The sequence below is a fragment of the Nicotiana sylvestris genome, chromosome 10 (genome assembly GCF_000393655.2).
Source record: "Nicotiana sylvestris chromosome 10, ASM39365v2, whole genome shotgun sequence".
Classification (NCBI taxonomy): Eukaryota; Viridiplantae; Streptophyta; class Magnoliopsida; order Solanales; family Solanaceae; genus Nicotiana; species Nicotiana sylvestris.
The window spans coordinates 38,290,181-38,362,269 of NC_091066.1; the positions used below are offsets into that span (position 1 = coordinate 38,290,181).

The following is a 72,089-nucleotide window of genomic DNA, read 5'->3' on the forward strand; positions in this document are numbered from 1 at the left end:
TTCCCCCACGAACCCAAATATATAATTTATTTTGAAATCGGACCTCAAATCGAGGTCCAAATCCCCAATTTTTGAAAAACCTAGGTCCTACCCAAAACACCCAATTTCCCCCATGAAAATCATTAATTTTGAGTTGAAATCATGTGAAAAAATGTTAATGATTGAAGAAAACGAGTTAGAAGTCACTTACCAATGTTTTGGAGAAGAAAGGTTGTTTGAAAAATTGCCTCTTATGTTTTTGGGGTTTTGAAAAATATAAAGTAACTGAAAATCCCGTTTTAATATACCCCTCTCAGACCCCCTGTGCGGACCGCACAAAATCGAGTGTGGCCGTACAGCTCCCGTGTGGACTGCAGTGACATGCTTTAGTATTTTGGACATAACTTTCTCTACAAATGTCCAAATTTTGATTTCTGTACCTTTCGGAAAACTAGACACGAAGGGATACAACTTTTGTTTTTGAATCATCTCAAAATTCCTTGTAAATCAAAAGATATAAGCTTCCGAATTTGGATCAGTGAAATGTTTCTTCACGGCGGACCGCACAAAAACTAGTGCGGCCGCACAGGCCCTTCCGCGGTAGCACTCTATTTTGTGTGGACCGCACTGGTTTATTCAGAGGCCTTCCACTTTTTTGAACCTACAACAACTATGTTTTTAAGCCTAAGACATCCCAGAACCTACCCGAAACTCACCCGAGCCATCGGAACTCCAAATCAAGTGTGCATACTAACTGACAGACATCATATGGACCTACTCGTGCGATCACATTATCAAAATAACATGTAAAATCATGAATTAAACCTCAAAACTCAACGTTTTCATCAAGAACTCTCAAAGTTCATAAATCTTCAACCGGAAGTCCAACTCACGTCAAATAAACTCCGTTTTCACCAAATTTCACAGTTATCTTTCTAATACTATAACATGTTTGTACCGGACTCTGGAACCAAAATACGAGCCCGATAACAATGGTTTCAAACATTAATTCTTTTCTTCATTTTTTAGATAATTCAGTAAAACAATTTCTTTCAAAAATTGAATTCTAATGCTTGGGACCTCAGAATTCATCTCCGGGCATACGCCCAAGTCCCATATTTTACTGCAGACCTTTCAGGATCGTCGGAACACGGATACGGGTCCGTTTTCTCAAAATATTGACCAAAGTCAATCATAATCAAATTTTTGACTCTAAAAATTTCTATTTCTCATATTTTCACATAGAAAGCTTTCCGGATATAGGTCCAGACCTCACATGTAAATCAAGGTGGGGTAAAAAGGAGGTTTTTAGGCCTCGAAACACTGAATTCGCTTGCAACAAGTGATGACATTTTAGGTCATTGTCACACCTCCTTTTTACCCACGCCCGCCGGGGCGCAGAGGGATTAGGGGAGTTTTTCCAATTAAAGGACAATCAAAATGGGAGTTATTATTTAATTCAGAGTCGCCACTTGGGAGATTTATGGTGTCCCAAGTCACCGGTTTAATCCCGAATCGAGGAAAAGAATGACTCTGTTTAATAGTCCGCGCACCAGAAATCTGAGTAAGGAATTCTGTTAACTCGGGAGAAGGTGTTAGGCATTCCCGAGTTCTGTGGTTCTAGCACGGTCGCTCAACTGTCATGTTTAGCTTATTTATCTGATTTTTAAACCTTTGAACCCATGTGCCAATTTTGACTTTTAACCGCTTTTATTTATTTTTAAAGAATGTGAACATCGTTTAAAACATGTCTTTAGATTGCGTCACATGAAATGCACCCGCAATCCTGAACACATTTTATTCAATATTTTGGGATTTGGATTTGGGTCGCATGAAATGCACACCCGAGTTAAGAAGGTAAGATTATTAAAATGCGCGCCTAAAGCGATTAGCGTATTATTATTTTGGGTAAGGCCGTGAAATTTTGCTAAACGGCCCATCCCGAAGTCTAAGTATTTAAAATAACCATTTATTGAGGGCCCCGCCGTTTGTACGTTATATTTGGTGAGACTCGTCTCATATTTTATTTAAAGGATATCCTAAAGCGACTAAGATTTTTCTATTTTTTTTCTCTAAAGATAAAGAAAAGGTGCTAATTAGTTAATATTATAAAAGCGGGCTTCGAGTTCAAGTTGGAGTCCAAACAAAAGGACGAACCTTTTAATTTAAACCCGCTACCTAACTCAAAGCCCCAAACTTATGTTGTGTTAACTATATACTGAAACCTTTAAATCAGGCCCAAATTAAATGGGCCAACTAATTCTACTTGTGAACGAACAACAACAGGTGGGCCTTGAGGCAAGCCCAAAACTGAATGGGGCGTGCCAAGCTGCGTAGCAGAGATCGAGGGATCGAGCCCCTGAAGTCAAACATTTGCTTATTCATTTGCATGTCATTAGGTAAGCATCCTGATTTTATAGTGAAAGCAGTACGTCGTTCTACTTGGAACAACTTAAACAAAATAACCACAATACTTTTTATGGGCCAGTTTTAACATGCCATGATGTAGCAAATAAACAGTCCTATTTTAGTACAAAACACATGACGACCATTACTAAAGGTTTATTGCAATGTGAATCGCTTTCAAATGACTTCACGAAACAAATTACCAAAACTGAAATTAATCTAATTATCCTATTAACCTAACATAAAACTAAATACAACCACTGCTCGAGATCACAGGCTTATATACATTCAAGACATATCAAGTGATAATCTAGCTAATAAAGAAATAGTTTCAGTTTATTTATACAGTCATGTCAAATAGAACTAACAGTTGCATTTTCATTTCATCTCAACTTCAACTTCAAATTCGAGCTTACATCAACACAGGTTTTTAGAATGTGTACCTGGAAATGGAATACAATGGATAACAAGAAGGAGTGATCAGCACAACGGCAACTGTAAAAGATATCCAGCAGCAACTCAGGAAAACCAGTTAAAAATTCCCCAGCTATACCAAACAGCAACACAAACAAACCAACACAACAATAACAACACCCAAAATAAACCTAACTTCAAACCAACTTCAAACCAAAAGAGTTGCAGAAAGAAGTCCAAGAGTCAACTTTAACTAGACAACATACTAGTTTCAACTTCAGGAAGGAAACCAAACAGCTACAACAGACCCAACTTACTCAAAATCAAATCAGCAACAACTCTGGACCCCAATGGCACAATAACAAATTCCATGAATGCTTAACTTTTTTTCCTTTTAAACTGATTCTCCCAAGCTAAAGAAGAAACAAGAACTGACTTAACATCTATCCTAGACTGATTTTAGGACCCTTTTCCATTGATTTTCAAATGTGTGACTTCTTGAAAGAGTGGTGTTTTTAAAAGTCAACCCTTTTTAAACTCTCAAACAGTGATCTTTTTTCAGATTCAAAAGCCCCCTTCAGATTTTCAGAATCTCCCCCAATCTGTCTAAAATGACTCTATTTATAACCCAAAAACATGCCTGCCCTCTCTGCCTTGAAACTATCTGATTTTCTGCCCATGATATTCCTCGACCACTACTACATGTTTTGTTCTCTTTTTAATTCACTTGTTCCCCACTACCCTTGCCTTTTCTTTATTTAAATTCAAATAGGTATGGGCACCTATTTCTTAATCCATTTCCTCTAAACCTTCCCCTACCATTATGTTTTGTTCCCCATTAGCACTTAAACAATTCATTAATTTAATGGTATTTTAGTACCCTAATGTCAGACCATTTAACTTAGACTACTTTCAAACCTTTTCAATCCCAAAATACCCTCCTAAAGCCCCTGAAATTACTGTCCTACCCAATCCCTTTTACCTCATCAGCTATAACCAATCTCCTTAATCAGATAACTAAATTGATTCCTAATTAATCAGCAAATTACAGCAGCTACAACCAATTTAATTCAATTCCCCTAGCAGTTTGAACTTAGAACTCAGATTAGATCAAATAGCAGACTGATGCAAAGCTGCTAAGATGCATATGTACATGGGATTAACTGACTGCATTCACAATTCTAAATCAAACTTAGGCAGAAGGAATGATCACTGTAAACGTACTGAAATCGACAAACGAACTGAACTCATATGAAAAAACATGGTGAATAACAATGCGAAAAGGAAATTGGAACAATTTGAAACAAATGATACCAACAGGCTTATTTCAACACAAAATTAGAACAGAAAAGAAACAGGAGGGTAAACTTACTGGAATGAACCACAAATTAAACTATTATCATGCTAATCTAACGTTTAAGCATACCAGACTAATCGGCGACACTTATTCAATCGATTACATAAATTATAACATATAACAATCGACAACAAACAGAAGCAATGATAAAATTGGACCAAATAAAAGGTCTGATTGGAGAAAGAAAAGAGTAATTGATAAAAGACGAATTTGAACTCATCTTAAACAAACAAACAACAAAACATGAAAAACAAACAGAGAAACAGAAGAAATACCTCCAAACTCAGACCTATCTCTCACTCGCTCTGCTCGTAACTCCGACTTGAGCCTTTTGGGGTAAAAACGGACTTTAATCGAGTGTTCTCGACTGAGAAAACTCGACTAAAGTCGGTTAGGACCTCAAACCCTTAACCCTTCAATTTCTGGGCCACCCAAGTTAGGGCGTAACACGTCTTCTGAAGTTGAGTGTACTTAACCTCAAAGACCGTAAACTTCTTACTGAGATAATAGATGGCTTGCTCCTTCCTTCCTGTAATGTCGTGTTGCCCCAGTATGCAGCCAAATGAATTCTCCAGGACCGTTAGATAAAGAATTAATGGTCTTCTCGGCTCAGGTGGAACCAACACAGGTGGATTTGATAAATATCCTTTGATTTAGTCAAATGCTTCATGTCATTCTGCAGTCCATTGTACCGCAGCATCTTTCTTCAATAGCCAAAAAATGGGTTCACAAGTTGCTGTGAGTTGAGCAATAAACCTGCTGATATAATTCAACCTTCCCAACAAACTCATTACTTCTGTCTTGTTCTTCGGCGGTGGCAAATCTTGGATGGATTTGATCTTTGACGGGTCCAACTCAATGCCTCGCCGACTGACGATGAATCCCAACAGCTTTCCAGATGGAACACCAAATGCACATTTGGCCGGGTTGAGCTTAATATCGTACCTTCGAAGTCTTTGGAAAAACTTCCTTAGGTTTGCTACGTGGTCTTCCTGATGCTTGGATTTTATGATCACATCATCCACGTATACCTCAATCTCTTTGTGTATCATGTCATGAAACACAGTAGTCATTTCTCTCATGTACGTTGCCCCAACATTCTTCAAACCAAATGGCATTATCCGGTAGCAATAAGTCCCCCACGGCGTAATGAAAGTCGTCTTTTCCGCATCTTCTTTATCCATCAGAATCTGATGATACCCAGCATAGCAATCCACAAAAGACCCGATCTCACGTCCGGCACAATTATCGATCAAGATATGGATATTGGGTAATGAAAAGTTATCCTTTGGGCTTGCCCTGTTCAGATTGCGATAATCGACACACACCCTGATCTTCCCATCTTTCTTCGGCACTGGCACCACATTAGCCAACCAATCAGGATATCGAGTGACCCGAATAACCTTTGCTTGCAGCTGCTTGGTTACTTCCTCTTTAATCTTCACACTCATGTCTGTTTTGAACTTCCTCAATTTTTGCTTGATGGGAGGGCATGCCGGGTTAATAGGAAATTTGTGAACCACTAAATCCGTGCTTAACCCCGGCATGTCATCATACGACCATGCAAAAACGTCTTTGAACTCAATAAGTACTTTGATTAGTTCTTCCCTGATATTCGGTGCAATGTGGATGCTTATTTTAGTTTCCCTGATATCATCTCCATCCCCTAAATTGATGACTTCTGTGTCATTTAGGTTGGGCTTGGATTTCTCTTCAAACTGGCTTAACTCTCTGTTTATTTCTTCGAAGGCTTCATCCTCATCGTATTCCGATTCATCATCATAATCGACCTCTTGCACAATTAGTTCGGAATCGGATTGATTTTTAGACTAGGTTGAAGATCCGTTGTGCATGCCATGTCATTAGAACCAATATAAAGAGAACTGTTCAGAAAGAGAAAAGAAGAAAACAAAGTTCAAACAAAATAAGAAGAGAAAAGCTTTCACTTTTTTTAAAATACGGGATAACAGAGTTTCACACTTTGCCGAATACAAAACAAAACTGGATTACAACCCTGGAATAATCCAAAAAAACAAGAAAGAAAAATCAGAGCCCACTACCAAGACTCCCTCCGGGTAGGAAGCCCACTACTGGACCCTTCTCCAGCTTCTATCATGTTGACATCGGCGAACAGCCTTTCAAGGCCCTCATTCAAATCTCCATCTGGCCCAATCAGTGGTCCGAGAACTTTCAGGACCGACAACTTTCTGATACATGCTTTGACAAATGATCTGGATAGGCGCGGGATTGGCTTGGGAAGGACCCAGACTCTTTTCTTCAACTTGCGGGCCCGTCTCACATCCGCCGCTGTAGGCTTGAACCCCAACCCAAAGGTATCCAGATTTTTGGGCAAAGAAACCGGCTGAACAATACCCTGAAGATCAGCCCCTAAACCTTTGCCTGGCACAAACCCGTTCTTCAACATCTCCGAGGCTACCATGACAGTTGCAACTGCTATTTTGGGAAGTGTGACGCTTTCACCTTCGGGAACTTTGTCCACTAAAACCGTATTGAAAACCTGGTAAACCCATGGTCCCTTATCATCATTAGTCTCTATGAAGGGTACGATGGCATCACTTACGGCACTTGCATTGTCTTCCCCATGTACTACGATCTCTTGCCTATCCTACTCAAATTTGACTATCTGATGTAATGTAGAAGGCACTGCTTTGGCGGCGTGGATCCAGGGTCGCCCCAACAGAAGATTATATGACACTACCACGTCTAACACTTGAAACTCCATGATGAACTCAACTGGATCAATTGTTAATTCAAGTATGATGTCACCCACTGTGTCTGTACCACCACCATCAAACCCTCGAACATAGATGTTGTTCTTGTGAATCCTATGGCCATCGACCTTCAGTTTGTTCAATGTGGTCAAAGGACAGATATTGGCACTGGACCAATTATCAATCAGTACTCGAGTGACTACCGAGTCTTCGCACTTCACGGTCAAATAAAGGGCTCTATTATGTTCTATACCCTCCACGGGCAACTCGTCGTCTGAAAAAGTGACCCTGTTGACCTCGAAAATCTTGTTTACTTTTTTCTCCAGATGGTTCACAGACATCTTATCCAGAACATGTGCTTCGTTTAGAATTTTCATCAATATCCGGCGGTGCTCGTCTGAATGGATCAACAACGATAACAATGAGATCTGTGCCGGGGTCTTCCTCAACTGCTCCACAATGGAGTAATCTTGCGCCTTCATTTTCTTTAAAAATTCTTCCGCCTCTTCCTCGGTAACTGGATTCTTTGTCGCTACTGGATTGGCCCTTCTTAACTATGCGGGAGCAAAACACCTTCCCGAACGAGTTAACCCCTGTGCCTCACATATTTCCTCCACAACTTCCTTCCCCTTATGTATTACCATTACTTGACTGTAGCTCCATGGCACAGCTTTCTCGCTGATTATCGGCGACTGCATTACTGGCCTGATAACAACTGGTCCTATGCATGCCCCCTTCATGGCTACTGGCTTGCTTGATATCCCTTGCACCGTTACTTTGACCGGCTCTGGATTCTTGGCAACATCAGACGAACTCTTCCCCATCACCACCACTGGCTTGCCTTCTACCCTTTTCGATTGCACTACCGCTTTTCCACTAATCGCCTTTTCTTTCGGACTGGCACGGATCATCATTACCATTTGTGAGGGCTTCTTGAGCTTCCCTCCTTCGTGCATTAGTTCAATCATGTGGGCTTCATGGTGTGCCGGCAACGGGTTCTAATTGATGTTAGGTGCCTCTGGCTCTTGGACCTCGATCCTAGTTGTGTCAATAAGATCTTGTACGGCAGTCTTCAACTTCCAACACTTCTCAGTATCATGCCCGGGAGCCCCCGAACAATATTCACAGCTTACCGAGTGGTCCAGATTTTTGGGAAGGGGATTTGGAAATTTGGGCTCCACAGGACTCAATAGGCCTAAATGCCTCAATTTGTGGAACAGAGTAGTATAGGTTTCTCCCAGCGGAGTGAATGTTCTCTGCCTCTGCACCCTTTCATTCCTGAAAGTCTGATTCCTACAGAAACCTGGTCCCGAAGGATTCCTGTAGGCCCTTGGTGGTGGATATGTGTTTTGTGGAGGTGGATATGTGTTTTGTGGAGGTGGATATATATTTTGTGGAGGTGGATATGTATTCTGGGGAGCCAGCGCACGCCATTGCGGGCGAGCCGGAGGCTGGGTGTAAGTTTGGGTGTGATGGACAGAGAAATGTGGCTCTTGTGGTGGGTAGTAGGGATGTGGAAGGCCGTATGGAATGTGTGGGTAATTTGAGTGATGGGGTCTAGGTTGGTAGTGAGGGGGGGACCTCTGGATCTGGACCAAGTCCCTGCCTCGACTGTTGCAACATCTTCCCTTTTCTTCTTTCCGAGCGCCCCTCCCGTGCCGCTCTGGATGGCCTGAGTGATTGCTTTAATCGCTGAATAGCTCAGGATTTTGTTGGACTTAAGTCCCTCTTCAATCATACCGCCCATTTTTACTACTTCGTTGAAAGATTTGCCAACTGACATCACCAGGTGACCGAAGTAAGTTGGCTCCAGAGTCTGCAGAAAGTAATCCACCATTTCCCCCTCTCTCATTGGAGGATCAACTCTTGCTGCCTGCTCTCTCCAGCGGAACCCAAATTCTCGGAAGCTTTCCCCGGGCTTCTTGTCAAGTTTCAGCAATGTGAGATGGTCGGGGACGATCTCAAGGTTGTATTCGAAGTGTCCTGCAAAGGCTTGTGCCAGATCGTCCCAGGTGTACCACCTGCTAGGATCCTGTCTTGTGTACCATTCCAGTGCAGACCCGCTTAGACTTTGACCAAAATGAGCTATCAACAGCTCGTATTTTCCCCCGACTTCTCTCATCTTACTGCAAAAACCTCGCAGATGTGCCATTGGATCACCGTGCCCCTCGTATAGATCGAACTTTGGCATCTTGAACCCTGCCGGCAATTGAATGTCGGGGAATGGGCACAGATCTTTGTAGGCCACACTGACTTGGTTGCCTAACCCATGGATATTCCTGAAGGACTGCTCCAGGCTTTTAAACTTTCGAAGCACTTCGTCTTGCTCTGGGCTCTTAGCCGGCTTTTCAGTCTCTACCGGGATCTCGAAGTGAGTATTATAAGTATGAGGCTCGGGTGCTTTGAAGGTTGGTTTAGGGGGGTAATATTGGTTATCGTGAGCTTGAAACAACGGCTCACTGGATGTTCTTTGCAGTGTGGCTGGTGGGGATGCCACGAAAACAGGAACATTTGGTGGAGGAGGGTTCTGATTGGGTTGTAAAGCTTGGGGATCATAGGCATTTCTTCCCTGATAGCATTGGTGACTGGGGAAGCTTGTCGAAGGGCCGAGGGGAGGGTATTCCGGCATGTGTCCTGGTGGGAGAGTGAGAGTAACGGGAGGGTTAGGCACTTTTTGTACCCTAGCTAAGGCCAGCTGCATTTCATTCATCTCCTGTCTCATCTTATCCATTTCCTCCTTCAGCATTTGATTCTCCGTCCTTTCATCCTCGACACTTTGGTCTGAACTAGTCATGCTTTTTAGTATGGGCCCTTTGGATCTTGTTTGGTAATGGTAATCTGCCAGAACGTTCTAACAAACTAACTGGTTCGAAATCTCTGGAAGGACAACAAACTTGTTAGCGTTAGAGTTTAACACATATTGCAATTTCACGTTGGGGGATGCAATGTTCCTAGGCAGTTTAACCATTTCTAACATGTCTTTGCTTCGACCGCATGCGTCATTCCGGCTTACTTTGTTTGTGCCTCGTTTAAGTGTTTCTGAAACTTTCTTTATCTCTCTTTTTATTTCTTTCTTTTCCTTTCTTTTATTAACTTTGCCTTTCTCTTTTTCTTTTTAGTGGTGGTCGAATCTTATGTGGATTTCCTACGTATCATGTCCCCGCATGAATCAGACCGCGCGTAGCTCTGCCACAAGTGCGGAAAATAAAGACACCATTTTTGGATTTTTCAACCTTTACTAGCAAAACATTTTATTACAAGGCAAAACATTTTTGAAAGAAAATTGATAGACTTGATACAGATTATAGACTTTATGCCAAAAAGGGAAATATAAACTCTGACGGACAACAGACTCTGAAGACAAGGAAAATACAGACTCAAACTATGAATGTTTCAGAGTTTTGAATTTTGGCGCCCGCGGGGCGTCGTTCGGCCTCGCCGCGGGCTTTGGTGCAAGTCCCCTTTGCAGATCTTTCAAATCTTCCATGATCTGGTGGACATAAATCACTATTGAAGCAAAGAAGGTGGTACGGGACATATCCTCACAATCTAGGCACTTTATGGTGATGTAGTGCCCGATATCAATGATTCTTCCCTCGAAAAACTTCAGCATTTCCGATGTACTCGGCTATTTCCTCCAAAGTCGGGGTGAGTTCAAAATCGGAGAAGTGGAAGACATTGTGTGCCGGGTCCCAGCAGGTGACCAAAGCTCTTATGATATCCCCCCGAGGCTGGATTTCCAATAAACCCGTAAGACCTTTTAGATATTTCTTGACCTCATCTTGCCCTTCACCACCTAAATCATCCCACCATAGCCGCAACTTGAAAGGGATTTTAGTTATTATTGAAAAAGGTTCATTTTGCATCGTGCTCATCCTGCACATTTATTAAGGTGATTAAGCAAAAATAAAATTTATTTGACTCAACCCGTTGGCTATTTTTTTAATTTTTCACAGATTAAAAGAAAGATTTGGTTCCGAACACGTCCTTTCAGTACTTCGGGAACGAAGATTTTGAGGCTGGATGAGTCAACCGGTCAAAAATCCAAAAAATGACTACAAGTGGCCGTTTATGCAAAGTCAGCCTTCCGGCGTCCCTTTGGAAACATTCGGCTATTTTGACAAAAACGGCGTCACCCGACTTATTTATGACGAAAATTAAAATTTTGACATTTTTGTAAAGGGGAGGTTGGACCCGATGAGGGTTGCCTACGTATCCCGCACTCTGTGAGAATTAAACCGGCATAGTTCGGGTATATAAAACAAACTTCTTTTGAAAACAAGCCTCTTTTTAATGGCAAATAAAACTATTTTTTTTTCATTTTCTCAAAAATTCGGCAGAGTTTCGGCATTATTTGGACATTGATTTTTTTTTTCAAACAGGTGATTAACTCTCTTTAACCCTCGTACCTCTATCTCTCTTTCCTCAAAATTTTGAAAACCCGATCATCATGCAAGTCCAAAGCAAACAAATGCACAAGTAGCCAGTAAGATGCATCAGGATGGTCTTTTGTCATTTTGGTACACATGTCCTAGACAGACCCAACCCCTGTGTTGAGCCTCCAAAGTCAAATGCACGTGATGCAAACAAACGTTCCTACTAGGGATCTGGCATGAAGCTGAGTTATGCTAGGTTTATAACCTGGGTGTTTGTTCTAGACTGTGTACCCGAGCGGACAACTCGAGTCGAGGAGGGAGCTACGTATCGGGAACCAAAAGGCCATCCGGCTTAGTAACTTGTCCGACCTCTTTCTTATTTTAGGGTATGACACTAACATAACAGGGAGTCTCAACCGGTAAGCACATCCTTGGAGGTAAGAAGAGAAGGGTTTCAGCACATGTTTTATACAGTTCAGATAATATAAAAGCGGTAAAAGCATCATTTAGCACATTAGGCCCAAACATGTAACAAAATCAGATAAAACCAAATATAACAATTTATCTAAGCTTGAATTCTGAACCCTGAACCAGAGATTCTGGGTTCGTTCCCCAGCAGAGTCTCCAGAGCTGTCACACCTCCTTTTTACCCGCGCCCGCCGGGGCGCAGAGGGATTAGGGGAGTTTTTCCAATTAAAGGACAATCGAAACGAGATTTATTATTTAATTCAGAGTCGCCACTTGGGAGATTTATGGTGTCCCAAGTCACCGGTTTAATCCCGAATCGAGGAAAAGAATGACTCTGTTTAATAGTCCGCGCACCAGAAATCTGAGTAAGGAATTCTGTTAACTCGGGAGAAGGTGTTAGGCATTCCCGAGTTCCGTGGTTCTAGCACGGTCGCTCAACTGTCATGTTTAGCTTATTTATCTGATTTTTAAACCTTTGAACCCATGTGCCAATTTTGACTTTTAACCGCTTTTATTTATTTTTAAAGAATGTGAACATCGTTTAAAACATGTCTTTGGATTGCGTCACATGAAATGCACCCGCAATCCGGAACACATTTTATTCAATGTTTTGGGATTTGGATTTGGGTCGCATGAAATACACACCCGAGTTTAAGAAGGTAAGATTATTAAAATGCGCGCCTAAAGTGATTAGCGTATTATTATTTTGGGGAAGGCCGTGAAATTTTGCTAAACGGCCCATCCCGAAGTCTAAGTATTTAAAATAACCATTTATTGAGGGCCCCGCCGTTTGTACGTTTTATTTGGCGAGGCTCGTCTCATATTTTATTTAAAGGATATCCTAAAGCGACTAAGATTTTTTTTCTCTAAAGATAAAGAAAAGGTCCTAATTAGTTAATATTATAAAAGCGGGCTTCGAGTTCAAGTTCGAGTCCAAACAAAAGGACGGACCTTTTAATTTGAACCCGCTACCTAACTCAAAGCCCCAAACTTATATTGTGTTAACTATATACTGAAACCTTTAAATCAGGCCCAAATTAAATGGGCCAACTAATTCTACTTGTGAACGAACAACAACAGGTGGGCCTTGAGGCAAGCCCAAAACCGAATGGGGCGTGCCAAGCTGCGTAGGAGAGATCGAGGGATCGATCCCCTGAAGTCAAGCATTTGCTTATTCATCTGCATGTCATTAGGTAAGCATCCTGATTTTATAGTGAAAGCAGTACGTCGTTCTACTTGGAACAACTTTTTTTTTTAAACCCCTCCCAAATTAGGAGGATCTATAGTGTTTCCACACTTTCCCTCCATGGTGACTCGAACCCAGGACCTAACGGTCGTAGGTGGAGGTGCTTTTACCAACTGAGCAAGCCTCACTTGTCTTGGAACAACTTGAACAAAATAACCACAACAATTTTTATGGGCCAATTTTAACATGCCATGATGTAGCAAATAAACAGTCCTATTTTAGTACAAAACACATGACGACCATTACTAAAGGTTTATTGCAATGTGAATCGCTTTCAAATGACTTCACGAAACAAATTACCAAAACTGAAATTAATCTAATTATCCTATTAGCCTAACATAAAACTAAATACAACCACTGCTCGAGATCACATGCTTATATACATTCAAGACATATCGAGTGATAATCTAGCTAATAAAGAAACAGTTTCAGTTTATTTATACAGTCATGTCAAATAGAACTAACAGCTGCATTTCCATTTCATCTCAACTTCAACTTTAAATTCGAGCTTACATCAACACAGGTTTTTTAGAATGTGTACCTAGAAATGGAATACAATGGAGAAGAAGGAGTGATCAGCACAACAACAACAGTAACAGATATCCAGCAGCAACTCAGGAAAACTAGTTAAAAATTTCCCATCTATACCAAACAGCAACACAAACAAACCAACACAGCAATAACAACACCCAAAATAAACCTAACTTGAAACCAACTTCAAACCAAAAGAGTAGCAGAAAGCAGTCCAAGAGTCAACTTTAACTAGACAGCATACTAGTTTCAACTTCAGGAAGGAAACCAAATAGCTACAACAGACCCAACTTACTCAAAATCAAATCAGCAACAACTCTGGACCCCGATGACACAGTAACAAACTCCATGAATGCCTAACCTTTTTTCCTTTTAAACTGATTCTCCCAAGCTAAAGAAGAAACAAGAACTGACTTAACATCTATCCTAGATTGATTTTAGGACCCTTTTCCATTGATTTTCAAACGTGTGACTTCTTGAAAGAGTGGTGTTTTCAAAAGCCAGCCCTTTTTAAACTCTCAAATAGTGATGTTTTTTCAGATTCAAAAGCCCCCTTCAGATTTTCAGAATCTCCCCCAATCTGTCTAAAATGACTCTATTTATAACCCAAAAACAGGCCTGCCCGCCTTGAAACTATAAGATTTTCTGCCCATGATATTCCTCGGCCACTACTACGTGTTTTGTTCTCTTTTTAATTCACTTGTTCCCCACTACCCTTGCCTTTTCTTTATTTAAATTCAAATAGGTATGAGCACCTATTTCTTAATCCATTTCCTCTAAACCTTCCCCTACCATTATGTTTTGTTCCCCATTATCACTTAAACAATTCATTAATTTAATGGTATTTTAGTACCCTAATGTCAGACCATTCAACTTAGACTACTTTCAAACCTTTTCAATCCCAAAATACCCTCCTAAAGCCCCTGAAATTACTGTCCTACCCAATCCATTTTACCTCATCAGCTATAACCAATCTCCTTAATCAGATAACTAAACTGATTCCTAATTAATCAGCAAATTACAGCAGCTATAACCAATTTAATTCAATTCCCCTAGCAGTTTGAACTTAGAACTCAGATTAGATGAAATAGCAGACTGATGCAAAGCTACTACGATGCATATGTACATGAGATTAACTGACTGCATTCACAATTCTAAATCAAACTTAGGCAGAAGGAATAATCACTGTAAACGTACTGAAATCGACAAACGAACTGAACTCATATGAAAAAACATGGTGAATAACAATGAGAAAAGGAAATTGGAACAATTTGAAACAAATGATACCAACAGGTTTATTTCAACACAAAATTAGAACAGAAAAGAAACAGGAGGGTAAACCTATTGGAATGAACCACAAATTAAACTATTATCATGCTAATCTAACATTCAAGCATACCAGACTAATCGACGACACTTATTCAATAGATTACACAAATTATAACATATAACAATCGACAACAAACAGAAGCAATGATAAAATTGGACCAAATAAAAGGTCTGATTGGAGAAAGAAAAGAGTAATTGATAAAAAACGAATTTGAACTCATCTTAAACAAACAAACAAAAAAACATGAAAAACAAACAGAGAAACAGAAGAAATACCTCCGAACTCAGACCTATCTCTCACTCGCTCTGCTCGTAACTCCGACTTGAGCCTTTTGGGGTAAAAACGGACTTTAATCGAGTGTTCTCGACAGAGAACACTCGACTAAAGTCGGTTAGGACCTCAAACCCTTAAATTCGTACATAGCCTGAAGCTGGTTCCTCTAGGGTTTGCCTTCGTTTGAGATTCGACCTACTCCGCTCTGATTCGAGCAAAACTAGTAGGGGACTTGGGACGAGGGTGGGCTAGTAGTCAGAAGGTGTGAGTTTGGGAGGGTTTAGGTTAGGCGCCACCACCAGGGGATCTTGTGGCGGTGCTAGGGTTCTTGGCTCAAAATCAATATTCGAGCGCCTGGGACTAGATTCGAAGGAAGGGGAGGGTGGATTTGGAGAGAAGAGGTCAGGGCAGAGCTGTGGTGTAAAATTGGGGGTCATTGGACGAACTAGGGCCGGCCTTATTTTCGATCTAATATTCGAAGCAAACGGCTGGGATTCGAGGGATAAGGGTTAGGGGTTCTGATTGGGGAGGTCGAGGGGAATCAGTGGTGTAAAGATGGGGTCGTTTGGACCACCGGAACCGCCGTGAGGCGATTCCGGTGGGCGGAGCACGGTGGTAAGAGGCGGAGGATCTGTTTGGTCTCTGAGAGAGACGAGATAGGAACGGGGGGTATGGCTTAGGGGTGTGTGTGTGGGGTGAGAGGTTGGACTTATATACGGGGGAAGGAATTAGATCCTGGCCGTTTGATCAATTGAGATCAACGGCTAGGATTAATTCATTAATGAGAAACAGTACTGTTTGGTTTAAGTGGGGGGTTGGCTAGATCCGGGTAACGGGTCGAGTTTGGGAACGGGTAAGGGAGATTGAATCTCAGCCATTAGATCGATTTAATCCAACGGCCTTGATTAAAAAGTGACCAAACGACGTCGTTTTAAGACGTCTCTGGCCAGGCCAACTGGACCTGGTAAATGGGTGATTTGGGCCTGATTTTTGGTCCAAAAATAATGGCCCAATCCGATTTTCACTCTTTTCTTCTTTTTCTTTCATTTTTCTTTTAATTCCTAAATACCAAAATTCCTAAAATAAATTGTAAAAAAACAAAATTAACTTAGAAAATACTAATTGACCTTTAACAATAAATATCGCACAAAAATAAAATATTAATTACAAACAAAATCGGGCACTTGGACATTAAATGCCAAAAATACAAAAAATATGTATGTTTTGTGATTTTCTTTATTTTAAAACCAAACTATGGTTAATTTATTCCTAATTGTAAAAAAATAAAAATCCTAAGTGCACATGCAATGTGTTTTTTTATTTTAATTAATTAAAACAGGATAAGTGTTCACAGACAAAAACACAAATAATTATCCAAAAATGCCACGCAAATTCTAAAAATTGTACAACACGGAAATTTATTTTATTTTTGATTTCTTTTGGAGTAGTTCTCATAGGGCAAAAATTACGTGCTTACAGTCATCACATATTATCTGATGATATTTACTGATATTTGTAGGGGTTGATTGACTCAATCCAAACTTTTTACCTGAGTCACATTTCAGATTTTATGTAAGATATATAGAAGCAAATTGGTGTAAGAGAGGGGTTCTGGCGAGTTCAAAAAATTCCTTTGGTCGGCTGCATGGAGTACTTATGAAGAGGACTTCAAAGTTTAGATAAAGAGTATGAGTCAAGTAGATGATGATGGAAATGAAGTTGTTGAGGATTTGTTAAAGTATCCACCAAAATATTGGAGTAGGGCATTCTTTGATACTATTTGCAAGAACCAATCTGTGGACAACAACTTGACTGATTCATTCAATGCATGGAGCTTGCAAGCAAGGCACAAGCCAAACATTAAGATGCTTGAGGATATTAGAATCAAGGTGATGAACATGATTAATGAACATGAAGCTGAGGTGATGACATGGGGAAATGAGTACAGTCCTAAAACCATGGAGTTGTACAACCAATTCATGAGGATGCATTGAAATGTCATGTTAATGGTAGTGAAGATAATGGATATGAGGAGACTGAAAGTAGTGACAGACACATTGTGAATCTGAGGTTAAAGAAATGCACCTGCAGGGCATGGGATCTTTGTGGCATTCCATGTCCTCATGCAATTTGTGCATTATTACACAAAAAAGTGGACCCTCTAAGTCAGATTCATTGGTACCTTACCAAAGAGGCTTATCTCCTAACTTATTCACATAAGTTACAACCACTAAGAGGAGAAAAATTCTGGAAAATTGACCTTTCACAATACATGGCTCCATCTCCTTTGGTAAAGATGGCTGGGAGACCAAAGGTTAAGAGAACAAGAGAAAAAAGAGGAAATTAATAGGCAAGGACAATGGTCTCAGTCAAGGAAATGGAGGGTAATGACATGTAACAACTGTGGTGAACCTGGGCACAATGCTATAGGGTGTGCAAAGGTAATTAATACTATAACTTTTTCTATCATTCTTTTTGTTTCAATATCTAATAAAAGCTTTCTTTCTTACTAACAACATTCTAAAGGAAAGCAGCTCACTGGAGGCAAGAAGAAGGGAAAGTAGACAAAAAGGAAGAGAACTTTACTTGATGAAGTTACTGATGATGAACAACCCATATCTCCCTCTCCTGCACCAGTGCCACAAGAAGCCACTGATGAGGAAATTCCTTTGTCAGCCCCTCAGCTAAGTCAGCCTGCTCAAACAAGTTAATCCAGCAACTTGTTGTTCTTGCCAACCCCTTCAGTGTAGAGGAAAGAACCAAGCTGCAGTGCCTTCCCAGACTTCGACTACCCAGATTTTGATACAGATCCTAAAATAGCTATAAGGCCAAGAAGTATCTTTGAGGCAGAGACTAGGCTACAATTGAGGCAACTACAAAGTACAACAATTGGAACAAGGGGTATTGGATTGGTTGGTGATGCCAGTGGTGTGATTGAGCCATCAAACCTTCCATTCTCACCAAAGAAGCTGCAATGGAAGGGAAAAAAATGCTATTACGAGTAACCAGCTTAACAAACAAAGATTGGCCAAGTTGAAAGCAAAGAAGGGTAATGGGAAGAAACAGACTTAATGCAATCTGGTGTTCTGGATGTGGAACTACTAAACTCTATTATGGTTGTATATTTTTGGTTGTGATGTAATTACTGTTAGCCAAGTAAACTTGTTATTTTTGGTTGTGTGACTGTTTAGTTAGTGACCTATTCCCTTGGATGTCATGTTATCACTTAGTTGTGTAAGTTTTTGGGGTGATAATGTGGCATCCCTTTGTTTGGAGTTTAATGTAGTTTGACTGTTTAGTTGGGAAAACTTGGATGTCATGTTGTCACTTGGTTGTGTAAGTTTTTGGGGGTGCTAATGTGACATCCCCTTGTGATGAAGCAACTATTAGTTTATGAATTTAAGTGTTCGTTTTATTGTTATTCATTGTCCAACTATTAGGTTTATGGATGGTTTAAGTGTTCGTTTATGAATGGTTTAAGTGTTTGTTTATGAGTTATAGATGCTGTCCAACCCTTCATTGTCCAAGATTTAGGAATCTGCAGGTTAATCACCATTAAAAACTGCCCAAATTTTGACAGAGACAATGCCTTCAACACATATAATTTGTGTGCTTTTGTAACTGCTACGTTCATCAGCCCATAACATCAACTATAATATAGCAGGTTCATCACAATTGGTGCCCTCGAATACATACACAAAATACATAAATATTAGAATTACATTAACTAAGATTACAAGCTCTAATGTAAACGGTTCAAAACAACATACATAACGCCTTCTCTTCCAATTTCAAACGAGAATAAAACTGAAAACAAGACATATTCACTGAAAAAATACCACAACAATAGACATCAACAAGATTCACCAACATTCACTTCATCATCGACGCCGCAACAAATCCAACAAAAAGTGCCCATGAAATCATAAGCATCATCCTCGTCTTCAAAACCTTCTCTTCCAATTTCATTACTTTTGCAGCTTCAGCTTGGTGTAGAGCCTCCATGACAATTAATTCTTCTTTCAATTTATCCTTATCATTTTTAATCGCTTCCCAAGACGATGTTAGATTTTTAGTTGTAACCAAATCACTGTTCAACGAGATTTCATCTTCCCATTCAAAATAACCACAAGAACGATTCTGTCGAAGACAAAAAAAACAGAGAAGAAACTAAGATCGTTAGTATTAGACTATAATTTAGAGCAAACCGTACTAATTTAGAGCTTTTGTTAGAGAATCACTAACCTTAAGCTTCAGACATTTAAAAAATCGTCTTCCAGGGTTTAATGGAGTCGTTGAAGTGAAGTGGTTTGCAAATATGCCACAACGACACCTAATTTGGGAAGAACAACTTCCTTGCGACATTGAAGACTGAGGAAAATAGGATTGAGTTCGTGTGAGCCCTAATTCTTTGAAGACAGGAATGTAATGAGTCTGTGGGGTTTTAATTTGGTGGGGTCATATCGACATGGCAGCTGACATGGATAAAATTGATGGAGTTAGCTGCCATAGTGTCAAAACGTTAAGGTTAGGGGTAATTTTTAAAATTTCATTAACGGTAAAGACGAGAATGGACGAAAAGTATAACGGGTGGCAGAAGTAAACAATTAACAATAGTAAAAGGATACTTTTGACCCTTTTCCCTACAATAAAATAGGTGGCAACCATCCAAACAGGCAGTTAAATTCTCAAAAAGTTTACATTTGTTCCACTAAATTTGGGAAACTCTAAACCTATATCTCATTAATTTGTAACTTTGACATTAATAATTAATAATTACTAATAATGGAAAAGGGTCAATGCTGAGTAATATTTAAAATGGAAAAGGGTCAGGGTGATAAGTAATAGCCATAGATTCTCATGGTAGAAAAAGTATAACTGAAATTTCCCCTCAGCTCCAACATACTACAGATGTTAAGAAAACAAATGCAAATGTATTTCAATCACCATTGCATCTTTTTTAGCCCTTACCCTTTTAAACTGTCTATTTCTTTTCAGATCAAAAGTCTTCATCTATTTTCTTCCAGTTTTTCAGGTAAGCATTTGCTGGTTTTTTTTCTTTCTTTTTTCTTCTCTGCGTTTTCGTGCCGAAAGATTTAAAAAAGAAAAAAGCACATTTTCTATGTTATAAGGGTGAAAGGAAAATAAGATTAGACAATCCTAATGACTAAAGTGAGTTAGTGATATAATATAATTTATTATGTTCATCATGGAATTCACATGCTAATTAAATTAGATCCATCCTTGTACGTCCAGGAATTCACATAAATTCATTTCCGTTTGCACTTTTTTCTGTTAATTTAATTATCCAGTCCTCACTTTCAAATATTTTCTTTCTAATGTAAGTGCATCAAATCCGAATGTGCAGGGGTCTTTGGTTGAATCGAGTAAATATGGCTGCATCCGCCTCTGATGTTTTAATAGTTTTTTCATAATAAAGATGTTGTATTAGGCAAATGATGTAAGAATTAAGCATGCATGAACATTATATTGTTTTATTTGATGCTAATAATGTTTGGATACACAGACAAGTTTTGTTTATTTCTGAATTTAAGACGATTAAATATGCATTTCCTCATGGCTATTGCAGATGCTGGTGTGCCTTGTTTCAGAATGAGCGGTCATTGTGATGCCAGCAGTCAATCGTAGCAGGGTAGGGTTAAGATCTGCGTAATCTCACTTGTTGGAATTCACTAGGTTTGTTGTTGCTGTTGTTATAGTGCATCTTAAGCAGTACATCCCTTTGGAATTATGGAAGCAGAATTGGCGAAACAACGTTTGAAGGGTTGCATGAAGGCATTTCAGAGTCATATTGATCCTGAAAAGGAAGAACAATTGAGATGCATAAAATTAGGTAATTAGTCTATTGCAGAATAGTCTCAGTCCTTTGAATATTATAGGAGACTGGATTTTAGAGATATAAGGGATGGCCGTCGGTACACAGTAAGTAGTTCATCATGTCATAGGTTCGAGCTGTGGAAACAGCCTCTTGCAGAAATGTAGGGTAAGGTTGCATACAATAGACCCTTGTGGTCTATTGTGGTCCGGCCCTTCCCCGGACCCCACGCATAGCGGAAGCTTAGTGCACCGAGCTGCAAATAGCACTTCTACTTTTTTCCTGCCTTCTTAAGTCCTAACTTGAGGAGTTTGTTCTTTATTGCAGAGATTGAAAGCAAAGTAAAAAGGATTGTAAAGCTGAGCAAGAGTATACACAAAGGAAGTAGAGAAGGGAACTTAAGGAGAAGATCAGAACTTATCCAACTTGTCGATGATTTTCACAAACAATACAAGTCCCTCTATGCTATGTATGAAAATGTCAGAGGGGAAATAAAGAAAAAACTTTGCGCCACAAACGACGATGATGCTGCATCTTCATCTTCTTCAGTTTCAGATTCAGAAGCATATCATTCCCCTTGGCAATTCGCTGGCGAAAGCAGCTCATACTTTTCCAATGCTGCAAATTTGGAAACTGCAAGTTTGGATTTGGATTCATTACCTGATTCACCAATATCTTCTGGTCAAGAACCGGAGTCTGGAGATTTTTTCAAGGACCTGAGCAATCAAGGCAAAGAGATAGAGAATAGCATGACACAGAAGTTGATAAATGAATCGGCTTGGTTAAAGGAGATTGTAACAGAAAAAGAAGAAGAAATCCTGTCTCTTACCAAGAAATATGAGGTTCACGAGAGCGAGAGGCTTGCTCAGATGAAGAAGTTAGAGGATCAAATCGCTACGATGAAGCTTGAGCTTGAAACCTCATGTGTACGCAAGAAAGAACTTGAGGATCAGATTATGTGCAAGTCGAACGATATTAAACAACTAGAAGAAAGTAATACAGGGTTGCAAGCTCAAGTCCAAGAATTTGAAGCAGCATTTAGAGATAAAGAAGATCAGTTTTCTGATATTCTTACAAAGTTTGAGGAAAATCAGATCAACTCAAAGTCTAGAATTGATGATTTGATGGCACAGGCAAATAGTCTGCAGCAAGAGTTAGACTCTTTACATACTGAAAGGAATGAACTAAAACATAAACTGTTTATACAAGAAGAGCTCAAGTCCTTAAGCGATAAAAAAACTGAGTTGGAGTTATCACTGGAAAAGAAGTGTCATGAGGCAACTGTCGAAGTTAAGGATTTAACCGAAAAGGTTGAGTTTCTGCAGCAGGAGTTGGAAACCTCGAGCCATCATAAATCAGCACTAGAGTTGACACTCAAAGAAAAGACTGAAGAACTATCAGACTGTCATCTCCAGATTGATAATTTGAGAGAGAAACTAACAAGCGCCATTTTGGTTGAGAAGGAAACACTAAAAGAGAACGAAGGCTTAAAAGTACAGGTAAAAGACTTGAAATTGGAGGTAGACTCACTATGCAGCCAAAAGAGTGACTTGGAAAAGGAAATAAGGGATATAAACCGAGAAGCTTATCGTTCAAAGTTAGAAAAAGAGGAGCTAAGTGATAAGATGACAGAGTTAGAAACCAAACTACTAGAGAAGAAAGAAGAGCTCTCAACTCTTCAAAAGAAACATGAGGCCTACGCGAATGATATGTCCCGTCAGAATGCATCTTTGGCAGCACGAATTAGCACGATTCAACAGCAGCTGCGAAATGGGGAAACTGAAAAAATTCATTTACAGTCACAGCTTGAGAAAGAGAAACACGAGTCCTTTCATAGCCTTAATGAAATGGAAAAGAGAAACGCTGAATTGACAACGAAGATCACAGATCAGGAGAAGTCACTAAGAGAAAATGAAGATACTATTAACAAATTGAATGAGGAACATAAGCAAATGAAGACCAGGTTAGAAGAATCCAAATCCAATTTGCAAAATGCTGAAAGGAAAATAGAAGAAATGACAGAAGAACTGCGCAAGAAGTTTGAAGACGGTTTGAGAATCTTGAGTAGAAGGATCCGCGTGGCAGAACAAATGCACCTTGAGAACAAGGAGTGGTACCAGAAAACAAGAGACTCGTACGAGAAAGAAAATAATGATCTAAAAGAAAAGAATGCAAGTTTGCAATTTGGGATAAGGGGTATTAAGGATATATCATTGACAGCAAACGACACGCTAGCTTCACTAGACACAGTGGCTCTAAAATTTGAAGAGTGTACAGCTCATTTCTTTAATCGAATATCCAAGGTATCTTGTGAGCTGAAATTTGTAAAAGATTGGGTTATGAGAAAAAATAAAGCGATAGTACATGTCCAAGATGATCTAGATTGCTTACTTGCACAGTTGGATGACAAGGAAGCAGAGATATTAGTGTACAGAGAGAAAGTTTGGAAGTCAGACAATAAGGTAAGAGAATTGGAGAAAATGATAAAGGAGAAAGACGACGGGATGTTAGCTCTCAAGGAGGAAAAGAGGGAAGCCATTCGACAACTATGTATATGGATTGATTACCATCGAAGTCGCTCTGATTATTACCAAAAATCACTTTCTGTCTTTGGCAGTAGAAGGAATCTTTAGGATTGTTCTTCAGTTATATCATCAATATCTCTAGGCATATATAGTTGTATGATGAAAAGACATGCACAGTAGTAGGCAGCACTTGTCAATCATCATATTTAGATAATTCTGCAGGCTTGACAACTTCATTCTTCTTGTTGGCCTGCTTAGAATTTGTAGCTTTTCTCATATGTGGACGTGGGTGTAACCAAATTTGTTGCTCAATTTTGGCATTCGTATTACTGACATCCTGTGTTTTTATATATATATATTTGCTTTAGGCATTCGTTATTTGAAATCTATTGCGCATCGTTTTCTTTTTACAGAGTTATCAAACAAGTAGCTGAAACTTGTATAGTGCTTGAAAGTAAAAGAGCAAACAAGCTCGATAATATAGAATCGTAGAGCAAAGATATAGTAGTACTAGTACACATTTAGTGACAAGGATCAGGCCATTATCAATGCAAGACTTTGGAGATGAACCCAATATTAATTTGTTCAAACAGGCAAAAACAACAACCCAGTATAATCCCACAAGTGGGGGACGACGAGAACAAGTAAAAGAAATATAATCAAAGCCACATTCGACCTGCTATCGAGAATGTGAAGGAGCTAGCAGAACACGTCTTCTGGCGAAAAAGAATATCCCATTCGCACAATGTACAAATCCAACCATCAGAACACTCAGAGTCACAAGCACATGGTCTCCAGCAAGTCAGATCATTTGGATGAGAAACTAGTTTCCTTTCTAAGCCTCTAATGCCATGATTCGAGCTGTCTCTCGTAGCAATTGCTTTTGTTACTGAGGACGAAGCAAGATACTCTGTAAGATCATGACTAAAATCAATTTAAAAGGGAATACATTAGAACTAGATATATATGATACGCACCTAATACAAATTTAGAGAGCAAGAGATACAACAACAACAACATACCCAGTATACTCCCATAAGTGGGATCTGGGAAGGATAGTATATATACAGTCCTTACTCCTACCTTGTGAAGGTAAAGAGACTGTTTCCGAAACATCCTCGGCTCAATACAACAAAATCACAGCAGTTACGACAGAGAACTGCGGCAAACGAAATAGTAACAACAACCAGAAAATAAAACGAAGCAAAGAGAACACTAGTACTAGAACTAGGGAGGAAGTACAGGTGTGGAAAGGAAATAAACTCGACTACTAACTAACCTATACCCTAATCGTCGACCTCCACCCCACTATCAAGGGTCATGTCTTTGCTAAGCTGAAGATGTGCCCCAGCCCCGACCGAGGACATGACCTTAATCTACCATTATTCACCAAAGCCACTACAACAGGTAATTAACGAATTAGAGAGCAAGAGATAGAGAGAGTCAATGACCAGCAGTCATCATGAGGAAAACCGTGAAGAAATGAGCAAATCATATGAAACAATATATTATTTACAGAAATTGAAAGATAATAGTAAGTGTTCTCATGAAATATCACATAAATATATAGAACTTCCCTTCTTCACTATCTCTAATCCTTCCCTCTCTCATTAACTACTCTAGCAGCTCCCACTTGAGGTTTTTAATAGGTTTAATGCTCAGAAAGAAATTTAATAAAAGTTGACGCATTAATAAACAAAGTTGATGCAATATATATCAGAATATTTTTTTATTAAGAAAAGAAAACCAAACATATTCAAGGCTTAATAAATCATAAATCGGAACTCGGAATCCACACATGTCACGCATTAAATGCTGTGTTAATATAATGGATTGCAATGTTACGTTAATTAAATCTTAATGTTAGTAGTTGACTGCAACTAATCACGTGAAATATAAACAAATGTAACTTATACTTTACGTTAAACATGAGTTCACGCATTGTATTATTTTATTTCTTTAATTTAAGGGGTTGTTTGGTTTGAGATGGAGAAATTAAGCACAGAATAAAACTTTGTGCTGGTTAAGGAGGGACATCTGGTAATCCAGATTGGATTATGAAACTCTGGTTTAGATTTCTATTGAAATTTTTACAATATCTATGTTACATTATGAATCCAACTGCCACTAATAGAGAAGTTCTCATTTAATTATGTATTATGCAGGGCAGCCGGTGCATTACGTGATTGCAAGGGTCTATTGTACGCAGCCTTACCCTGTATTTCTGCAAGAGGCTATTTTCACGGCTTGAACCCGTGACATCCTAGTCATATGGCAGCAACTTTACCAGTTACGCCAACGCTTCTCTTCTACACATAATTACTACTTTTATACGAAATAATCTATTAGGCTCCAATTTTTTCCCTCCTCTTGTACTTAGAAACTACTATCAATCAAAATTTCAAACCTACTATCAATTCCATCTCTCATGTATCTTATCTCAGCGAAAACGAAGGGTGGTTTCCCTGTAACAATTGAGGAGAGTAACATATATTTTTCTATCTTTCAGCTACCATGGACAGAAAACATATATATAAAAAAAATGCATAAAATGCTTGTGCTCTTTTTACGTAGCATGGATTATTATATACATTGTGGTCTTAACTATCCCCTGAACTTGACTATTTAATAGTCATTACCTCCCTGGACGCTGATGTAGCAAAGAGGTGTGAATACATTCTCTTTTAAGCGCGTGAGACTAAAGAAAAATTAGCTTCCAAGTGAGTTATTTTTTGACCGTTATAATTAATTGCCGTATAGTCATATGTAATAATTTATTTGTTACAATTATGTATCTTTTTTTTTGCTCATCTTAATATTCAATGTGTAATTTACCTTAACTTTTATTATTTTTAATTTCTTCTACGGATATAATGTCTATTTATTCTAACTGCATATTGATCTTCTCTTTTGGGCAAAATTTGTAAATTTTTTGGCTGGAACTCCATCATTTTAGACAAATAAACTTCTAGCTAAATTAATAGAGTATTAATTATGTATCTCTTGGTATTTTCCTTTAGATATAATAATTATTTGTTTGAATTGTGTGTCTTTATTTTCGAGCCAAATCAGTAATTTTTTTTGGCTTCAACTCCATTATTTTTAACCACATAAAGAAGGTACAACCAAAATAATGAGCTTGTAATTGTGTAACTTTTTATTTCTTCATTAGAAGCAATAACTATTTTATTTCAGTTGTGTATTCTTTTCCGGGCAAAATCTATGAAAAATACTTGCTTCGAGCTCCATAATATTTAGCTAAATAAAAGTTTTTAGCAAAAATAATAAAGTGTTTAATGCTATGTTTTTTATATCTTTTTTCGATGCCATAACTATTTATTTTAATTGCGTTTTATTCTTTTTCTGGTCAAATCTAAAAAAATTAACTAAAACTTCATCTTTTTTAGCTAAAGAAAAGTTTCAACTTAAATAAAGAAGTTCTGACCAAGTTTTATTATAAATTTTATTTGATAAAGATTATCTAAAAAGGAATACGCTTAAAAAGTTAAAAGATGTTTTTTATTATTCAAAAATGCCACATGAAAAGGATAAATCCACATGGCAATCGACTGCATGCCACTTTCTTAGGATGAGATTGTCTAGGGGATAACAACTGTAACGACCCGACCGGTCGTTTTGAGCATTTGCACTTTGCTCGGTAGTAGCTCCTCATGATGTATTATGACTTGTGTGAATCGTCGATTTTGGTTTTCAGGTTATTCAGAATCGATTTGGAAGAACGATTCTCAACTAGGAAGCTTTAAGTTGGAAGAATTGACCAAATTTGACTTTTGTGAATTTGACCTTGGAACAGAGTTTTGATGGTTCCTTTAGGTCCGGATGGTGATTTTGAACTCGGGCGTATGCTTGGATTTGCATTTGGATGATTCTAAAAGGTTTCGACACAAATTGGTGAAAGTTGGAAATTTGAAGGTTTGGAAAGTTCATAAGTTTGACCGAGAGTTGACTTTGAGGATATCGAATTCGAATTCAGATTGTAGTTCCGGGAATTTGAATAGCTTCGTTATGTCATTTGGGACTTGCATCCAACATTTGGGTTCAATCTGGGTTAGTTTACTATGTTTCGACACGAGTTATGGAAGTTAAAAAGTTGAAAGTTCATCAAGTTTGATTTGGGGTGCGATTTGTCGCTTCGTTGTTGTTATGTATGATTTGAGGCCTTGAGTAGGTCCACGTTGTGTTATGAAACTTGTTGGCATGTTTGGACGGGGTCCCGAGTGGCTCGGATGAGTTTCGGACGAGGTTCGGATCATTTTCATTTCATGTTGCATTGCTGAAGATTTTTGGTTCTGGTGTTTCCGCATCTGCAGAAGAATGGACGCAAATGCGAGTTCGCAGATGCAGACAATTGGCCGCAGATGCAGACAATTGGCCGCAGAAGCATAGTAGGCTTGGCTGGAGATCATCGCAGATGCATATGAAGAGCCGCACCTGCGAGTGCGCAGAAGCGAAAATTGTTCCGCATGTGCGAGGGGTCGGCTAGTTAGTTGTGGTCGCCGAAGCAAAACAGTTACCACAGATGCAACGATTTGTCCGCAAATGCAGAAATCACTGGACAGAATGTTATAAGTTCGAGGGTTGGTCATTTTTATCATATATTGAGCTATGGACTTCGGAATGGAGCAATTTTTGGAGCAATTTTCATCATACAGTTAGGGGTAAGTGTTCTACACTCTGTTTTGATTACATTTCATGAATCTATCTTCTTTTTTGGCAATTGGTTGATGAATTTTAAAGAGAAAAATGGGGGGTTTTAGCCTAAAGTTTCATAAAGCGAATTTTTGAGTTTTGAACATCGATTTAGAGTCGAATTTGAGTGAAACTAGTATGGTTGGATTTGTAATTGAATGGGTCGTCAGATTTTGTAAATTTTGTCAGGTTTCGAGGTGCGGACCTGGGTTGGGCTTTTGGTCAATTTTGGGCTTTTGATTAAAGATTCAACCTTTATCGATTGGGTTTGTTTCCTTTGGCATCATTTGATGTACTTGAGTTACTTTTGGCTAGTTTTGAGCCGTTTGGTGGTCGGTACATGCGTGATAGTACTGTTGGACCATCGTTTGGCCTGCTCGGTATTGGATTTAGCTTGATTGAGGTAAATAACACTTCTAAACTTGGTGCTGAGGGTATAAAACCTCGAATAACGTGTTATGTGTTTGATATTGAGGTGACACACATGCTAGGTGATGGGCGTGTGTGCGTGCACCATGTGAATTATGACTTTGATATTTCTGTGGTACTGTATAGTTAACTGACCATATCTGTAACCATGAAATCTCTATGTAGTAGAGCTATTGAGCTGTGATCCATGTTAGAATCCATGTCTAGGCTATATGCTTATCCTGTTGGGACCCACTGAGGTCGTTTCTACTGTTGAGCTATCTGCTTTCATCGTATTACATACTCAATCATACAAATACATATGCATATCATATCTCAATCTCTGTTACCATTTATTGATACATTACATCATTATTTTTGGGCCAATTTTTATGACATTAGGAGCCCGAGAGATTGATGATTGAGTGAGGCTGAGGGCCTGATGGTGAGGATGTTTATGGGATCGGGTTGCATGCTGCAACATGTTTTATTGATTTATGATGGGAGCAGGTTGCATGCCGCAACATGTTTTACTGATTTATGCCATGATTGACTTGTTATAGCGCTTGGGTTGAAAGAGACCCTCTAGAGTCTGTAACACACCCAGTGAGCAAAGGTACCTACTGAATGCGAGTGTGGAGTGACGAGTGATTGGGAGGACTAAGTGTCTATGAGGACTGAGTGGCTGTGAGGACTGAGTGACTGGGAGGACTGAGTGACTGGGAGGACTAAGTGAATTAATACTCTGAGAGTATGCATTTTTCCTCATGTTGTACGATATTACGTCATTTATGACATCTCACACATATTGCTATAGGCATAGAGATGTATTTTCCTCATGTCATTTGAAAATGAAGCATTTACCTTGGAAAGTTTTTGGAAAAATTATAGTTTTCAACTTACTCATACTTTTGGCAAATTTCGATAAAAGACTTGGGTTTTCACTGTTATACTTGAAAAGGAACTATTTTGAGAAACTATGAATAAGCTGAGCTTCTTATTTCTGAGTTACTTCTTTTATTACTTGCTTTACGTTGTTATGAACTGTTGTTGGCTATTGGTGTTGGACCCGACCTTTGTTCCAGCTCATCACTACTTTCAACCCAAGATTAGGTTTGTTACTTATTAAGTACATGGGGTCGGTTATACTCATACTACACTTCTGCACCTTGCGTGCAGATGTTGGCTACTGATGTTGTTGTGTTCGATGGGAGCTGGATTTGAAGACGTACCTGCATTCTGATTGTAGCTGCCTCTTGTTCATGGTAGCCTTAGATTCATAAAACTCTGTTTATGTACTTTTCGAACAGATGATGTATTTACTTCATACCAGTTTTGTAATTCTATTCTTAGAAGCTCATGATTTGTACTACTAGTCCTTGAGAAATGTATAGGATTCAGATAATTTTTTTTCACTTAACTGTCTTATTAGATATTATTGGAATTGGATAGTTGCTAATTGGTTTACCTAGCGGGTTGGGTTACGTGCCATCACGACTAGTCGAATTTTGGGTCGTGGCAGATTGGTATCAGAGCTCTAGGTTCATAGGTTTTACAATTCATGAGCAAGTGTCTAGTAGAGTCTTGCGGATCGGTATGATGACGTCTATACCTATCTTTGAGAGGCTACAAGGGATTTAGGATAAACTTCCCATCTTTCTTTCCTTATCATGCAATATTGATTCAGCTTGAAGCATAACCCTTTGAATTCCTTCCACGCATTCTTATGCGCACATGAGCGCTCGGTATCAGCTTTGCATCGATGACTTGTGATCCTATGGGTGAAGTGCGAGATGCAATTTTTGTGTGTTGATGATGGGCCAGTTTGGAGGATTTGAGGCTGGATTTTGACTGTAGCTTGAGCACGAAGATGTCGGTTGTGTGAGCACGTGCTTTTGGACTTATAAGTCCGGTAGTGTCCCTATTAGTGTAATTTGTGGTTCGATGAGGGGTTGGATGGCTATATGGTGAGCATATTGTGACTGCGGGAAGTGTTCAACTTGTTTGAATATGACGAAAAGAGTTTGATTGAGATGTAAATTGGGTGCTTGATTTTTGTCTTGATTTAGCATACAATCTCGGGTTATGGGTGTGTTGAAGGATCTTTCATGATGGTTAATTGTGGAACGAATTAGATTCTCATTTCTTGTTGATGAGTTCAGAATCAGAAAGATTAAGTGATTATATAGTAGTTGTGACTGTGGAAGGGTATAAAGAGATATCAGTTAAGGCTAAGCATCTGGGTTATAACCTGTGAGGTAATCTACGGATGTGTGATTTTTATGGTGTTGTGTGGAGGCTTCCTTTCCTACCAATGGGTTATATTTGTGAAATTTGAGTTTAGATCGCTTATGGGAGTTGGCTTGACTGTTACAGGGGTGAATGCGTAATTTGCAGATGATTTGAGGTATTAGATGGTTTGTGTTACATGAGCTTATAAAGGATTTAGTTGAATCTCACTGCGGTATTATGACAGTAATAAGGTATTATTACTATAAGTTATAAGATGTTTTATTCCTTGGCTTTGAGCCAAGTGGGGGAGTCTGCTATCGACGAGTTGATTGCACGGTTATGTATTATATTGGTTTCGGGTTGGGGTATACTTATGAATTAGTTATGACTTATAGAGGTTGAGATCGAGGATGACTCGAGTAAGGGAATTTCTGGATACGGGTTGTATTACACCCTATGTGTATATGGAAAGCGTGGAATGATTGAGTGGTTATTCGAGAAAGATGTAGTGTGCAGGGAGTAGGAATTTTCTTGGCAGTGTTAAGGTGGATTACTTGTCTGGGTGTTGTTGTGCTAGTGGGGCATAGGTTGTTCAGCTTGTATGGGCGGCACAATTGAGATTTGAGTAGAGTGGATGACTCTCGAGAATGGTTCTAATGGATTCAAAATTTATATGTAGCACTAGGGAATTTTAAAGATTTGTATATGGCTAGAAACTAAGATTTACATTGGATGGTGTCGAGACTCGCGGTATTTCTATATCTTTATGAATTCTACATTTCAGTATCAGAAAGAGGAAGGAAACAACTTTAGATTCGCAGAAGGTCTCTTTAGAGTGGGTATCTTGGTTGTGGTACTTTTGGGGTACTTAAGAGGGAAATTCAGCGGCTTATAGGCCTTAGGGCGGTGTGGTTCTATACTAGAGTTCATAGGGTGAGTTTTGGTTAAGGATCATGGTGTTCTAGCAAGTATAAGTGTCAACTTGAGGGTTATTCGGAAGGAACTTGGAGAAATAGGACAGTTTGATAGTAGGTTGGATTGGCACAGTGATGGGTATGATCGGTTCTTTAGGTACTTATGATGTGGTGAGTCTCTATAGGTGTTTGTGGAAATGCTCTTGGGTTTTAGCGACCTGCGTTTCTTGGTTGAGTTAGAGGGATTCAGTTCTGATGACTTGGTTATGTGCAAAGGGGTTTCAAGGTGTTCTCGATGGTTACTACCACGGTTCAAGGGGTATATTTCCTACTGGCGTGAGGAACATATGGCGTAAAATGATTTTCTCCTGGATGAGATCAAATGAAAGGTTCCTAGCTAATTGGGTATATAGTTTGCTTATGCCTTGGGGTGAATTATGAGATACTCGCACTTTTCTTATGATGACATGATTGATGCGGTGTGTTGTGTGGGATTCAGATCTGCATGTGTAAGGTCGAGGTTCAATCTTGGAAGGAAGGTTATGAATTATTAGGCAACATGGACGGTTTCAGGCGACTAAGTGAATGATATTACTATTTGGTATTGCTTGAGGAGAGTGTACATTTCAAAAGGGGCACTGTGTTTTGATTTATGGATACCTCATTGGTATTGTGGTACTCGTCTGGTTGATCGACGACTGATACTCAGATTTTTACGATATGGCACGGAAGAATTAGAGAAGTATTCCTTGTGGGATGATCGTGCACGAGAGATGTGTTAGTCATTCGGGTAGTGGAGATAGGATAAGATATGGTGATTTGTGTGTTCTGTGGATTTAGAGAATGGGAGTTCTCAGGAGCAGATTGATTCGTGGTTGTGGACTGTGAAAAATATGGCCAAGCTAGTCAGAGGGCGGTATATGTTATGGTTAGGTCATTGTGGACCTTCGGAGGATCATTTATCCATTCGTGGATGACCAGAGTTGATCTGGGGCCCATTGGTAGGCCAATTAGGATGTGTATTCTACACCAGGTCGGATTGTTTGGCTCCATACTGCTATTATTGAGGGATATGCCATTTGATTGTTGTTGAGCTTATTCATGTCCTCATGTGATCTGTGAGTTACTCTTCTGCACTACGAGGAGTTGTGATTCGCGGTTATATGCATACATGTTGCGGTTCTATTTGGGTATTCTAGCAGAAATTGAGCGACATAGGTATTTAGGTGATGCATGATTGGTTGCGCATTGCTTATGTTCTTTCAGGTTAGTGTAGCATTGTGTCATTTGCCTCTTCGTGGTTATGGTCACTCATCTTGGGTACTTGATGTCGAGTTGCGCGTGGTTATTGATTTTGAGCAGAGTTACTTGAGGTACTTTATATGGACCAGTGTTTGGATGGGGTATTGCATTGCAGCGAAGTTATGTTGAGATATGATCTTTTGTGTTAGATCATGTGTTATGGTTCTATAGTGTGTGATGGGTTTTTAGCATTGTGTTGTGGATTTACTTATTGAGCTTGTAGGGCAGTTCTCTCGTTTGAGTCATTTTCCATGTTTGAGTACATTTGAATTATTGCATATGGGTGCACGAATTGCACCGTTTTATGGCTGGGTAGTATTGGTGTGGCATGTCAGTAGAGTAGCTGGTATTTGATAAGAAGAGGTCGTCGGATCTAGGATGGGTGCTATCGGATTTGATTACGGTATATTTGAAAGGATAATATCAGAATTCGGCTTAGAAATATCTTGTAGAAGGAGAGGGAGCTCCATCACTTGTTGGTCTGATGAATGGTTATGAGTTTCTGTGTGTTTCTTTCATCATCTGTAGTATACAAAGGTTTCAGAATGAGGTTTTGTTCGATATGATCTGTATTATCGGTACCGAGTTTGTTTCGAGCAGTATTGTGGTCGCAAATTATTGCTGTGAGTATTTGAGTTATATGGTATATCCTGTGACTGCATCTTGGGCTATGTTTATGGCGTGATACAACTTGTTCAGATTTATACAGTGTGTAGATTGCGAGGTTCGGGTCTTATAGGAAATTCTGGATACTAGAAATGGGATTTTGGGTTACAGGCTAAGGTTGGAGTAATGATCTTCAGTATGTTGTGTTGTCGGGCCTATATGGAATAGGGTGACATGGGATAACCCCCGGGTATGTGCATGGTAAGGTTACACAGCAATTTGATGGCTTTGGAACGACTCTTGGCACGTTCGAGAACGAACATATGTTTAAGTAGGGGAGAATATAATGACCCGACCGGTTATTTTGAGCATTTGCATTTCGCTCGGTAGTTTGAGGGCATGAATATCTCCATATGATGTATTATGACTTGTGTGAATCGTCGGTCTTGGTTTTCAGGTTATTCGGAATCGACTTGGAAGAACGATTCTCAACTAGGAAGCTTTAAGTTGAAAGAGTTGACCAAGTTTGACTTTTGTGAATTTGACCTCAAAATGAAGTTTTGATGGTTCCGTTAGATCCAGATGGTGATTTTGACTTGGGCGTATGCCCGAATTTGCATTCGGATGATTCTAGAAGGTTTCGGCAAAAATTGGCAAAAGTTGAAAATCTGAAGGTTTAGAAAGTTCATAAGTTTGACCGAGAGTTGACTTTGAGGATATCAGTTTCAGATTGTAGTTCCGGGAATTTGAATATCTTCGTTATGTCATTTGGAACTTGTGTGTGGACGTATGGGTTCATTTTGGGTTGGTTTGCTATGTTTCGGCACGAGTTATGGAAGTAGAAAAGTTCAAAGTTCATCAAGTTTGATTTGGGGTGCGATTTGTCGTTTCGTTGTTGTTATGTGTGATTTTAAGCCTCGAGTAGGTACGCGTTGTGTTATGGAACTTGTTGGCATGTTTGGACGGGGTCTCGAGTGGCCGGGGTGAGTTTCAGACGAGGTTCGGATCATTTTCATTTCATGTTACATTGCTGAAGATTTGTGGTTCTGGTGTTTCCACATATGCGGAAGAATGGACGCAGCCGCAGATGCAGACAATTGGCCGCAGAAGCGTAGCAGGCTTGGCTGGAAATTATTGCAGATTTGGAGGAAGAGCCGCACCTACGAGTGCGTAGAAGCAAAAATAGTTCCGCATGTGTGAGAGGTCGGCTGGTTAGTTGTGGTCGCAGAAGCGTAACATTTACCTCAGACGCGGTAGTCGCAGATGCGATGATTTGTCCGCAAATGCAGAAATCTCTAGGCAGAATGTTATAAGTTCGAGGGTTGGTCATTTTTATCATATAATGAGCTATGGACATGGAGCGATTTTTGGAGCAATTTTCATCACAAGGATTGGGTAAGTATTCTACACTCGATTTTGATTGTATTTCATAAATCTATCTTTATTTTTGGCAATTAGTTGATGAATTTTGAAGAGGAAAATGAGGGATTTAGCCTAAAGATTCATAAAACGAATTATTGAGTTTTGAATATCGATTTGGAGCCGGATTTGAGTGAAACTAGTATGGTTGGACTTGCAATTCAATGGATTGTCAGATTTTGTAAAATTTTCAGGTTCTGAGGTGTGTGCCTCGGTTGGGATATTTGGCCGATTTTGGGCTTTTGATTAAAGATTTGACCTTTTTCGATTGAGTTTGTTTCCTTTGGCATTATTTGATGTATTTGAGTTACTTTTGGCTAGTTTTGAGCCGTTTGGAGGTCAGTACGCGTGTAATGGTATTTTTGGAGCATTGTTTATCCTGCTCGGTATTGGATTTAGCTTGATCGAGGTAAGTAACACTTCTAAACTTGGTGCTGAGGGTATAAAACCTCGAATTACATGTTATGTGTTTGGTATTAAGGGGGCACACATGCTAGGGGACTGGCGTGTGGGCGTGCACTGTGTGAATTGTGGTTCCGCTATTTTTGTGGTACTGTGTTGTTAGCTGACCTCATCTATAACCATGAAATCTCTATGTACTAGAGCTATTGAGTTGTGATCCATGTTAGAATCCATGTCTAGGCTTCATGCTTATCCCGTTGGGACCCACTGAGGTCGTTTCTGCTTTTGAGCTATCTGCTTTCATTGTATTACATACCCAGTCATACGCATTCATATGCATATCATATCTCAGTCTCTATTACCATTTATTGATACATCACATCATTATTTTTGGGTTGATTTTCATGACATTGAGAGCCCGAGAGACTAGAGAGATTGATGACTGAGTGAGGCCGAGGGGCTGATGGTGAGGATGTTTATGGGATCGGGCTGCACGCCGCAACATGTTTTATTGATTTATAATGGGAGCGGGCTGCATGCCGCAGCATATTTTACTAATTTATGCCATGATTGGTTTGTTATAGCGCTTAGGTTGAAGAAGCCATTCCGAAGTCTTTACACACCCTCAGTGAGCGCAGGTACCTACTGAGCGCGAGTGCGAGTGCCGAGTGCCGAGTGATGAGTGATTGGGAGGACTGAGTGGCTGTGAGGACTGAGTGACTGGGAGGACTGAGTGACTGAGAGGACTGAGTGAATTGATACTCTGAGAGTATGCATTTTTCCTCATGCTGTACGTATCACGTCATTCATGACTTCTCACACATATTGAATATAGGCATAGAGATGTATTTTCTTCATCCCATTTGAAAATGAAGCATTTACCGTGGAAAGCTTTTGAAAAAATTACAGTTTTTAAGTCACTCATATTTTTGGCAAATATCGATAAAAGACTTGGGTTTTCACTGTTATACTTGAAAAGCGGAACTATTTTGGGAAACTATGAATAAGCTGAGCTTCTTATCTCTGAATTACTTCTTTTATTACTTGCTTTACATTGTTATGAACTATTGTTGGCTAATGGTGTTGGACCCGACCTTTGTTCCAGCTCGTTGCTACTTTCAACCTATGGTTAGGTTTATTACTTATTGAGTACATGAGGTCGGTTGTACTCATACTACAGTTCTGTACTTTGCATGCAGATGTTGGCTGCTGATGTTGTTGTGTTCGATGGGAGCTGGATTTTAAGATGTACTTGCGTTCCGGTTGCAGTTTCCTCTTGTTCATGGTAACCTTAGATTCATAAAACTCTGTTTATGTGTTTTTCGAACAGATTATGTATTTACTTCATACCAGCTTTGTAAATTTTATTTTTAGAAGCTTATGATTTGTACTACAAGTCCTTGAAAAATGTATATGATTCACATAATTTTTACCTAATTTTCTTATTAAATATTATTTGAATTGGATAGTTGCTAATTGGCTTACCTAGGGGGTTGGGTTAGGTACTATTATGACTAGTCGGATTTTGGGTCGTGACAACAAATGTCGGAATAACCAAGTCCAGAGGGCAATTAACTAATTAAGGTAACGAATAGTTCAAGGGTTTAACCAATAATCCGTGCCAAATTTAGGGGATTTTAAATATTTTGCCTTTAGGATTTTGTAACATTTATTTTTGTACAAGATCGAACGGTTTGTTTATTTAAAATTATCACTTGTCACACCTCCTTTTTACCACCGGAGGGTATATGGGAGTTTTTCCAATTAAAGTGACATTATTCGAAATGAGATTATTTTATTAATCAGAGCCGCCACTTGGGATAGTTTATTTGGTGTCCCGAGTCACCGGTTTATTATAAAATCCCAAATCGAGAAAATTTCGACTTTATTTTAAAAGTCCGCAAACCAGAAATTCTAAGTAAGGAATTCTGTTAACCCGTGAGAAGATGTTAGGCATTCCTGGGTTCCGTGATTCTAGCACGATCGCTTAATCTATTAATAATTGGCATTATCTGATTTACTACATGTTTTAAACCTATTGTGCATTTTTAGCTTTATAACCGCTTTTAATTATTTATGAAATTTATTTGAATGAGTCACAATGTCGTGCACTCATTGTTTCATACATATTGCAAATCACGTCACATGAAATGCACCCGCGATTTACAACATGTTTATTTTAGTTAATGTTCGAAGTTATGGTCAGGTCACATGAAATGTACACCCGAATTGGGATTTACGTATTATGACTATGCCACGAGAATTGTAATCATAGTCACGATAATTTATCCATTAATCGCGCCTAAAGCAAGCTACGATGTTCATGAATTATTTCCTACTTTGAGATTATTGTAAGGCCAAGAGTTATGGAAATTATTGTAAAAAAACATGAAATAGATTAATTTTGGAAAGGTAGGCTAGCTTTGTTATTATATAAAGAAGAAATAGGCCAGCAACATATTCACTACTTTGGGACTTAGTAAGATTAATTTGATTGGCCCAAGTTTAATGTTTCGAAAATCAATCCACGGCTCACAACAATTGAACAAACCAAACTTGCTGCATTTTTACCAAATGGCTTAATTTTTTCTTAGCTAGCGGATGGCTCATTACTTTAACAGAGGATCACAACACATCACTTTGTCAACCTAATATATTATCTTCAGTAATTGAATTTAACAAAGGCTCAAATCAAGAGCATGAGATTTATTAAGTGGATTAAATCGCCTTAAAGTCGCATATGAAACTAAAAGAAATGAAATGATATGGCATGAATAGAAATAGACCTTACTAAGCATTTAATGTAGATTCAAAATCTTTAACCAAAATGAGGCCATCAAATGATTTACACTGAAGCAAGCATACGTAGTACTCAACTAAAATAGAAAGTTAGAAAATTGATCTTTTTAAGACAATACTCTTATTTTGAGCTCGTGTATCTCAACGATTAAGCTGAGACTTGACGGAAACTTGATTAGCAACCTCGCTGGAGAAAACTCGTCGGAAGACTTCGACTCGAATCATAACTATGCGACGATCTCGACTCAAAAATGGGGGCAGCTTCGAGGTGCTTTTAAATGAGGTTTTTGGCTGGTTTGAGTGCTGTGTTTTGCAGCTGATTCGGGGCTGTTTGTGAGCTGGTTTTGCAGCTGATTTTAGCTACTACTTCAGCTATGGTTTTTGGGCTTTTTAGGAATGTTTTAGGGGTGGTTTGAGGGCAGTTTTTGGAGTTGTTTAGAGCTGGGTTTTGGGGGGGGCTTATTAGGATGGTTTAATGTTGATTTTTGGGTGAAGAACATGGTGCTTTTGGAGCTATAAAAATGGTGGAAGTTGCTTCATTTTGGATGAAGAATATGGAGCTTTCATGACTACAGAAACGGTGAATTTACATGGTAAACAAATGGAGGTTGTGCGCCATTATGCGGAGGAGTTATGGCTTCTCAAGGGCAGCTGCTACAACCTATTTGCCTAGCTCATGGCTACAAGGCTGCATTTGGTGCTGAGGAAGAAGAAAGCAACAGCTGCTACGTGTTTTTCTCCAATGTTGCTGCGTCGTTTTTCCTTTTTTAGTCTAGGTCTTTTTTTTTTTAATTTTGGAGTTAAGTGTTATTTTTAGGGGTAGGAATTAGGTTACGTCAAATGGAGAATGGGTATGAGCTCAATATTTTAGGTTTGAAGGAATTTGGGTCACTAATTTGGGCTAATTAACTTTGGGGTAGGAAGACTAAATCAAAATCTTTTTTTTTTCCTTTTTTCGTTTTCTTTGATTTTAAAAATCTAATAAAATCATAAATTAATTCTAAATCAATATAATTTGTAAAAATTAAAATTGTTTATCTATTAAAATAACTAATTAACTTAAAACTGAATAAAAATACTACTTTCTAAAGACAAAGCTAAATATGTAAAAATGACCATTTTTGTGATTTTTCGTAATAAAATTAATTCTTACATGCAAATTGGACCTAAAATGACATGAAATTAAAGGGTAACATTTTTTATCATTTTTCTATGATTTTAAAATATTAAACATGCATGAAATGCAACTAAATAAAGAAAAACTCCTAGAAATCAATTAAAATTATTTTGGTCTATTTTTAGGAGTTATTTTTATGTAGAGCAAAAATTAGGTGCTCACAGCTGCCCCTCTTTGCTCGGAAACATGATGAGTTTTTGGGCAAAGATAAAGTGAGCAATTACGAGCAATTTTTGCCCGTTTGAAACTCCATTTGGAAGCATTTTGTAAAATATTTGACCGAACCTTGCTTCAGAGGTTGCCTACATATCCTTGGCTATAAATGAATCAGGTCGGTGTAGTTTTGGGAGGATGATGGAGTGATGAGTTTGAGATTCGAGTGAGGTTCCGTCGAGGCTCCAGTCCGCGGTCCTATTATAACATCAAAATCAAAAATGAAAAAGACTAACTAAACCTATCAACAACGAGTTACAAGATTCCTATCTATAAATCTTCTGAAGCTTGATCTTGAGTCTTGGCTGGTTCTTTCTGCAGACTGTGATATGAATCTTGATGCTCATTAGCTGCGACGCTGGTTCATTTTTCTTCAGCTTTTCGGATCAAGGCGGGACATGCACAGCTTTTGACTTCAATCATATCTTGGGCAGTCCGCATCTTTTCTCCGCTTCTGCACTTAGAGTTCAACTTCTTTTCTTGTTCTTCCTTTCTTTCACTTGGGTTGAGACTTTTTCTTTTGGTCATCTTAAACCTTGTGCCTCACGGTGGAACCTATTCAGGCACCAAAGCAAATAAACGAACGAAATTTTCTGCCCCAGTTTTCACTAGGAAAATTTTGTGAGTTATTTGTAACAAAAATCTAAACTATTTTTTTATTGAAAGTAATAAAATCAGGATTGTGTATCCTTGGGAAAAAGAAATTAGGGAGTGAAGCCCTATATTTATAATGAAATCAACTAGGGAGTGGAGACCCTATATCTAAACTAAAATCAACTAGGGAGTGGAGACCCTATGTTTAAAAAGTGACTAGGGAGTGGAGACCCTATGTCTAAAATAAATTCAACTAGGGAGTGGAGACCCTATGTTGGAAAAACGACTAGGGAGTGGAGACCCTAAGTCTAAAATAAAATCAACGAGGGAGTGGAGACCCTATGTTGGAAAAGCAGACTAGGGAGTGGACACCCTATGCCTAATATAAAATCAATTAGGGATTGTAGACCCTATGTTGGAAAAGCGACTAGGGAGTGGAGACTCTATGTCTAAAATAAAATCAACTAGGGAGTGGAGACCCTATGTTGGAAAAGCAGACTAGGGAGTGGAGACCATATGTCTAAAATAAAATCAATTAAGGAGTGGAGACCCTATGTTGGAAAAGTGACTAGGGAGTGGAGACCCTATGTCTAAAATAACTTTAACTAGTGAGTGGAGACCCTATGTTGGAAAACCAGACTAAGGAGTGGAGACCCTATGTCTAAAATAACTTCAACTAGGGAGTGGAGACCCTATGTTGGGAAAGATATTAGGGAGTGGAGACCCTATGTCTAAACTAAATTCAATTAGGGAGTGGAGACCTTATGTTCGAAAAGTGACTAGGGAGTGGAGATCCTATATCTAAAATAACTTCAACTAGGAAGTGGAGACTGTATGTTGCAAAAGAAACTAGGGAGTGGAGACCCTATGTCTAAAATAACTTCAACTAGGGAGTGGAGACCCTATGTCTAAAAAAACTTCAACTAGGGAGTGAAGACCCTATGTTGGGAAAACGACTAGGGAATGGAGACCCTATGTCTAAAATAAATTCAACTAGGGAGTGGAGACCCTATGTTGGAAAAGTGACAAGGGAATGGAGACCCTATGTCTAAAATAACTTAAACTAGGGAGTGGAGACCCTATGTTGGAAAAGCAGACTAAGGAGTGGAGACCATATGTCTAAAATAAAATTAACTAGGGAGTGGAGACCCTATGTTGGAAAAGCAAACTAGGGAGTGGAGACCCTATGCCTAAAATAAAATCAACTAGAGAGTAGAGACCCTATGTTGGAAAAGCAGACTAGGGAATGGAGACCCTATGCCTAAAATAAAATCAACTTGGGAGTGGAGACCCTATGTTGAAAAAGCGACTAGGGAGTAGATACCCTATGTCTAAAATAACTTCAACTAGGGAGTGGAGACCCTATGTTGGAAAAACAGACTAGGGAGTGGAGACCCTATGCCAAAAATAACTTCAACTAGGGAGTGAAGACCCTATGTTGGAAAATCAGACTAGGGAGTGGAGACCCTATGTGTAAAATAACTTGAACTAGGGAGTGGAGACCCTATGTTGGAAAAGCAGACTAGAGAGTGGAGACCCTATGCCTAAAATAACTTCAACTAGGGAGTAGAGACCCTATGTTGGAAAAGCAGCGTAGGGAGTGGAGACCCTATGCCTAAAATAAAATCAACTAGGGAGTGGAGACCCTATGTCGGAAAAGCAGACTAGGGAGTGGAGACCCTATGCCTAAAATAAAATCAACTAGGGAGTGGAGACCCTATGTTGGAAAAGCGACTAGGGAGTGGAGACCCTATGTCTAAAATAACTTCAACTAGGGAGTGAAAACCCTATGTTGGGAAAGCGACTAGGGAGTGGAGACTCTATGTCTAAAATAAATTCAACTAGGGAGTGGAGACCCTATGTTGGAAAAGTGACTAGGGAGTGGAGACCTTATGTCTAAAATAACTTCAACTAGGGAGTGGAAACCCTATGTTGGAAAAGCGACTAGGGATTGAAGACCCTATGTCTAAAATAAAATCAACTAGGGAGTGGAGACCCTATGTTAGAAAAGCAGACTAGGGAGTGGAGACCCTTAGCCTAAAATAAAATCAACTAGGGAGTGGAGACCCTATGTTGGAAAAGTGACTAGGGAGTGGAGACTCTATATCTAAAATAACTTCAACTAGGGAGTGGAGACCCTATGTTGAAAAAACAGACTAGGGAGTGGAGATCCTATGCCTAAAATAACTTCAACTAGGGAGTAGAGAGCTTATGTTGGAAAAATATACTAGGGAGTGGAGACCCTATGCCTAAAATAACTTCAACTAGGGAGTGGAGACCATATGTTGGAAAAGCAGACAAGGGAATGGAGACTCTATGCCTAAAATAACTTCAACTAGGGAGTGGAGACCATATGTTGGAAAAGCAGACTAGGGAGTGGAGACCCTATGCCTAAAATAAAATCAACTAGAGAGTAGAGACCCTATGTTGGAAAAACAGACTAGGGAGTGGAGACCCTATGTCTAAAATAAAATTAACTAGGGAGTGGAAACCCTATGTTGGAAAAAACGTAACTAGAGATTGGGGACCCTATGCTACCATGTTTTTGAATTTTCTTTTCTTTTTTTTTCTTTTTTATATATTTTATTTAAGAAAAATGAGTAATAATGCAGGAAAGAATTTGGAAGAGACTTCCTTTTTGGATTGATTATTCCTGCAAAACTGTTTCTAGCCCTTGCGTAGTTTCTTTTGGGTGCACCTGCTTCTTGCAAGGTTGCTTTGGATTGCACCTGTTTCATGTTTTCAAATAAAGAACAATTGTTAGTTTGAAACGGTGGTTGGTTTTGTGGCCTTGATTGTTTTGATCTCGGCCCGGCTTCTTTGATGAAGATCTCAACTGCAACTGCTTGTTCCCTAAGGACCAATTTCATTTCTGATCCTGGAGAATCTCTAGCTTTTCCAGACTTTTCCATGACGGATGGTCACGTGGAACTCAACCTTTTCGACTTTATTTCGCCTTTGTAGGCCTTTCATTTCTGGCTCTTTTTTTTCCATTTTAACTTCGGAGCATTGGGAAACTTTTTGGCTCCTCAAACTTGCTGCAACGGCTTGTCGCGTGAGACTTAACCTTTTCCAACTTTATTTCGCCTTTATAGGCCTTTCATTTCTGGCTTCTTTCTTCCAACTTCAATTTCAGAGCATTTGGGGTACCTTGGCTTTTTCAAATCTTTGCCGAGACAGTTAGCCACGTGGGACTCAACCTTTTCAACTTCCAAAAGTTTTCAATTTCAAAACATCAGCCAACATGGCCGGTTGAAGTTGACTTGATACCCCTAACGAGGCTGGGTGCCTCATTGCACATTAGCTCATGCAAACGAAAGCCCTGTAAAACAATCTTGCCATCCTTTCTTTGTCTCAGTTCCGGAATAGAGTTAGACCGAAAGGGATTCAAAGAAAAATAGACAATAGGCAGGATAATGAATTTAAACGAGAGGTATCCCTTTCGGGGAGAAGAAAGAAGGATTTATTTGGAGTGCATGCGAACATCAATGAACGTGACATGCCTTTTGGATTGGATGCCTGATCTATGTAATCCATCCGACTCTCAGAAATTCATCGTCAATAAGACTCTCTCATTTTATTTCTCTCAGTTTTATTGTATTGGATCCAAGTAGCTGTATTTCCCGATTCTTGAACATTTTCACCGATTGAGTGGAAGGACTTGAAAGGATTTGGGTAAAAATGATTTGGATTGAATTACAACTTTGGAACCTTTTGGGCGGGATCATCGCCGAACTATTATAGCATTTGTGTAACAACCCGACCGGTCGTTTTGAGCTTTTGCACTTTGCTCGCCAGTTCCCGGGCAGGACTTGCCTCGTGTGATGTATTATGACTTATGTAAATCATTGGTTTTGGCTTTCAGGGTAGCCGAAACGAATTTGGAAGAACAGTTCTCAGTTTGAAGCTTGAAATTTGAAAGGTTTGACCAAGATTTGACTTGTTTATATATGACCTCGGATCAGAATTTTTATGATTTGGTTAGCTCTATTAGGTGATTTGGGACTTAGGAGCATAATTAGAATGCATTTTGGAAGTCCGTGGAAGGTTTAGGCTTGAATTGGCGAAACTGAGATTTTGGCATTTTCCGGTTGATAAGTGAGATTTTGATATAGGGGTCGCACTAGAATTCCGGAAGTTGCAGTAGCTCCGTTGTATCATTTGTGATGTGTGTGCAAAATTTCAGGCCATTCGGACGAGGTTTGGTAGACTTTTTTGATCAAAAGCATAATTTAGAAGAATTTGGAATTCTTAGGCTTGAATCCAATGCAAATTGGGTGTTTTGATGTTGTTTGGAGCCTTCCAAACGTTGGAACAAGTTTGAATGAGGTTACAAGATATGTTGGCATGTTTGGTTGAGGTCCTGGGGGCCTTGGGTGAGTTTCGGGTGGTCAATCGGACCATTTCATGTTGTTTGGAATTGCAGAAATTCAGCTGAAGTGTTGCAGATAATTAGACCTTCGCGTTTGCGAGTAGGTCCTCGCATTCGCGAAAGGTTAGTTGGTGAAGGCTGGAATTTTAGCCTTCGCGTTCGCAAGGAAGGCTCCGCGTTCGCGAAGGGCTGAGTGTTTGGTCATCGCGTTCACGAGTGAAGCTCCGCGTTCGCGTAGAGGAAAGTGGTCAGCTGGGTTTGAGGTCAGGTTATTCATTGCGTTCACGGGTGAAGGGGTGCGTTCGCAAAGAGTTGTCTAAGGAAGCATCGCATTCGTGATCGCGAAGAAGAATTTTTGGTCAATGTTATTTTGTGCTTCGCGAACGCGAGGCATTGACCGCGTTCGCAAATAAGGTTTTTGATGTCTGGGCAGAATGTTTAAATAGCCACTGTCCTCGATTTTGGGGCTAACTTTCACCATTTTTGGGCGATTTTGGAGCTTTTTAAGAGGATTTGAAGAGAGATTCAAGAGATAACACCTGGAGGTAAGATTTTTGAACTCAATACTCGATTTTTGTGTGAATTCTACCTAATTAATCATGGAATTTAAGCCTAGTATTGAAGAACTAGGGCTTATAATTGGAGACCTAGGATTTGGGATTTGAGGGGCCATTTGAAGTCCGATTTTGATGTTCTTGATATGTATAGACTCGTGGGAGGATGAGGATTCTATTGATGTAATTTTTGTCGGATTTCTCGTGGGTTCGGGGGTCGGGTTTGGGCATTTTTTGGATTTTTGATGTAAATTGGATATTTTTGAGTGGGCTTTATTCCTTTAGCATATTTTAATGGTTATGTACTGATTGTGGCAGGATTTGGAGCATCTGGAGGTCAATGCGTGAGGGAAAAGGCATAGCGGGCTAGTGTTTGGACCGGATCGAGATAAGTAATAATTGTAAATACTGTCCTGAGGGTTTGAAACCCCAGATTTCACATCGTTGTGCTACCTTGAGGTGACGCACACGCTAGATGACGAGCGTGGAGTCGTGCACTATTGGGGATTGTGACTTGGTCCGTCCCGTACGACTTTTAAGTCGCGTATTTGATTTGAAATCTTATGATATTCCATATTTTAGAGATTGAGATTATATTTTGGGCTGTATGCTATGTTTGGGGCCTCGTGCCTACCTGTTGAGACCCTTAGGGGCATTTTTACTATTATTCCTCACTCTATTTGTTATGAAAGCATATCCTCAGTCATGTTTTACCTGTTTATTGTTCAAATCTGGTTTATCACTTTACTTCTTAAAAAAAATGTGTGTGAAAGCTGTTTGGGCTGAGTTCCCTATTTTACTGATGGTCCGAGTGATTGTGAGGTTGATGACTGAGATAGACCGAGGGTTTGATTGTGAGGTTGATGACTGAGGTAGACCGAGGGTCTGACTGTGAGGTTGATGACTGAGATAGATCGAGGGTCTGATTGTGAGGTTAATGACTGAGAGAGGCCGGGTCCTGGTTGTAAGGATTATATATTTATGGATCGGTCTGCGCGCCGCAACAATATATATGTATATATGTATATGGATCGGGCTGGACGTCGAAGCGATATGTTGGATCGGGCTGCACACCGCAACGATATAGCGCTTGGGCTGTAGGAGCCCCTCCGGAGTCTGCACACCCCCAGTGAGCACAGTCGACTATATATATATGGATTGGGCTGCACGCCACAACGGTATATGGATCGGGCTGCACGCTGTAGCGACATATGGATCGGGCTGCACGCCGCAGCAGTTACTATATGGTACCTATTGAGTGTGAGTGCTGAGTGTGAGCGCTAACCGGTAAGATTTGAGTCATGAGTGACTGAGAGGCTTGCCCGAGGGGATATAGATATACACGTACATGAGTGATGCTTTACCTGAGGGGCCTGTTTATGTGCTTACTATTTTTCACTCCTCCTTAAAGTGAGTTTCTATCGAATTTGTTGATTTAATTACTGCTTTCACTCATCTTCAAACCGAGCCTCTATTGAAAATGTTGAACAAATGCTTTAAACAACTTTCATTTAAACTGAAGTTTTTAAGTTAGGAAATGGGTAAGAATTTCTGTTTTTGCCGAGGGACTGTATACGAACTATGTTTCGCCCGAGGGGCCGATTATGAATTTCATCACTTTCACTATATATATATATTTCATTAAGCCTATATTGAAAAGGCTAGAAAGATAATTTTTAAAGGATTTTTCGGAAATTGGGAGTTTAACACCTAAATGATTTGAATGGTATCCTGATTTGGGAACATGTTGTAATCACTGTGGTGCTATAACGTAGTTGACGTGTTTTCTTACAGCTCAGTCTTTATTTACTCTTATTACTTACTGGGTTGGAATACTCATATTACTCTCTGTACCTTGTGTGCAGATTCAGGTATTTCGAAACCCGGTAGCAGATGTTAATTGCTTAGAGGCAGAGTAATCGGAGTTAGCAAGGTGGTTGTACGACGTTCGCAGCACTGTTTTCCATCCTCTCATTTTCATTTCTATATTTAGTACATTTTTGGACTGGTGTTGTATTCAGACCCTGGTAGATGCTCATGACTAGTGACACCCCGATGTCGGGCTTGTGTAATTTTTCCGCACTTTTCTTTTAAATTTCTTTATGAGATATTAGTTTATAAATGGTATAAAAAACAACTTTTATTGGAAAATGGTTGATTCGGGAGTTGTGTCGGCTGGCCTAGTTTCACGATAGGCGCCATCATGACTGGGTCGGTTTTTGGGTCATGACAAGTTGGTATCAGAGCCTAGGTTACATAGGTCTTACGAGTCATGAGCAGGTTTAGTAGAGTCTCGCGGATCGATACAGAGACGTCTGTACTTATCGTCGGGAGGCTGCAGAACCTTTAGAAAAAACTTCACATTCTTGAATTCTTATCGTGCGCCCTTGATTCAGCTTGGAATGTAACTCTTTGAATTCCTTCCACGCGTTCGTATGCGCGCATGAGCCCTCAGTATCAGATATGCATTGATGGCTTGTGATTCCTTAATCGAGGGGCGAGATGTGATCTCTGTGTGTTGATGTTGGGCCAGTCTGGAAGACTTGGGGCCGAATTTTTGCCTATAGCTTGAGCCCTGAGCTGTTGATTGCGTGAGCACGTGTTTCTGGATCTATATGTTCTGTGGTATCCCTATTAAGGGAAGTAATGACTGGATAGCTGCGTGATGAGGGTGAAGTTACTGCGAGATGTGTTCATATGAATTGAATGAGGTGAGATGGGTTTGCTTTGGGGCAGCAAAAAATATTAGGTACTTGATTTTCATCTCGATTTGAGGTATAGCCCTGAGTTATGGGCGTGTGAAGAATCTTTTCATGTTTCCTATCTGGGAGTGAGGTAAATCTCATATTGCAGTATGAGTTCAGAATCAGGGAGATCAAGCGATTGCGTAATGTCTATGACGGTGGAAGGTATCCAGAAATGTTAGTTTGAGACAAGGCAGGTGGGTTACCTCCTGCGGAGTGTTCTGAAGTTGTGTGATCCTTATGTTGTCCATTAGAAGATCTCATTTACAAGTGAATTATATGTGTTAAAATTTGAATTTGGGTCGCTTAAGAGAGTGGTCTTGACTGTTACGAGGGTGAACGCGAGATTTGTAGAAGGTTGAAAGTACTAGATGGTCTGTGTTTCACGAGCCATGAAGTATAGAGTTTAATCTCACTTTGGTACTATGGCAGCAATAGAGTATATGCATTATGAGTTATCGTGTGTGTTTTGATCTAAGACTTCGAGCCAAGTGGGGAAGTCTGCTATTGATTAGGTAATTGCACGGTTAGGTGTTATGCTGGTTCAAGTTTGAGGCATGCGGGTAAGTCGGTTATGGCTTACGGAGATTAAGATCGAGGATGGCTTGAGTAAAGGAAAATTTTGACAAAGGTTATGTCATGCTTCATAGGTTTATGAGAATCACGAAATGTCTTGAGTTGTTGTTGGTAATGGATGCTCGGTGCATAGAGCAGGAAGTTGCTTGGTTGTTCTAGGATGAGGTTACACTCTGCGGTGTCGGAGTGCTATTGAGGCACGGGTGGTCTGTTCGTTGGATCAGGCTAATTGTAGTTTGAATAGAATAAATGATTCTCGAGAATGGTTCTAATGTGTTCAAGATTTTACATGTAACAATTGGGTATTTTCAAGTTGTATATGTAGCTAGAAACTGAGTTTTCATTGGAAGATGTCAAGACTTGTGGTATTTTCTATATTAATTATGGGATTCTATATATCAGTATCAGGAAGGTGAAGGTAACAGATTTAGTTTCGCAGGAAGTCTCTTTAGAGTAAAGTATTTTGAATGTGGCACTTTTGGGAATACTTAAGAGAGAATTCAACGGCTTATGAGTCTTAGATGAGGTGGTTTTATGCTTGGGTCTCGTGTGGTGAGTCTAGGTTAAGGAATTGTAGTGTTATAGCAAGAAAGAGTATCAAGTTAAAGGTAAATCAGAAGGAAACTTGGATAGATGGGACAACTTGGTAGTAGGCCGAATCGATATGGTAAGGATATGATTAGTTCTTTGGATGTTTACGAGGTAATGAGATCCTACGGGTATTTCACGACAATGCTCTTGGGTTTTAGTAGCCTGCATAGCTCGGTTGAGTTAGAAGGACTCAGTCCTGACGATTTAGATTTGTGCAAATGGAATTCGGAGAGCTCTAGATGGTTTCCACCATAGTTAGAGAGGTATATTTTTCCTACTGGCGTGGGGAGCATGGGATGTATAGTAATTTTCTTCTAGATGGGATCAACGGGAAGTTCTTGGCTAGTGGAGCACATAGTAGCTTGTGGCTCGGAAGAGATATGAAGTTCACGTGGTTATCCTAGGGTGGTACGGTTTATACGGTATGTTGTGTAGGATTGAGATTTGCATCTTAAGGACACGATTCAGATCTGAAAGAGAGGTCACAAATTCTTAGATAGCATAGGCAGCTTTAGGTGACTAGATAAATGAGATCACTAATTGGTGTGTTTTGATGAGGGTATAACATTTCAGAAAGGGCGATGAATGCTTTATTGGTATTGCGGCACTATCTTGTTTGATCGATGGATGATATTCGATTTTGCTTGGTGGCTCAGAAGAATTATAGGTGTACCTCTCATGAGATGATTGAGTACTAGAGGTGTGTTATATATGCGAGCGGTGGAATTGGGATCAAATATGGTAATTCGTGTGCTTTATGGACTTGGAGATTGGAAGTTCTCATATACAAGTTAGCTCGTGGTTGTGGACGACAAAGATGTGGGTAAGTTAGTCAGATGATAGTATGTGCTATGAATCAGTCATTGTGGACCTTCGGAGGATTATTTATCTATTGTAGATAACTAGAGTGGATGTGTGGTTCATTGGTAGGCCTATATGGATGTGTGTTTCGCATCGAGACGGCTTTGTTGGCTTTGAGTTGCTATTGGTGAGGGATGTGATGATTCGATTGTTATTGAGCTATTAGTAATCAGAGGGATCTATGAGTTACCTTTTCGTGTTGCGAGCCGTTAGGATTTGTTGGTTATAGGCACATGTGGTGCAATGTTATTAGGGCCTCTTAGTGGAATTCTAGCGGGAAGAGTACTGGGTATTGCTCGGTAGATGGCGTATCGGTTATGTCCTTTCGAGAGGTATGGTGTTATGTAATTGCTTTACGGTGGTTATGAGGATCGCTTTGGCTTTAGACACCATATTGTGAACGTTTGTCGATTTTGAGCATAGTGACTTAAGGTATTTTCACGTGGACCAATGTTTGGACGAGGTCACGCATTGGAGCGAAGCTTTGTGGAGGTATGATATTGCGGGTTAGATTCGTGTGTTCTGTTTCTATGGTGTGCGACAGTTTCTCAGCACTGTGTGTGGTGGTACCAGTGAGCTTGCGGTACAACTTTTTCATTTGAGTCATTTTCATGACTTGAGTATGTTCGGATTTTTGCTTATTGGTGCGCGGATTGCACAAGTTGCGGCTTTAGCCTGTATTGATGTGTCATGTCACCAGAGCAATTATGTTGGATTAGATGAGATCTTTGGGGTCTTTAATGAATACAAACGGATTCGATTTCAGCATGTTGGAAGGATAGTATCGAGGTTCGGCTCAGAAATTTGCTATGGTCTTTGCCAAAGGAGAAGTGGCTTCATGAATGGTTTATCTAAGAAATGGTTATGGGTTACTGCGTGTTTTATTTATCATTGGCAGTATATGAAAGTGTTGGAATGAGACTTTAGTTGATAAGAGGTTTCCTACCGGTATTCGGTTGTTGTGTGCAGCTGTTGTGATTAGAAGTTATCGCTACAAGTGTTTGAGGTATGTGGTATGTCATGTAATTTCACCTGAGGTTGCAGGTATGGGTTATTACAGCTTGTTCGGGCTTATTTAGAGTATAAATGCGAGATTTTGATCTTGTGAATGATTTCAGAAGTGGAAATGTGGTTCTAAGGTTTATGGGCTAGGATGAATGGTGAAATTTTAGTTACATTGTGTTATCGGACCTATATGAGATAGGGTGACGTGGGATCACCCTCGGGTAAGTTCATGGTAAGGTTATTCAGCGATTGGTTGGCTTTTGGAACAACTCTGGGCACATTCGAGGACGGACGTATGTTTAAGTAGGGGAGGATGTAACGACCCGACCGGTCATTTTGAGCTTTTTTGCCAGTTCCCGGGCATGACTTGCCCCATGTGATGTATTATGACTTATGTAAATCGTTGGTTTTGGCTTTCAGGGTAGTCGAAACGAATTTGGAAGAACAGTTCTCAGTTTGAAACTTGAAATTTGAATGGTTTAACCAAGATTTGGCTTGTTTGTATATGATCTCAGATCGGAATTTTTATGATTTGGTTAGCTCCTTTAGGTGATTTGGGACTTAGGAGCGTGATCGGAATGCATTTTGGAAGTCCGTGGAAGTTTTAGGCTTGAATTGGCGAAAATGAGATATTGGCATTTTTCGGTTGATAGGTGAGATTTTGATATAGGGGTCAGAATGGAATTCCGAAAGTTACAATAGCTCCATTGTGTCATTTGTGACGTGTGTGCAAAATTTCAGGCCATTCGGACGAGGTTTGGTAGACTTTTTGATCAAAAGCGTAATGTAAAAGAATTTGGAATTCTTATGCTTGAATCCAGTGTGAATTGGGTGTTTTGATGTTGTTTTGAGCGTTCTAAACATTGGAACAAGTTTGAATGAGGTTATGAGATATGTTGGCATGTTTGGTTGATGTCCTGGGGACCTCGGGTGAGTTTCAGACGGTCAATCAGACCATTTCATGTTGTTTGGAATTGCAGAAATTCAGCTGAAGTGTTGCAGAAAATTAGACCTTCACGTTCGCGAGTAGGTCCTCGCGTTCGCGAAGGGTTAGTTGGTGAAGGCTGGAATTTTAGCCTTCGCTTTCGTGAGGAAGGCTCCGCATTCGTGAAGGGTTGAGTGTTTGGTCATCGCGTTCGCGTAGAGGAAAGTGGTCAACTGAGTTTGAGGTCAGGTTATTCATTGCGTTCGCGGGTGAAGGGGTGCATTCGCGAAGAGTTGTCTGAGGAAGCATCGCGTTCGCGATGGGTAGGTCGCGATCACGAAGAAGAATTTTTGGTCAATGTTATTTTGTGCTTCGCGAACGCGAGGCGTTGACCGCATTCGCGAAGAAGGTTTTTGATGCCTGGGCAGAATGTTTAAATAGCCATTGTCCGCGATTTTGGGGCTAACTTTCACCATTTTTGGGCGATTCTGGAGCTTTTTGAGAGGATCTGAAGAGGGATTCAAGAGATAACACCTGGAGGTAAGATTTTTGAACTCAATACTCGATTCTTGTGTGAATTCTACCTAATTAATCATGGAATTTAAGCCTAGTATTGAAAACTAGGGCTTGTAATTGGAGACCTAGGATTTGGGATTTGAGGTGCCATTTGAGGTCCGATTTTGATGTTCTTGATATGTATAGACTCGTGGGAGGATGAGGATTCTATTGATGTAATTTTTGTCGGATTCCGAGTCGTGGGCTCGGGGGCTGGTTTTGAGCAATTTTCGGATTTTGATGTAAATTGGATATTTTCGAGTGGACTTTGTTCCCTTAGCATATTTTAATGGTTATATACTGATTATGGCTAGATTTGGAGCATCCGGAGGTTGATTCGTGAGGGAAAAGGCATCACGGGCTAGAGTTTAGACCAGATCGTGATAAGTAATGATTGTAAATACTGTCCTGAGGGTTTGAAACCCCGAATTTCACATTGTTGTGCTACCTTGAGGTGACGCACATGTTAGATAACGAGCATGGAGTCGTGCACCACTGGGGATTGTGACTTGGTCCATCCCGTACGACTGTTAAGTCGCGTATTTGATTTGAAATCTTATGGTATTCCTTATTTTATAAATTGAGATTATATTTTGGGCTGTATGCCATGTTTGGGGCCTTGTGCTGACCTGTTGAGACCCTTAGGAGCATTTTTACTATTCTTCCTCACTCTATTTGTTGTGAAAGCATATCCTCAGTCATGTTTTGCCGGTTTATTATTCAAATCTGGTTTATCACTTTACTTCTTAAAAAAATGTGTGTGAAAACTGTTTAGGCTGAGTTCCCTATTTTACTGGTGGTCCGAGTGATTGTGAGGTTGATGACTGAGATAGACCGATGGTCTGATTGTAGGGTTGATGACAGAGGTAGACCGAAGGTCTGATTGTGAGGTTGATGACTGAGATAGATCGAGGGACTGATTGTGAGGTTAATGACTGAGAGAGGCCGAGGGCCTAGTTGTGAGGATTATATATTTGTGGATTAGGTTGCGCGCTGCAGCAATATATATGTATATATGTATATGGATTGGGCTGCACGCCGCAGCGATATGTTGGATCGGGCTGCACGCCGCAACGATATAGTGCTTGGGCTGTAGGAGCCCCTCCAGAGTCTGCACACCCCTAGTGAGCGCAGTCGACTATATATATATGGATCGGGCTGCATGCCGCAGTGGTATATGGATCGGGCTGCACACCACATCGATTACTATATGGTACCTATTTAGTGTGAGTGCTGAGTGTGAGAGCTGACCGGTAAGAGTTGAGTCATGAGTGGCTGAAAGGCTTGCTCGAGGGGCTATAGATATACACGTACATGAGTGATGCTTTGCCTGAGGGGCCTGTTTATGAGCTTATTGTTTTTCACTCCTCCTTAAAGTGAGTTTCTATCAAATGTGTTGATTTAATTACTGCTTTCACTCATCTTCAGACCAAGCCTCTATTGAAAATGTTGAACAAATGCTTTAAACAACTTTTATTTAAACTGAAGTTTTTAAGTTAGGAAATGGGTAAGAATTTTTATTTTACCGAGGGGCTGTATATGAACTATGTTTCCCCCGAGGGGCTGATTATGAATTTCATCACTTTCACTATATATATATTTCATTAAGCCTATATTTAAAAGGCTAGAAAGATAATTTTTAAAGGATTTTTCTGAAATTGAGAGTTTAACACTTAAATGATTTGAATGGTATCCTGATTTGGGAACATGTTGTAATCACTGTGGTGCTATAACGTGGTTGACTTGTTTTCTTACTGCTCAGTCTTTATTTACTCTTATTACTTACTGGTTTGGAATACTCACATTACTCCCTACACCTCATGTGCAGATTCAAGTATTTCAGAACCCGGTAGCGGGTGTTGATGCTTAGAGGCGGAGTCATCGGAGTTAGCAAGGTGGCTGCACGACGTTCACAACACTATTTTCCTTCCTCTCATTTTCATTTCTGTATTTAGTACATTTTTGGACTTGTGTTGTAATCAGACCCTGGTAAATGCTCATGACTAGTGACACCCCAATGTTGGGCTTATGTAATTATTCCGCACTTTTCTTTTAAATTTATTTATGAGATATTGGCTTATAAATGGTATAAAAAACAACTTTTATTGGAAAATGGTTGATTTGGGAGCTGTGTCGGCTGGCCTAGTTTCACGATAGGCGCCATCACGACTGGGTTGGTTTTTGGGTCGTGACAATTTGCCCCAGTTTCACTTTTTGGGGGACTTTGAATTTTTATTTTGGTGTGACTGAACCTTAGAGAAGCTGCCTACGTATCCTTTCGGAATCAAGTCGAACGTAGTTCACGGAAACTTTGTTTTTGATATTTTTTTGTGTTTTTGTTTTGTTTTCTCTTTCTTTTTCCTTTCCTTTTCCCTCTTTTTTTTCATCTTTCATTTCTTTTTCTTCTCTTTTCATTTTTTTTCATTTTTCATTCATCATTTTTTCAATAATAACTTCCAGGTTTCAAAGAGGGTAATCAAAGAATGGGAGTCGGCTCAAAGGGTTTGCAAAGGGTTGAATATTTAGATAGTGAGAAAGAAAGCGTCCTTCATCTCAAGCGGAGAACATTAATGCTATATAGATGATCCAACATACTATCTTTTGACTGCATTTGGATTGACAGTTGTTTTAAGGACATTTTCTTCGATGTGTCCCAAGTATAGCGCACTCTTTTGGCAGTACTCTTGTTGCAATGTGTGGACCTTTCCAATTCTGGAACCAATTTTCCTTCAGCTGTTCCAACTCTTTGTTTTATTTTCTTAAACTTATCTTCATTGCGATCTAATTCTTGATTCATTATTTCGAGGTCTGGCAGCTTTCAGCATCTGGGCATGAAGTCCGCAAGCATGTCATGTTATTGAAATCTGCATCTAACAGAACTAAAAAGAGAATAAGAAAAAAGAATGACAAGATTAATAAAAGAGACATTCTTGGACAATGAAATATTAATTTCATTTGATTTTTGATTCTTTGATTTTTTTTTCAACTTTTGAAGATAGAAGAGTTTACATCGAAAAGTAAGACAATAAGGTAAAACATCCGGATCACACCCTGAGATAATTCAGACGCAGAAAGGATAGCAAGACTGGCTACTAAGACTCCCGTCTGATGGGGAACTTTTATGTTTGGCGACCATTTTTTGGCTTTTCTTCTGTCTCGGCAATGGCTGCAATGGCCTTCAGTGATGGATCAAATTCCTCAGCTTTACAAATCATTCCGACTATTGGCCTGATGTTGTGGGTAGTCAACAAATTGTTCATCACATCAGGAGTTTCTTCATCCCGAAAAAAGATTCTTTCAGCTTCAATCAAATTTTCAACTACCCTTTGGAGGGTCCAACAATCCTCTGTACTGTGTCCCGCTGCTCCAGAACGGTATTCACATCTAGCATCAACTCGGTGCGAGGGGGACTCGGGGTTTGGCCAGTTCGGGGCTGCTGGCTGCAATAAATTTAGCCTGATTAGCTTTTGGAACAAGCTTAAATATGATTCACCAATAGGGGTGAACTGATTCTTTCTGAAAGGCTCTCTTGGGCGAGGATTGTATTGGGGATCATTTGGTTGAGGATTATATGGAGCTTGGTAAGGATGGGCATTTCTGGGAGGTGGAGCTCGGTTTTGTTGATAATGTTGTGGCTGCGGGTAAGGTTGCGCGTTCATCACCGCATAGGGAGGCGGTGCCACGACATAAGCAGCATCTTGAAGGGGATAATAATGTTGAGGGACCTCAGGAAGCATATATGATTGGCTGAATGACCTGCGGGGCCCCCTCGAGCTGGAAACCATCATGGCTCCTTCTTATTTCCCATTTTCATTTATCAAACCCTCTGAACCATTTTGAACATCTGGTGATGTGGCTTTAAAAGCAGCATGACTCAAGATTCGACCCGTATTTAGCCCACTTTCTATCATCTCCCCAATTTTGATAGCCTCAGCAAACAGATTTTCCATAGGGACATCATGTTCTGGAAGTAGTCAGCCTCTTGGGCCTGCAGAAAGACCGTGACCATTTCAATTTCGTCCATTAGTGGCTTTACCCTGGCAGCTTGCTCACGCCATTTGATAGCATATTCGCGGAAGCTTTCCACGGTTTTCTTTTTCAAATTGGACAAAGAGTTTCTGTCGGGAGCGATGTCCATATTATATTGGAACTGGCGGATAAAATCTCGAGCCATATCATCCCATACATGCCAATGAGTAATTTCGTGATCCGTATACCACTCAGAGGCGATTCCGGTGAGGCTTCCCCAAAATAGGCCATTAGCAGCTCCTCTTTTCCACCAGCACCCCTTAATTGGTTACAGTATCATTTCAGATGAGCGACTGGGTCTCCATGCCCGTTGTACTTTTCAAATTTTGGCATCTTGAAGCCAGCTGGCAAGTGGACATGGGGAAACATATAGAGGTCAGAGTATGAGACACTCTTTTGGCCACTCAGACCTTGTATGTTTTTCAGGCTTTGTTCTAGGCTCTTCATCTTCTGAGCCATTTCCTCTTGCTCGGGATTTTTAACAACTTTTTCTTGCTCCACCGAGAGATCATATTACGGAGGTTGAGTGAAAGAGTATGGGGTCACATATGCTATTTCTGACTGAAGCTGTGGACCCTGAAAGGTGAACATTGGAGGCTCAATATACGGCCGTGGTAAAGTTGGTTGTGCCCTAGAAACTATCGCCTGGGGGCGAACCACAGAATGCATGCCATGATCGTTGGACGGCATTGGAGGGTGCTCACATGGGATGAGCGGGTTGGGCACAGGGGCGTTGGTAACCTCACTTGACCTGGGGATCAACTCAGGGAACCCGGGAATTGCACTTGACGGTTCCCTACCATTAGACCAGACGTCCCACATTTCCAATATGCGGAGCCGCAACATCTTATTATCTTTAGCAGCTGCTGATTCTAGCTGCAGAATAGCCGATGCCGGGCTATCCTCGGGACCGATGATTGGTAGATTGCTTACGAAGGCCATATGTGCCTTTGGATCTTGTGAAGGACGGGAGGCTATACTACCAACAAAACCAACCACCAAAACCTTGGCAAGTTTGCACACCCAACAACCTTGTTAGTTTTTGAGACATTTAACATATAGGAAATCGCACGTTGGGATGCAATGCACCTAACAGTTAAACGCTTCTACCATGTGTTTGAACGATTGCATGTTTCATCCCGACCTTAACTAGCCTTTCAGTATGTACCTCTTTTCTTTTATTTCTGCCTCTCTTTAATCACTCTTGATTTTTTTTCATTTCGTTTCTCTCGCTCTTTTATTTTTTGGCATTCTCTTTTCTTATTTTTTGTTTTGTTTTTTTCACTCTTTTATTTTTGTCTCTTCTCTTTTCATTTTTTCTTCTCTCTTTTCTCTTTTTTTTTTACTCAATTTTCTTTCTCTTTTTATTTTCAGTTTATTTTTCACTGAGTTAATTTTATGGCTATGATCGAATCCGATGAGGATTGCCTACGTATCATGACGCCACATGAATCATATGTTGCGTAGTTCGGGAAGATCGAAAATGAATTAAGTAAACTAACTTTTTTTTGGTTGGAATTTTTGAATGAAATGCTTTAAAGAAGAAAGGAAATATTTTTTTTTATTTGAACTTTGGGAATTCCAAGAGTAAAAGGAAAATATTTTTGTTTGAATTTTCATTTATTTTCTCTTTTTCTAAAGAAGTAAGAAAATATTTTTTGGGATTTGGATGTTGCCCCTCTTAATTTTCGAAAGATGGACTTTCAAGAAAATATTTTGGATTCCTAAGTTTTTTTTTTTAAAATTTACGAAAGTACTTTTAAAGAAAAGCGAAAATATTTTTGGACTTTTATTTCTCATTTTTTATGGACATTTACAAAAGAAAGACTTCTAAAGAAGAAAAGAATATTTTTTGGATTTTTGTTTCTCATTCTTTTTGTTGGATTTTTTTTGAAAAAAAAATACTTCAAAGTGAAGGAAACCCGTATCTGGATTTTGATTTTTTTTTATTTCAATTTTTTCGTATGAAAGGCTTCAAAAAGAAAGGAAATTACTTTTTTTTGAGTTTAAAATACTTCCCCTTTTTTTGTTTTTGAATTTTCTAAGGAAAGATTTCTAAAGAAGGAACTAAAGGAAAATATTTTTGGATTTTTGAAAATTGGGGCCTAAAACGATGAGGTTTGCCTACGTATCTCACATCTGGCAAGAATCAGCCTCGCGTAGTTTGGATTTTTGACGGAACATGACACTTGAAAATTTTGGCTCATTTTGAAATGACTTTTTTTTTCTTTTTTTTTTTTTCCTTCAGAATTTCTGCAGAGCTTTAGGATTTTCAAATACCTACCTCACTCTTGTTTTTTTTTTGATTTTTTTAATTTTCTTTCCCTATTCTAAAAGCCGGTCAACATGCAAGCCGAATCAAACGAATGCACAAGTAGCACATAAGATGCATCAAGATGGTCTTTTATTTTGGGTACACCTGTCCTAGACGGACCCAACCCCTGTGTTGAGTCCCCAAGGTCAAATGCACGTGATGCAAACAAGCGTTCCTACTAGGGATCCAGCATGAGGCTATGTTATTCTAGGTTTAAAACCTGGGTGTATTATTCTAGACCTGGCTTACCCGAGCAGACAGCTCGAGCCGGGGGGGGGGAGAGGGGCAGCGTACCGGAAATACAAAAGCTTCACCGGCTTTGCAACTTGTCCGAACCTCATTCTAAAATTGGGATATGACTCTAACAGAAAAGAAGTCACACAAAGTGCACACTTCCCAGATGATTTAGAAGACTCAGAGAGAAGAAGGGTTTCGTAACAATTCATATATAGTTCAAGCAAAATCAAAGCGATAAAAAGAGGCATTTAGCACATTAGGCTCAAACATGTAAAAACCAGATAACAAATAAAAGTCAATCATAACATCTATTCTAAGCTCGAATTCTGAACCCTGAACCAGAAGTTCTGGGTTTTTATCCCCAGAAGAGTCGCTAGAGCTGTCACACCTCCTTTTTACCACCCGAGAGTAAATGGGAGTTTTTCCAATTAAGGTGACATTATTCGAAATGGGATTATTTTATTTAATCAGAGTCGCCACTTGGGATAGTTTATTTGGTGTCCCAAGTCACCGGTTTATTTTAAAATCCCAAATCGAGGAAATTTTGACTTTATTTTAAAAGTCTGCGAACCAGAAATTCTAAGTAAGGAATTCTGTTAACCCGGGAGAAGGTGTTAGGCATTCCCGGGTTCCGTGGTTCTAGCACGGTCGCTTAAACTATTAATAATTATCATATTATCTAATTTACTATATGTTTTAAACCTATTGTGCATTTTTAGCTTTATAACCGCTTTTAATTATTTATGAAATTTATTTGAATGAGTCACGATGTCGTGCACTTGTTGTTTTTATACATCTTGTGAATCACGTCACATGAAATGCACCCGCGATTTACAACATGTTTATTTTATTTAATGTTCGAAGTTATGGCCATGTCACATGAAATGCACGCCCGAATTGAGATTTACGTATCATGACTATGCCATGGGAACCATATTCATAGTCACGATGATTTATTCATTAATTCCGTCTAAAGCAAGCTACGATGTTCATAAATTATTTCCAACTTTGAGATTATTGTAAGGCCAAAAGTTATGAAAATTATTGTAAAAAAACATGAAATAGATTAATTATGGAAAGGTAGGCTAGATTTGTTATTATATAAAGAAGAAATAGGCCAGCAACATATTCACTACTTTGGGACTTAGTAAGATTAATTTGATTGGACCAAGTTTAATGTTTCGAAAATCAATCCACGACTCACAACAATTGAACAAACCAAACTTGCTGCATTTTTACCAAATGGCCTAATTTTTTTTAGCTAGCGGATGGCTCATTACATTAACAGAGGATCACAACACATCACTTTGTCAACCTAATATATTTATCTTCAGTAATTGAATTTAACAAAGGCTCAAATCAAGAGCATGAGATTTGTTGAGTGGATTAAATCGCCTTAAAGTCACATATGAAACTAAAAGAAATGAAATGATATAGCATGAATAGAAATAAACCTTACTAAGTATTCAATGTAGATTCAAAATCTTTAACCAAAATGAGGCCATCAAATGGCTTACACTGAAGCAAGCATAACGTAGTACTCAACTAAAACAGAAAGATAGAAAATTGACCTTCTTAAGACAATACTCTTATTTTGAGTTCGTATATCTTAACGATTCAGCTGAGCCTTGACGGAAACTCGTCCAGCAACCTCGCCGGAGAAAACTCGTCGGAAGACCTCGACTCGAATCATAACTATGCGACGAACTCGACTCGAAAATAGGGGAAGCTTTGAGGTGCTTTTAAATGAGGTTTTTGGCTGGTTTGAGTGCTGCGTTTTGCAGCAGATTCAGGGCTGTTTGCGAGCTGGTTTTGTAGCTAATTTTAGCTACTGCTTCAGCTGTGTTTTTTGGGATGTTCAAGAATATTTTGGGGGTGGGTTGAGGGTAGTTTTTGGAGCTGGGTTTTGGGGGGCTTTTTTGGATGGTTTAAAGTTGATTTTTGGGTGAAGAACATGGAGCTTTTGGAGCTATTAAAATAGTGGAAATTGCTGCATTTTGGATGAAGAATATGGAGCTTTCATGGCTACAGAAATGGTGAATTTACATGGTAAACAAATGGAGGTTGTGCGCCATTACACGGAGGAGTTATGGCTTCTCAAGGGCTGCTGCTACAACCTATTTGCCTAGTTTATGGCTACAAGGCCGCATTTGGTGCTGAGGAAGAAGAAAGCAGCAGCTGCTGCATGTTTTTCTCCAATGTTGCTGCGCCGTTTTTCATTTTTAGTTTTGGTCTCCTTTTTTTTTTAATTTTGGAGTTAAGTGTTATTTTATAGGGGTAGGAATTAGGTTAGGTCAAATGGGGAATGAGTATGGGCTCAATATTTTGGGCTTGAAGGGATTTGGGTCATGAATTTGGGCTAATTAACTTTGGGGTAGGAAGACTAAATCAATTTTTTTTTTCGTTTTTCTTTTTCTTTGATTTTAAAAATCTAATAAAATCATAAATTAAACCTAAATCAATCTAATTTGTAAAAATTAAAATTGTTTTTCTATTAAAACAACTAATTAACTTAAAACTAAATAAAAACACTACTTTCTAAAGACTAAAAGCTAAATATGTAAAAATGATAACTTTTTGTGATTTTTCTTAATAAAATTAATTCCTACATGCAAATTGGACCTAAAATGACATGAAATTAAAACGTGACATTTTTTTATGATTTTAAAAAATTAAACATGCATGAAGTGCAACTAAATAAAGAAAAACTCCTAGAAATCATTTAAAATTATTTTGGTCTATTTTTAGGAGTTATTTTTATGTAGGGCAAAAATTAGGTGCTCACATCACTTCATTATGAAAAAAGGAAGCCAATAGATCTGATGGGTTGTGATTAATTTGTTATTTCTATCGTTGTATACATAATTAAGCCTATGTGAACTCCATTTTCGACCATTATATGTTTTCGAGTGGCCCATGTGGAGGACAAGTTAATGGAATTGAGGTTGAAATATTTGGTGTATGTTGTGCTATTCACTTCTATTACCTTGTTGTTGATATTGTTTGTGCTTTACTTAATTCGAGGGTCTATCAGAAATAACCTCTGTACTTTCACAAGGTAGGGGTAAGGTCTGTATATACATTATCTTCCCAAACCCCCGTTGGTGGGATTATACTAGGTTTATTATTGTTTTTCGATTGGAATAGTATATATTTTATAAAAATCTCTAACCACTTTTTTGTAAATAAAAAAACTTTGCTAAATCGGGTAAATATTGTTCTAATTTTGATCTAGAGGAAAAAATTTCTTTTTTATTTTTGAATTTAAGAAAGGAATCTTTATACAAATATCCGATTGGACTTATTGTTTACTTTTTTTAGCCTGTATATATAGATTATACATTGATTGTACATAATTATACATATATTATACACCTGTCAGCTATATTTAGTTTAAATGGCTATGTAAGCGCCTATTTAGGTTATTTCTTCTCGAAGGAAATTATAATCCAAACCAAATAAATTTAGATAGTTGGATGGTCTAATTTAGTTCGGTTATGAGTTAATTGGTTCAAATTTTTCGTAGTTTTAATTTTGAGGTTATAAATTGAATTTATTCTTCTTACAAAAATAAATATCCAAATAAAGTATTTATATCAAATTATCTTAATAATTCCACATTCCCATCAGAATCATCCAAATTAAGTGTTCACGTAAAAATAATCCAAATAAAAGTTTTTTTAATTAAATAGTCACTATTGATCATTGATGTGCAAAAAGTTACATATTGAGTTTGGCATCCCAAACTTTGTACATGATCATTGAGATGTGACTATCACTCTATATCCTAACTAAAGGATAGCAAAAACAAAGTTAGCTCAAGGAGGATCATAAATGATGTTAGATGGTTTTGTGCTTTATTCTGAAAGTAGGTAAGCTCCATTTGTCCATACTTACTAGGCCCCTTATATGGCTAGGAATATCAGAGAAAAGGCTAAAGATCTTGTTTCCTTCGATTATGTGAGTCAGAGTTGCTAAACTGTCGGCTGGTCTATTAGCTTCTCTAGAGCATTGATTGATATTGAAGTTGTGATCTTTAATCATTTTCTGGATCTCTTTTACTTGGTTGCTGATATTTCATGGAGGTTTTCGCTCCCTTTTGGCGCATTTGACTATTAGGAGTGAGTCAGATTCTCCTATGGCCCTCTCTAGACTTCTGTCTGCACACCATTTCAAACCAAAGAGTAGTGCTTCAGCTTCTGTGTAATTACTGGTGCCTGCTCCTAAAGAGATGGAGTAGGCAGTGATGAAATTTCTTTCTTGGTCTCTACTAATACCCCCCCTCCACATTGCCCATTAGAGAAACTTCCATCACTATTCAGCTTGACTAATTGAGCAAGTGGTCTGATCCATTTTACTGAGAAGCTGCTAGTCTGTTGAATGTGTGCTTTACAGGCTATGTATATGCTGCTCCAGCTATCTCCAATACAAACTCTGCTAAAATGTTTCTTGATTATCTTCAAAAGAAATAGTGATATTAGAACCGTTTCTATATATTGAGGGCCTAATCCTTTCAAACTTGTTGCAGCATCTTGATTTCCAGAGCTCCCAACAAATGATGAGTAGGAGATTCTTGGTGATGAATCTCGCGATTGGATTGGACGGTTTGTGGTTCCACCAGCTCAAAAAATGCATGTTCAGGCTGTTGAAATTCCAACCAATACCCAAAGGGCCCGCAAATTTCTTCCAAATTTTCCTAGCAAGATCACCTTGACAGAATAGGTGATTAATGTCCTCAAGCTCAGTTTGATTGATTGCATTGCTACAACAATAACATTGGGGGTTTAGAGTGATTCTAAGCCTAGCCACTCTCTTATCAATATAGAGCTTATTACCAACTGCTTTCCACAAGAGAACAAACATCTTGAATGGTATGTCCTTTGTCCTTAAGTTTCTATAGAAAGGGTTATGTTCGTTCCTTTGCCTTATAGAGTTTTAGATAGAGTTAATGGTAAAATTTCCTAAGTTGGAAAGGCTCCAGTTACCTTTTTCATAGCAATTAATGTCTAACTCAATATCCAAGGATAAGAGATGAAATTTTATATCTTCGTTGGGTTGAACGGTGAGCATGTTCCAATTCCAAGTGTTGTGTTGTGTTGAAGAATTTCATTTAGCTTAATATTAGGCAGGGGGCTTCTGAGGGAGTAATCTTGTATAGGGGTCCCAATGGGCACCAATTGTCAAACTAAAAGGAGACATCTCCCTTTTCAATGTTCCAAACAATATTGGTTCCATTTCTTCTTTGATGTCACAAATGACTTTCCAATTTTGTGAGTTCCCCTTATTCCAGTTAATAGTAATATGGTACTTCAAATCATAGTATTTAGCAATCATGAAGCACCCCCAGAGAGAGTTAGTTGTTCTAAGGTTCCACCACTGTTTAGCTCTAAAAGCTTTGCAGGTATCAATGAACCTCCTAAAATCAGCACCACATTTACAATAAGGGTAGCACAAGTTCTTCTATGTAGCCCAGTGATGCTTTTCTCTACTATCTTGCCCTGACCAGAAGAATCTAGCTACAAATTTCTCTATGAGCTCTAGGGTTCCTTTGGGTGGATTAACTGCGGCCAAAAGATGTATAGGGAGAGCCAGAAGAACATGTCTGATCAGGATGGATCTTCCCCTAGTGGAGAGGAGTTTGGTATGCCATCCTCTGATTCTACCAATGTCTATGTTCACAATATCGGAATAAAATTCAATCTTCTTTCTACCTATTGTGAGAGGGAATCCCAGATATTTGATGGGGAACTTTTGATATTTCATGCCAATTATAGCCTTCATTCTGTTGATAATGACCAAATTGGTGTTGGTGCTCATTGCAAAACATCTCTTGTTTTTATTGATGAGTTGCCCAGAGATCTTCTTATAGTCAGTTAAGGTACTCAATACCAATCTCACGAGCCTCTTATTTCCATTATAGAATAGAATAGTGTCATCTGCAAAAGAAAGATGGTTAACTTTAAGACAATTAATATTCATATAAAAACATTTGTAACCCGCTTTTGCGGTTCCATCTCCCCATAGCCCATTCCGCCTCTGCGACTTGCTTCCTGCGGGGGTCGCACCTGCGTCCTCCCAACCGCAGATGCGGTTATGACAACAGACTTAGCTTCAGCTATAACTTCCAAATTCCAAACTTTCCGCCACCATCCGAAATAACCCCGAGGCCCCCGAGACCTTAACCAAAAAGCACCAATAAGTCATATACCACTATCCAAACTTTTACCAATCTTCAAAACACCTCAAACAACATCAAATCAACCAAATCACATCGAATTCAAGCCTAAGGTTTCAAAATTTTCCGAATTCCGCTTTTGATCTAAAAGTCTATCAAACTACGTTCGAATAACATGAAACGTTGCACACACATCCCAAATGATACAACAGACCTACTTCAACCCTAGGAATTCCATTTCAACCTCTATATGAAAATTACACCTATCAACCGAAAAACGCCAAAATTCCAACTTCACCAATTCAAGCCTAAATCTACTCTGGTCCTCCAAAACCCATTCTGATCATGATCCTAAGTCCCAAATCATCTCTCAAAGCTATCTGAACCATTGAAATTGATATCCGAGCCCCATTTCACATAAGTCAACATCCAGTTGACTTTTCCAACTTAAACTCACTCAAAAGAGACTAAGTATCTCAAACCTTGCCAAAATATTTCTGAACCCGAGCCAACCAACCCGATAACATATAATACCAATAAACAAAGCAATAAGAAGCAGAAATGGGGGAAACAGAGCGATAACTCTTGAGTCAACCGGCCGGGTCGTCATATCCTCCCCCTCTTAAAAAAATGTTCGTCCTCGAACGAGTCAAGAAACATACCTGAAGCCTCAAATAAGTGAGGATATCTGCTCCGCATCTCTTGCTCGGTCTCCTAGGTAGCCTCCTCTACGGGCCAACCTCTCTACTGCACTTTCACTGAAGTTATATCCTTTGACCTCAACTTTCGAACCTGACGCTCCAAAACAGCTACTGGCTCCACATCATAAGTCAAATCATCATCCAACAGAATCGTGTTGAAATCCAAAACATGAGAGGATCACCAACATACTTTTGGAGCATAGAAACATGAAATACCGGATGAACACTCGACAAGCTGGGTGGCAAAGCAAGCTCATAAGCCACCTCCCCAATTCTCCGAAGCACCTCAAAAGGCCCAATGAACGGAGGACTCAATTTACCCTTCTTCCTAAATTTCATAACACCCTTAATGGGTGAAACCTTCAACAGAACCTTCTCACCAACCATGTAGGACATATCCCGAACCTTCCAATCAACATAGCTCTTTTGTCTCGACTGCACTGAATGAAGCCTCTCCTGAATCACCTTCACCTTATCTAAAGCATCCTACACCAAGTCTGTACCCAATAGCCTAGCCTCGCCCGGCTCAAACCAACCAACTAGAGATCTACACCGCCTCTCATGCAAAGCCTCATATGGAGCCATCTGAATACTCGACTGGTAGCTGTTGTTATAATCAAACTCTGCGAGCGGCAGAAACTGATCCCATAACCCTCCAAAATCAATGACACAAGCGCGCAACATGTCCTCCAATATCTGAATAGTGCGCTCGGACTGCCCGTCCGTCTGAGGGTGAAAAGATATGCTCAACTTAACCTGAGTACCCAACTCTCTCTACATGGGTCTCCAAAACTGCAAAGTAAACTGAGTACCTCTATCTGAAATGATGGAAACCGGAACACCATGCAAACGAACAATCTCTTGGATATAGATCCCTACCAACCACTCCGAAGAATAGGTAGTACACACAGGAATGAAGTGCACGGACTTGGTCAGCCGATCTACAATCACCCAAATAGCATAGAACTTCTTCAAAGTCTGTGGAGGTCCAACTACAAAATCCATAGTGATCCTCTCCCACTTCCACTCTGGAATATCTATCTACTGAAGCAAGCCACCCGATCTCTGATGCTCATATTTCACCTGCTGACAATTAAGACACCGAGGTACAAATCTCATAATGTCTTTCTTCATTCTCCTCCACCAATAATGCTGTCTCAGATCCTGGTACTTCTTTGCGGCACCCGGATGAATGGAATACCGCGAGCAATGGGCCTCCTCCAGAATCAACTCCTAAAGCCCATCCACATTGGGAACACATATCCGGACCTGCATCCTTAACACCCAGTCATCACCAATAATCACATCTCTGGCATCATCGTGCTGAACTCTGTCCTTAAGGACAAGCAAATGAGGATCATCATACTGGCGCTCCCTGATGAGATCAAATAAGGAAGACCGAGAAATAACACAAGCCAATACCCGACTACGCTCCAAAATATCTAACCTCACGAACTGATTGGCCAAGGACTGAACATCAACTGCAAGAGGTCTCTCCCCAACTGGAATATATGCCAAACTCCTCATACTCACCGCCTTTCGGCTCAAAGCATCGGCCACCACATTGGCCTTTCCCGGATGGTACAAGATAGTAATATCATTATCCTTTAGCAACTCTAATCATCTCCGCTGCCTCAAATTGAGATCCTTCTGTTTGAACAAGTGCTGGAGGCTACGATGATCAGTACACATTACAATACACACCATACAAATAATGTCTCCAAATCTTCAACGCGTGAACAATGGCAGTCAACTCCAAATCATGAACAAGGTAGTTCTTCTCATGGGGCTTCAACTGACGAGAAGCATAAGCAATAACTCTACCTTCCTGCATCAACACACACCCAATGCCAACTCTCGAAGCATCACAATACAAGGTATATGAACCTGAAGCTGATGGCAAAACTAACACTAGAGTCATGGTCAAGACTGTCTTGAGCTTCTGAAAGGTCTCCTCACACTCATCCGACCACCTGAATGGAGCACCCTTTTGAGTCAACTTAGTCAAGGGCAATGGAATAGATGAAAATCCCTGAACAAACTGGTGGTAATAACCCGCCAAACCAAGAAAGCTGTGAATCTCTGTGGCTGAGGATGCTCTGGGCCAACTCTGAACCGCCTCTATCTTCTTCGGGTAACCTGAATACCCTCGCTGGACACCATGTTCCCCAAGAAAGCCACTGAATTGAGCCAGAACTCACATTTGGAGAACTTTGCATAAAGCTTCTCCACCCTCAACCTCTGCAACACAACTCTCAAATGCTCCGCGTGCTCCTCCTGACTATGTGAGTACACCAGAATATCATCAATAAAAACAATCACGAACAAATCAAGATAAGGCTGAAACATGATGTTCATCAAATGCTTGAACGCTGCCGGGGCATTGGTCAGCCCAAAAGACATAACAAGGAACTCATAATGACCATATTTGGTCCTGAAGGCTGTCTTAAGAATATTTGAGTCCCTGATTTTCAACTGGTGATAACCTGAATGGAGATCAATCTTGGAGAACACTCTCACTCCCTGAAGCTGGTCAAACAAATCATCGATACGAGGCAAATGATACTTGTTCTTGATTGTTACTTTGTTCAACTTCCTGTAATCAATGCATATCCTCATCGTGATATGCTTCTTCTTCACAAATAGAACAGGTGCACCCCAAGGCGACACACTAGGCCGAATGAACCCCTTATCAAGGAGTTCCTGAAGCTGATCCTTCAATTCCTTCAACTCCGCTGGGGCCATACAATACGGTGGAATAGAAATGGGTTGAGTGCCCAACACCAGATTAATACCGAAATCAATATCCCTGTCTGGGGGCATGCCCGACAGGTCTGCAGGAAATACATCGGGAAAATCCCTCACAACAGGAACAAAATCAATACTGGGTGTCTCTGCACCGACATCCCTCACAAAGGCTAAGTATGAAAGACAACCCTTCCCAACCATATGCTGGGCCTTCAAGAACGAAATCACCCCATTGGGGACAAAATCAGTCAAACCTCACCACTTAATCCATGGCACACCCGGCATAGCCAACATCACTGTCTTAGCATGACAGTCCAAAATAGCACGACACGGAGATGACTAATCCATGACTAATATCACATCAAAGTCCATCATACAAAGTAATAACAGATCCACTCGGGTCTCCAGACCCCCAATAGTCACCACACATAACCGGTACACACGATCCACAATAATAGTATTGCCCACTAGAGTAGATACACGAACAAATAAAACAAGATACTCAAGGGGCATATCCAAATAACGAGCAAAATATGATGACACATAAGAAAAGGTGAAACTGAGATCAAATAACACAGAGGCATCTCTGCGGCAAACTAAGACAATACCTGTAATCACAGCATCTGAAGCAACAACATCTGGGTCTATTTGGGAGTGCATAGAAACGAGCCTGACTACCACTTGATCGACCTCCTCCTCTGGGGCAACCCCTAGCTGACTGACCCCCACTCCTAGCTGCTTGAGCAGGTGGTGAAGTAACTGGAGCTGAAGTCGAGGGCTGACCCCTCTACTGAGACAGATCCTCAAGAAGACGAGGACACTGCCTCCTCATATGCCCAAACTCTCCACACTCATAACAACTCCCCAGCACTGGAGACAGGGACTGAGGGGAACCCCTAGCACCAGAATGACCAGTAGAAGGACCTGGCATGGAAAAACCCTAAACTGATGGAGCACGGGATGAACTCTGGGTTGGAAGGGAATTGAGTGATGAATGGCCCTGATGAGAACTATGACCTGATGATGCCCTACGGTAACCTGGATGAGCTGACTGAGCCTGCCTGAATGGACGACCTCTGTTGTGCTGAAACTGACCTTTCGAAAGAGCACTACCAAAGCTACCAGATCCCTGAGGCCTCTTGGCCTCCCTCTCCTCTCACTCCTAGAGATGAACTGAATTAATCTCGCGGGCGATGTCAACAACCTCCTCGAATATAGCACCCGACACCCTCTCCCTAGTCATGAGAATCTGAAGCTGATATGTGAGGCCATCAACGAACCTCCTGATCCTCTCTCCATTTGTGGGAACCAACCATACCGCTTGACGAGATAACTTAGAAAACTGCATCTCATACTGTGTCACAGTCATATCACCCTGACATAACTGCTCGAACAGCCTGCACCGCTCTTCTCTGCAAGACTGTGGCGCATACTTCTCCAGAAAGAGAATAGAGAACTGCTGCCAGGTAAGGGGCGCTGCACCAACATGCCTACGCCTCTCATAAGCCTCCTACCAAGTAAAGGCAGCTTTAGAAAACTTAAAGGTAGTAAATTCTACACCATTGGTCTCTAGAATACCCGATGTGTGAAGAATCCTCTAACACTTGTCCAAGAAACCTTGGGCATCCTCGCCCTCTGTACCACTGAAAGTTGGAGGCTGAAGTCTACCAAACCTCTCCAATCGATGCTGCTCGTCGTCAGGCATAACTGGTACCATATACTCCTACGCTGGTGCAACCGGCTGGGCTAGAGGTGCCCTCGGTGTCTGAAGTCCCTGCACAACCTGGTCAAGTGTGCGAGCAATGGGAGTCTAGGTGCCTCTCCCGGCTTGAGAAGTAGCTGCAGCTGTAGTAACTGAGACTGCCTGAACCAAACTAATGCACATTGATAGAATCTAAGCTAAAGCCTCCTAAAGGCCTGGAATCACAATAGGCATAGCCGGTGCCTGAGCTGGTTCTGCTGGAGCATTCACAACTGGGACCTGATCCTGAACTAGGGCGACTGGTGGATCTACAGGTGCTGCCCTAGCTACTGTGCAGGCTACACCCCTGCCCCTACCACGGCCTCGACCGCGTCCTCGGCCTCTAGTGGCCCCGACCGGTGGTATTGGTGGTCATCCATCCTGACCAGTAGCACGTGTCCTCAACATCTGTGAGAGAATAGAACAACAAAAGTTTAGTACTAGGATCAACAGATTCGCACGATAAGAATTTAAGAATGAGAAGTTTTTCCTAAAGGTTCTGCAGCCTCCCGAGGATAAATACAGACGTCTCCGTACTGATCCGCGAGACTCTACTAAACCGGCTCATGACTCGTGAGACCTATGTAACCTAGGCTCTGATACTAACTTGTCACGACCCCAAATCCCCGGTCGTGATGGCGCCTATCACAATACTAGGCAAGCCAACCCGATCAAGTATCCTTAACAATTTCATTTAATAAAACATTTTTCTAACATTAATTAAGTCTCAATTTCTCATAAGAAATATTTAAATCACTGAAATGTGTGGAAAACAGTAAAACATTAAACCAACACAACCCAACAATCTGGTGTCACGAGTCTAGAGCCTCTAAATACAACTAGTCCGACTGTCTATTACATAATAAGTCTAAAAATGTGGAAAACAAGGATATGAAGGAGGAAAGCAGGGCTGCGGACGCCGTGCAACTACCTTGTAGTCTCCGATAAGCTCCAAAAATGCTGGGGACCCTCACTTTGCCGCTCGGGCACCTGGATCTGCACACAAGGTGTAGGAAGTAACGTAAGTACGCCAACTCAGTAAGTAACTAAAGTAAACAAAGTCTGAGTGCAGTGACGAGTAGTTAAAAATCATATGTAAGAGTATACAACAGAGTATCAAATCAAACTCAACAGTTTAAAAGCCAATTACTTCGTAAAAACTTCATTTTTCAATCGAAATACTTGAAATCATTTACGTAGCAGTTTTCAATAGAGGCTCATATTAAAAGAAGAGTGAGATCAGCAAAGATATCCCAAATGGGCCCCTCTGGCAAGGTATCACTCATAAATATATCCTCTCGAGCAAGCCTCTCTGTCACGCGTGACTCAGCTCTCGTCACTCAATACTCACACTCAGCACTCAGGCTCAATAATATCTCATAAAAGTAATAATCATAATAACTGATGCGGCATGCAGCCCGATCCATAGTTTATAGTCGACTACGCTCACTTGGGGTGTATAGAATCCGGAGGGCTCCTACAGCCCAAGCATCATATCGCTGCGGTGCAACCCGATCCAATATATATATATATATCGCTGCGGCGTGCAGCCCGATCCATATAAGTATCATTGCGGCGTGCAGCTCGATCCATAATATATATTTATAAAATATTGCTGCGGCATGCGACCCGATCCATAATCTATATATAATCCTCACCATTAGGTCCTCAACCTCTCTCAGTCATTAACCTCACAGCCACTCGGGCATAAC

The 72,089-nt window shown here is 39.8% G+C and overlaps 1 protein-coding gene and 1 long non-coding RNA gene across 4 annotated transcripts; one reads left to right on the forward strand and one right to left on the reverse strand.

The window, feature by feature from the left end:
• Positions 1 to 20,010: 20,010 nt before the first annotated feature.
• Positions 20,011 to 23,800, forward strand: LOC104246693 (COP1-interactive protein 1-like). Of its 3 annotated transcripts, none has more exons than XM_009802558.2 (3): positions 20,011 to 20,147; positions 20,703 to 20,966; positions 21,276 to 23,800. In XM_009802558.2, the coding sequence occupies exons 2-3, from the start codon at positions 20,864 to 20,866 to the stop codon at positions 23,579 to 23,581; spliced, it is 2,409 nt and encodes an 802-aa protein (XP_009800860.1). In that variant the 5' UTR covers positions 20,011 to 20,147; positions 20,703 to 20,863; the 3' UTR covers positions 23,582 to 23,800. The 3 variants fall into 3 exon arrangements, with proteins under 3 accessions (XP_009800860.1, XP_009800862.1, XP_009800861.1); XM_009802560.2 differs by lacking the exon at positions 20,011 to 20,147 and adding an exon at positions 20,200 to 20,284; XM_009802559.2 differs by lacking the exon at positions 20,011 to 20,147 and adding an exon at positions 20,485 to 20,573.
• Positions 23,801 to 24,030: 230 nt separating this feature from the next.
• Positions 24,031 to 25,143, reverse strand: LOC104246692 (uncharacterized). The gene is made up of 2 exons (XR_716026.2): positions 24,496 to 25,143; positions 24,031 to 24,397 (listed from the first exon to the last, which is right to left on the reverse strand). It is a non-coding gene; the product is annotated as an uncharacterized lncRNA (long non-coding RNA).
• Positions 25,144 to 72,089: the final 46,946 nt, after the last annotated feature.

Bases quoted from the DNA above. Each gene is read 5' to 3' on its own strand.
- LOC104246693 (XM_009802558.2), top strand. From the start codon at position 20,864: ATGGAAGCAGAATTGGCGAAACAACGTTTGAAGGGTTGCATGAAGGCA. The intron at 20,967-21,275 runs GTAATTAGTCTA...TCTTTATTGCAG, and splicing joins ATTGAGATGCATAAAATTAG to AGATTGAAAGCAAAGTAAAA.